The 72,089-nt window shown below is 44.4% G+C and overlaps 3 protein-coding genes across 4 annotated transcripts in view; 1 reads left to right on the forward strand and 2 right to left on the reverse strand.

Annotated features, from left to right (window-relative positions):
* Window positions 1-3,310: 3,310 nt before the first annotated feature.
* On the reverse strand, window positions 3,311-38,876 carry LOC109897681 (disintegrin and metalloproteinase domain-containing protein 10). Of its 2 annotated transcripts, XR_004211147.1 has the most exons (17): window positions 38,733-38,862; window positions 36,145-36,298; window positions 29,888-30,006; window positions 23,837-23,995; window positions 22,710-22,810; window positions 21,502-21,651; window positions 21,216-21,308; window positions 20,780-20,963; window positions 20,164-20,327; window positions 19,614-19,797; window positions 17,992-18,142; window positions 17,470-17,653; window positions 10,473-10,584; window positions 9,333-9,553; window positions 8,077-8,203; window positions 6,183-7,749; window positions 3,311-6,058 (listed from the first exon to the last, which is right to left on the reverse strand). XR_004211147.1 is itself a non-coding variant. In XM_031832983.1 (16 exons), exons 1-16 carry the CDS (start codon window positions 38,797-38,799, stop codon window positions 7,517-7,519), a joined length of 2,403 nt encoding a protein of 800 aa, XP_031688843.1. In that variant the 5' UTR covers window positions 38,800-38,876; the 3' UTR covers window positions 3,311-7,516. The 2 variants fall into 2 exon arrangements, 1 of the variants encoding a protein (XP_031688843.1); XM_031832983.1 differs by having other exon boundaries at window positions 3,311-7,749; window positions 38,733-38,876.
* Window positions 38,729-57,668, reverse strand: fan1 (FANCD2 and FANCI associated nuclease 1). Its single transcript, XM_031832982.1, has 14 exons — window positions 57,402-57,668; window positions 55,351-56,837; window positions 54,948-55,088; window positions 54,137-54,344; window positions 52,163-52,396; window positions 48,579-48,710; window positions 48,247-48,355; window positions 46,229-46,348; window positions 44,999-45,163; window positions 41,774-41,933; window positions 40,944-41,047; window positions 40,541-40,735; window positions 39,740-39,868; window positions 38,729-39,538 (listed from the first exon to the last, which is right to left on the reverse strand). The coding sequence occupies exons 2-14, from the start codon at window positions 56,726-56,728 to the stop codon at window positions 39,401-39,403; spliced, it is 3,213 nt and encodes a 1,070-aa protein (XP_031688842.1). The 5' UTR covers window positions 56,729-56,837; window positions 57,402-57,668; the 3' UTR covers window positions 38,729-39,400.
* A 4,200-nt stretch (window positions 57,669-61,868) lies between these two features.
* Window positions 61,869-72,089, forward strand: part of LOC109898220 (amyloid-beta A4 precursor protein-binding family A member 1) — a 22,200-nt gene continuing 11,979 nt past the window's right edge. The window contains exons 1-5 of the mRNA XM_031832984.1: window positions 61,869-63,570; window positions 64,246-64,381; window positions 66,145-66,290; window positions 66,938-67,024; window positions 69,475-69,660. Of these exons, the coding sequence (XP_031688844.1) occupies window positions 61,936-63,570; window positions 64,246-64,381; window positions 66,145-66,290; window positions 66,938-67,024; window positions 69,475-69,660 (2,190 nt within the window). The 5' untranslated portion in view covers window positions 61,869-61,935. The remainder of the gene's footprint in view (window positions 63,571-64,245; window positions 64,382-66,144; window positions 66,291-66,937; window positions 67,025-69,474; window positions 69,661-72,089) is intronic.

Consider the following 72,089-nt stretch of genomic DNA (forward strand, 5'->3'; position numbering starts at 1 on the left):
CCATGTGAGAGACGCAGACTCGGTCTCAACCTTTAAGTCTTTACTGAAGACTCATCTCTTCAGTGGGTCATATGATTGAGTGTAGTCTGGCCCAGGAGTGGGAAGGTGAACGGAAAGGCTCTGGAGCAACGAACCGCCCTTGCTGTCTCTGCCTGGCCGGTTCCCCTCTCTCCACTGGGATTCTCGGCCTCTAACCCTATTACGGGGGCTGAGTCACTGGCTTACTGATGCTCTTTCATGCCGTCCCTAGGAGGGGTGCATCACTTGAGTGGGTTGAGTCACTGACGTGACCTTCCTGTCTGGGTTGGCGCCCCCCCTTGGGTTGTGCCGTGGCGGAGATCTTTGTGGGCTATACTCGGCCTTGTCTCAGGATGGTAAGTTGGTGGTTGAAGATATCCCTCTAGTGGTGTGGGGGCTGTGCTTTGGCAAAGTGGGTGGGGTTATATCCTTCCTGTTTGGCCCTGTCCGGGGGTATCATCGGATGGGATCACAGTGTCTCCTGACCCCACCTGTCTCAGCCTACAGTATTTATGCTACAGTAGTTTGTGTCTCGGGGAGGATAGGGTCAGTTTGTTATATCTGGAGTACTTCTCCTGTCTTATTCGGTGTCCTGTGTGAATTTAAGTATGCTCTCCCTAATTCTCTTTCTATCTGAGGACCTGAGCCCTAGGACCATGCCTCAGGACTACCTGGCATGATGACTCCTTGCTGTTCCCAGTCCACCTGGCCGTGCTGCTGCTCCAGTTTCAACTGTTCTGCCTGCGGCTATGGAATCCTGACCTGTTCACCGGACGTGCTACCTGTCCCAGACCTGCTGTTTTCAACTCTCTAGAGACAGCAGGAGTGGTAGATACTCTTAATGATCGGCTATGAAAAGCCAACTGACATTTACTCCTGAGGTGCTGACTTGCTGCACCCTCGACAACTACTGTGATTATTATTATTTGACCATGCTGGTCATTTATGAACATCTTGGCCATGTTCTGTTATAATCTCCACCCGGCACAGCCAAAAGAGGACTGGCCACCCTTCATAGCCTGGTTCCTCTCTAGGTTTTGGCCTTTCTAGGGAGTTTTTCCTAGCCACCGTGCTTCTACACCTGCATTGCTTGCTGTTTGGGGTTTTAGGCTGGGTTTCTGCACAGCACTTTGAGATATCAGCTGACGTACGAAGGGCTATATAAATAAATTTGATTTGATTTTAATAAACTAAAGTTTAAAAAAGTAACGAGGCTATATACACAGGGGGTACCGGTACTGAGTCAATGTGCAGGGGTACAGATTAGTCAAGGTAATTAAGGTCATATGTACATGTAGATAGGGGCAAAGTGACTATGCAGAGAAAATAAACAGCGAGTAGCAGCAATGTAAAGAAAAATGGGGGTCAAGGCAAATAGTCTGTGTAGCCATTTGATTGCCTGTTCAGCAGGGGTAGAAGCTGTTAAGGAGCCTTTTGGACCTAGACTTAGCACTCCGGTACCGCTTGCCGTGTGGTAGCAGAGAGAACAGTCTATGACTAGGGTGGCTGGAGTCTTTGACCATTTTTAGGGCCTTCCTCTGACACTGCCTGGTATCGAGGTCCTGGACGGCAGAAGCTTGGCCGCAGTGATGTACTGGGCGGTACGCACTACCCTCTGTAGCGCCTTGCAGTTGCCATACCAGTCGGTGATGCAACCAATCAGGATGCTCTCGATGGTGCAGCTGTAGAACCTTTTGAGGATCTGAGGACCCATGCCAAATATTTTTCCTGGAGGGGGAATAGGTGTTGTTGTGCCCTCTCCACAACTGTCTTGGTGTGTTTGGACCATGATAGTTTGTTGGTGATGTGGACACCAAGGAACTCTCGACCCGCTCCACTGCAGCCCCGTCGATGTGAATGGAGGCATTCTCGGCCCTACTTTTCCTGTAGTCCACGATCAGCTAATTTGTCTTGATCACGTTGAGGGAGAGGTTGTTGTCCTTTTCCTATAGGCCGTCTCATCGTTGTCGGTGATCAGGCCAACCATCGGTGTGTTGTCGGCAAACTTAATGACTGTGTTGGAGTCGTGCTTGGCCATGCAGTCATGGGTGAACAGGGAGTACAGGAGGGGACTAAGCACGCACCCCTGAGGGGCCCCCGTCTTGAGGATCAGCGTGGCAGATGTGTTGTTACCTACCCTTACCACGTGGGGGCAGCCCGTCAGGATGTCCAGGATCCAGTTGCAGAGGGAGGTGTTATGTCCCAGGAACCCTTAGCTTATTGCTGAGCTTTGAGGGCACGATATGGTGTTGAACGCAGAGCTGTAGTCAATGAACAGCATTCTCACATAGGTGTTCCTTTTGTCCAGGTGGGAAATGGCAGTGTGGTGTGCAATAGAGACTGCATCATCTGTGGATCTGTTTGGGCGGTATACAAATTGGAGTGGGTGTAGGGTTTCTGGGATGATGGTGCTGATGTAAGCCATGACCAGCCTTTCAAAGCACTTCATGGCTACAGACGTGAGTGCTACGGGTCGGTAGTCATTTAGGCTGGTTACCTTGGTGTTCTTGGGCAAAGGGACGATGGTGGTCTGCTTGAAACATGTAGGTATTACAGACTCAGTCGGAGAGAGGTTGAAAATGTCAGTGAAGACACTTGCCAGTTGGTTTCTATTTATTTGATTATAGGCTAGAATAAACAAGAGCTAAATAGCCTCCTCTAGGATATGGATATCTAGGAGATCAATGTGGTTTTAGGGTTGAAAATATCTGGCCAGCTGCGCCCCAATGACCAAATGTAACAAGCCTATAACTAAATAAATGCATACAGCAAGCAGACGAGGCCAAAACTACAACTGTATTCACACTGAAATACCATAGTCCAAACCTGAATTACTGGAGAGAAATTACTATAAAACAACAATAGAACTAAATACAAATATTATTCAAGTAATAGTTTTACACACATTTTTATACAGTGAATCAAATCCAATTTATTTTTGAACGAGTCTTTTAATTAATGCATTTAAAGTACTCAAAAAAAAAAAATATTACACATTACATTTTTTGAATTTCTTTAGTAAAAATGTTCAAAGTGAACAACAATGTTTAATACTGTATAAAACACAGTGAACATTAAAATCAGACAGTAGTTTTTTAAAACTTTTTAATCATTGTGTGTTCTTTCGGGCCTAGATCTTCATTTCACCTAACAACATTTTCAGTGCACGTAATTACGTTTAGAACCTTCTTTATCATGAAGACCACGAAAAAAAATTATAATAATAATTTAAAAGAAACCATGCCACAGGATAACTGACTTAAACGAAATGAGAATGAAGGAAACATTTAAGTCCATCACACCGACTTTTTAATTTTTTTTATAACCATTTTCATGATGGTGGAGAATTAATGTAAATTATATTTAAAACTAATCCCATTTCAACTAGCATAGATAAGAGAACAACCCAGGGAGGTTGGTAACACTTTATTTAAAGGGTACCTACATGAGATGTTATAACACATTCATAATCAGTGGTGTAAGCATTTAATACATTACGTCTCCTATGAAATACTTATGTACTGCTTATGAATGTTTTATGTACGGTTTATGAATGTTATAAAATACTTACGAAGGTTCCCTTCAAAAATCAAGTGTTACTGAGAAGGTTTTTGAGGAGGGGGATGTTTTGTTTCTGAACAGTTTTTCCTCGATTTCAAAAATCTTTATTTTTTTATTTTCAAATTAAAACTCTTAAAATTCTCCAACTACTGTACAAGTTTACAGGAAGAAGAAAAAAAGTCTGGCTTAGTGTACTGTGAGTGTGCTAGCTGGTCAGACATTTTCTCATTAAAACAGCTCCCTTCATGAACCATTTAGCGACCAGTCTCCCAGTTATTCAGCTAAATACAGGACTCAATGGAAGACAGACAAACGTCTAAGTCCACAACAGAGTCCATTACCCTTCTCACAATACCGAGCTGAACCGAGCCAAACCAAGTTATACTGCCCTGGCCTGGTTACACATTAAACCATAGCTGCTGGAACCATGCTGGAAATGACCCAGAACAGTATGGTTGGGGTCAGCATGATAGTGTTGAAAAGAACAGATTTGACCCAGAACAGTATGGTTGGGGTTAGCTTTGAAGTTGTTTACGTGATCTAGGCTATGTTCCAAATGCTGTTCCACATCAACCCAGCCTACCGTCGTTGTAGTATTAAAAGAGCAGGAGCAAACACCTAGTACTACTGTCTCGTAGTCTCTATCTCCTCAAAAAACCTGACACTTCTATCCAGGACCCCCACATCTGTTTGTCTGGCCAACTCCTATGCAAAAAAATAATAATAATCATAGTCAAATCACTGTTTGGCATGACAATTACCATAGGAGTTGGCCAGACAGCAGTAGTAGGTCTGGGTCCAGGCTATGTGGCTTCCATTCATCCATTCAAACTAGTGCATGGCTTTTAGAGACCTTCCTACTGGCTTTTCCTACATAGAAGGTAATGATAAAAAAAAAGATGTGACTCATTCATAAAACGATATGACTCGTTCGCCCACAAGTACAAAGACATGTATGGCACACCAATGTTAAATGTAAAAAGCCCACAGTCTTCACCTCGGTAAAGGACACAGAGGAGCAACACAACAGGGTCGTCTTCATTAGGGCACACAGCAGAAAACGTCTTTCAAAACATTTTGTAACGGGAAAAAAAGAAAATTAACGCTTCTTTTTTTTTTAAGACAAATCCAGGTAGGCCCTTCCGTGTTGCAGTCCGTTTTCTTCCGTTTGATGCCTAATGAACCCAATCCAGGCCTCCACACACATTGTTTTCAGGATGGAAGACCATTCAATCCAGATTCTAGCTCTATACATAGTGTTAGTGTTAGTTTGAAAGTGCCACCATCTTGGAATAACTCCTCCCCCTGCTGTCTGAACTACAGACCCAAACTAGTCAACACCAGCCATCATTGGCAAGTTATCGGTTGTGATCAATTACGTAACAGACAACTTAGTACAGATCTTTTGTCAAATCAACTGTAGTCATATTAAAAAAAAAATTAAAAAATCATGACTCCATGCCCACATTGAAAATGAAGAGTTTGATATCAATTGTACTCAAATGTTTTTTTTTTCTTCCATCCATTCTGGAATTGTTTTTGTATTTATTTTCCACACTCACATAAACCTAGCAATTTGATACTATTAATGCACTCCGTACTAAAGTAAGTGTATGTCCGAAATGGCACCCTAAACCCTATATAGTGCACTACTTTTGACCAGGGTGCATAGGGCTAAATAGTGAATAGGGTGCCATTTTGAATGCTTGCCATAAAATGTCTCTTAAAAAAAAAAACGCATCACTGACCTAATATAACAGGCAGAATCATCAGCTTTCCATTAGTGGTTATTTGTTCTATTCTTCTGCATCAAAACATATCAAGAAAAAGAAGAAGTGTGCAAAAACTAAAAATGAAGTTCCCTTTCCTTTCTTTCCCCTGATTCTTCTATCCAGAATCATTACATCGTGACGTGATCAGAACAAGTCGTTACATCGTGATGTCATCGTGACGTGATCAGAACAAGTCGTTACATCGTGATGTCATCGTGACGTGATCAGAACAAGTCGTTACATCGTGATGTCATCAGAACAAGTCGTTACATCATGATGTCATCAGAACAAGTTGTTACAACGTGATGTCATCGTGACGTGATCAGAACAAGTCGTTACATCGTGATGTCATCGTGACGTGATCAGAACAAGTCGTTACATCGTGATGTCATCAGAACAAGTCGTTACATCGTGATGTCATCAGAACAAGCCGTTACATCATGATGTCATCAGAACAAGTTGTTACAACGTGATGTCATCATGACGTGATCGGAACAAGTCGTTAATCATGATGTCATCATGACGTGATCAGAACAAGTCGTTACCCGATGAAGAGATCTTGGAGACCTTCAAAGTCATAAAAGGTCAAAGGTGAGAAGTAGTGGGAAAATGGTGGTGACCTTTTTGTTCAATCCTTGGAACCTAGCATCTAGCAACCGGACCCTAAACACAACGCCATAGAGAATTCCATCCATGTGATTCCATCACTGCAGAAAAAGAAGAACGTGATTGGTGAAATGCTGTCCATTTACTATTCCAGATATCTTCATTTGTGTTACTGTCCTGAGAGTACAGTACTAACCCAAAAACACAGTAAAGAATCATACGTACATTTACAGTAGAAGAAATAGTTGAGTTTTTTCACTTATGTTACACTGAAATCTGTACAATCACATGCAGAAGACAGTCAGTCTACATGGAGAAACCAAGAGAAGAGCTTCGTCTCTTTTCCCAGTTTTGTTTGAAACGTTGTGTTTTAGTCACAAGTACAGCAAATCTCCTCCGAGTGTTTTTCACTTCATTTCCTGGCTACTATGGCTGACAAAACATTTCAACCAACCAGGAGCCACGGATCACATGGGTGTTCTCACTCGAAGAGGAGGTACTTTACAAATCGAAAGAAAAAACATGACCGAAGGTAGTAAAGCTACACGTGATGAAACCATTCCATTCGTCCACTCGTTGGCACTCCATTGAAAGAAAGATTTGGTGGGAAAAAGAGGCAGACCGAAGACCTACTGCATTGGAAATGGCCAATGGTCACTTCCACTCCAAAAAAAAAAAAAAAAAAATGGTGGATGGTGACTTCCACTCCACAAAACAAAATGGTGGATGGTGACTTCCACTCCACAAAACAAAATGGTGGATGGTGACTTCCACTCCACAAAACAAAATGGTGGATGGTGACTTCCACTCCACAAAAAAAACAAAATGGTGGCTGGTCACTTCCACTCCACAAAAAAAAACAAAATGGTGGATGGTCACTTCCACTCCACAAAACAAAAAACGGTGGATGGTCACTTCCACTCCACAAAACAAAATGGTGGATGGTCAAACAAAATGACTGATGGTGGATTCCACTGCACATAGAGAGCCACAGAAAACAAGACTGAAGAGGTCAGCCGTGCTGCAGGCTCTAGTCAGTGGTGGTCGTTGGAGGGGGTGGGGGGGTCCGTTTATTCTCACTTTCTCAACTCTGTTTTGTTTGTAGATGGAGGGTATGAGGATGGTAAACAACCAGTTTAGGCTGTTCTTTGGAAGGACTGAAGCAAGTGTTTTATCCTACTGTTAGGTGTAAACCGGTGGGATTCGAACCCAGGTCCTCCCACGTGGCAACCCAACACCGTAACCATTAGACCAAGAGGAAATCCCCCCCCCCAAAAAAACGTGTCAAAACTAAAGTGTGATTCCCTTTCCCTTGATTCCATCGATCCTAATCAAGAAAAAGCTAAGAAAATCCTGTTGATCTAAATGGTTAGGACATCAGATTCCCACCCTGTGGAGACCCGGATTAAAATCCCACAAATCGGTTCAAATCCCAGTCCCACCAGTTACATAGATAGGCACGTGGAGGAGCCAAGGCAAGGAGCAGTCGATGGAAGGAGCAGCGGACCTAGCGGTCCCACCCCGAGCGGTCCCACCCCGAGCCCCAGTGTCTCAACAGCTCAGCGTCTCATCTGACCCATCTGGTAGTTTTCTCTAGGCTGGCCCTGGCTGCGGTGATGCCTCTGAGGCTGGGGTTGTGGCTGGGCCTGGCGTGAGGGCTGCTGCCGCTGGCCTCCGGAGACTGGGTGGTGCTGGCCGTGATCTCCACCTCCGTGGTGGGACTGGGACTGGTGCACCTGGGCGTCTCGGGCGTCCCGTGCGTGCTGCTGGGCTCTCCTCCTCTTTAGCGTGCCTGGTGTCGAGGGGGGGAGACGGATTAGTTCACAACCTATCAACAGCTCATCTGCTCTACTTCCCAAATCGTCTGAAGGTTTGTAACGCACCCCAACAAAACAATCACAGAGAGGAAAACAAGACTAAGTAGACAGTAAGTCCATTGAGAAGATCGGGCTCGTATCTCCAGTAGTTTGGGTGGGAGAGCTGGGTGTGACGACAGACACTCACCCGGTAGTGGTTTGGGTGGGAGAGCTGGGTGTGACGACAGACACTCACCTGGTAGTGGTTTGGGTGGGAGAGCTGGGTTTGGGTGGGAGAGCAGGGTGTGACGACAGACACTCACCTGGTAGTGGTTTGGGTGGAGGCAGTTTGGGATTGCTGGAAGGGGTGTGGACACTACAGATCTTAATGAAGCCAGCCATCAACATGATCAGAGCGATGCCCATCAACAACACTGCCCACCAGTGAGCCTGGAATTAGAAAATGGAAAACACAGATTACATTTGATCCATGGTATATAGTGACATCTACTGCAGTGGTTCCCAACTTAAAAAAAAAAAAAAACGTGTTACACCTTGATGGGATAAACATTTCTGCGGCTCAAAAACTTTTCTAAATAATTTATTTTGGTTTTAAATTACCTCCAATCTCATCTTGATCCATATGGCAAAGTACTTATTTTCTGTGACAAACACTGTCACACAGATAGAACCGTGTGACATTTCATGTATTGTCTGAGCCGGTGCTCCAAAGTCAACATAGCATGCACATTCCACAGGTCACATTTATAATTGAGTGTACATAAAATAAAATGGAGCAGTGGTTAAGGGCGCTGTACTGCAGAGCCAGCTGTGCCACCAGAGACTCTGGGTTCGCGCCCAGGCTCTGTCTTAACCGGCCGCGACTGGGAGGTCCGTGGGACGACGCACAATTGGCCTAGCGTCGTCCGGGTTAGGGAGGGGTTGGCCGGTAGGAATATCCTTGTTTCATCGCGCACCAGCGACTCCTGTGGCAGGCCGGGCGCAGTGCACGCTAACCAAGGTTGCCAGGTGCACGGTGTTTCCTCAGACACATTGGTGCGGCTGGCTTCCGGGTTGGATGTGCGCTGTGTTAAGAAGCAGTGAGGCTTGGTTGGGTTGTGTATCGGAGGACGCATGACTTTCAACCTTCGTCTCTCCTGAGCCCGTACGGGAGTTGTAGCGATGAGACAAGATAGTAGCTACTAAAACAATTGGATACCACGAAATTGGGGAGAAAACGGGGTAAAAAAAATGTGCATTTAAAAAAAATATATATATATAAAAAAAACAAGATTAGGATAAGTTTCGTGGTTTACCTGAGAGTTCCCCAAGGCACGCCAGTGTGCCACTTTACATCGGTTGACCATAATACCCTTTTCACACCAACCTGACCAGTACTGTGCTTGTGCTGATATCTCCTTTACTATACAATATGGTGTATACAGAACCAGGCCAGTGCAGTGAAAATGGTATGATATTAATATACAATGTGAGTCAAGTCAGCAACGACACATAACACTATAATTTTAGATGTTCTCATAGAGCTCAGGGTTGAAGAGTCGGTCAGTAAGCTACATACCACTATCCACTCTGCAATGTTCTCATAGAGCTCAGGGTTGAAGATGGCCTTCTTCAGTCTGGCCAGAGGGCCGTCCGCGTCCACCAGCCGACACCTCATGAACACGTCACAGTAGCCCTTGAAGTCGTTGCAGGGAGACCCCGCGGGCAGCGTGGTGACTTTCTTATTGAAGAACCGGGCCAGCTTCTCTGAACCCGTACTGCTGCAGGTGTTGGGGTTCACTGCAACGTGAGAGAATCACAGGAGTCAATAATAATGTCATATTTTAGAACGCTATTCATTACAAAAAATAATCTCGAAGAGCTTTAAACATTGTCTTCATACAAGCTGGCAAGTAAGATTGAACAACTCAAGAAAATGTTCCTGTTTTTTTCCCCAGAAATCCTTGATTGGAGGATTCCCAAAATCACGAGGGAATCCTCCAACCGGGATTTCTGAAACACCCAGGAACGTTTGGAAATTATCTAGAATGTAGCTAAACCTGTAAAGGACATAATACAATTCCAATATAAGTCCTAAAACGACATGAACGTCAGGAGGGGACCGACCGCGGGACCGACCGCGAGGAAGTGGTAACAGGAGGGGACCGACCGCGAGGACGTGGTAACAGGAGGGGACCGACCGCGAGGACGTGGTAACAGGAGGGGACCGACCGCGAGGACGTGGTAACAGGAGGGGACCGACCGCGAGGACGTGGTAACAGGAGGGGACCGACCGTGAGGACGTGGTAACAGGAGGGGACCGACCGTGAGGACGTGGTAACAGGAGGGGACCGACCGTGAGGACGTGATGTCAGGACGGGACCGACCGTGAGGACGTGGTAACAGGAGGGGACCGACCGTGAGGACGTGATGTCAGGAGGGGACCGTGAGGACGTGGTAACAGGAGGGGACCGACCGCGAGGACGTGGTAACAGGAGGGGACCGACCGCGAGGATGTGGTGTCAGGAGGGGACCGACCGTGAGGACGTGGTGTCAGGAGGGGACTGACCGTGAGGACGTGGTAACAGGAGGGGACCGACCGTGAGGACGTGGTGTCAGGAGGGGACCGACCGCGAGGACGTGGTAACAGGAGGGGACCGACCGCGAGGACGTGGTAACAGGAGGGGACCGACCGCGAGGACGTGGTAACAGGACTCACTTTTCTCACTACAGCAAACGTGGCACAGCTCGTCAGTCTCGTCCTTGCCCTCCACGCTGGCACAGGTACAGACCTCCAGACCATACTTCTCACAGATGGAGCCAGAACAGCCCTGGAGGAGGAGCCAATAGAAGGGATGAGATATCATGTGACATTTTAGTCATTTATCCAGAGCGACTTACAGTTTAATGCATTTAACTTAGCTAGGTGGGACAACCACATGTCACATTTATAGTAAGTACATTTTTTCTCTCAATAAAGTAGCTAATGTCGTGGAAATATTGAATCAAATATTTCTCAGATACCGGCGCTTGTGAATTGAAATAGACTTTATTACAAACAGTAACAAAGCCGAGCAATTCCATGGAAGAACTGACTCTCCATTCTTAGTACTTGGCTTTTATACAGTTTCACCCTTACATAACATCGTCAATCCACTGTATGAATCTTGTCGTCTTGCTTGGTTTCCATTCCCTTATTGGCTCAGACATTGGGGCATAGATTCTATTGGTGGCGTGACATGCACACTCCTACTGCAGGTCTAATGGTGCCTATAACTGATTAGCTAATGTTCCCGTCCAAAGATCTTCACAAGTTCAGGCCGGTGTTATCTAGGTATGATTAAAACCATGTGCATGTCCAGTAGCCTTCACAAGATCAGATATGGCCCAGACCAGTCACGTCTGGTTGGTCTACCTTGCTTCATCCACACGGATTTTTTTTTACATGTCTAATATTTAAACTTATATAGATTCTTCTTTCTACTTCAAAGAGAACAGTATAGGTACTGAAAATCACCCGATGACAGAAAATTCTCTAACACTAATTAGCAAAGTCAGAGCTAGTAGGAAAATACATCCCTTTTATTTTCATGTGAGGAAAATTCATGTGGGGACTGATTGGACAAGACACAGATAAACATTGCAAACAACATTCCCAGTAAAAATGAGAGGCATTCCATTCTATTAGAAATAAAAACAGTGCAGGTCAGAGCAGATTCTGAGATGCTGAGTTGAGGATCCTGGTATTTCACTTTATTTTAAGAATGCGCAGGATAATAGTACAGTCGTGGCCAAAACTTGAGAACGACACAAATATTAATTCACACAAAGTCTGCTGCCTCAGTGTCTTTAGATATTTTAGTCAGATGTAATTATACTTCAGTATTCCATAGTAACAAGTATTTCATAAGTGTCAACGGCTTTTATTGACAAATACATGAAGTTGATACAAAGAGTCAATATTTGCAGTGTTGAACCTTGTTTTTCAAGACCTCTGCAATCCACCCTGGCATCATCATCATCATTAAATGTATTTATAAAGCCCTTTTTACATCAGCCGATGTCACAAAGTGCTGTACAGAAACAGTCTTATGGAAAGAGCAGGTGTCCTAATGTTTTGTACACTCAGTATATGTTATGTCTACCAGCTCATTCCCACAGGAAACTGCAGAGGGAAGCAGCACCAGCCAGTCAACCATCAGACTTCATAGTGAGACACCTCACAGAGGATATTCAACCCTAATTGCAAATCCAAGATCTCAATATCTTTACAGTAGAAGCTACCAAAACACGCAACATGCTGGCATGCTGTCAATTAACTTCTGGGCCACATCCTGAGTGATGGCAGCCCATTATTGCATAATCAATGCTTGGAGTTTGTCAGAGTTTCGTATTGCGTCAGACAACAACATTGACGAATACGCTGATTTGGTGTGCGAGTTCATTAGAACGTGCGTTGAAGATGTCGTTCCCATAGCAACGATTAAAACATTCCCTAACCAGAAACCGTGGATTGATGGCAGCATTCGTGTGAAACTGAAGGCGCGAACCACTGCTTTTAATCAGGGCAAGGTGTCTGGTAACATGACTGAATACAAACAGTGCAGCTATTCCCTCCGCAAGGCTATCAAACAAGCTAAGCGCCAGTACAGAGACAAAGTAGAATCTCAATTCAACGGCTCAGACACAAGAGGTATGTGGCAGGGTCTACAGTCAATCACGGACTACAGGAAGAAACCCAGCCCAGTCACGGACCAGGATGTCTTGCTCCCAGGCAGACTAAATAACTTTTTTGCCCGCTTTGAGGACAATACAGTGCCACTGACACGGCCTGCAACGAAAACATGCGGTCTCTCCTTCACTGCAGCCGAAGTGAGTAAGACATTTAAACGTGTTAACCCTCGCAAGGCTGCAGGCCCAGACGGCATCCCCAGCCGCGCCCTCAGAGCATGCGCAGACCAGCTGGCCGGTGTGTTTACGGACATATTCAATCAATCCCTATACCAGTCTGCTGTTCCCACATGCTTCAAGAGGGCCACCATTGTTCCTGTTCCCAAGAAAGCTAAGGTAACTGAGCTAAACGACTACCGCCCCGTAGCACTCACATCCGTCATCATGAAGTGCTTTGAGAGACTAGTCAAGGACCATATCACCTCCACCCTACCTGACACCCTAGACCCACTCCAATTTGCTTACCGCCCAAATAGGTCCACAGACGATGCAATCTCAACCACACTGCACACTGCCCTAAACCATCTGGACAAGAGGAATACCTATGTGAGAATGCTGTTCATCGACTACAGCTCGGCATTCAACACCATAGTACCCTCCAAGCTCGTCATCAAGCTCGAGACCCTGGGTCTCGACCCCGCCCTGTGCAACTGGGTACTGGACTTCCTGACGGGCCGCCCCCAGGTGGTGAGGGTAGGCAACAACATCTCCTCCCCGCTGATCCTCAACACTGGGGCCCCACAAGGGTGCGTTCTGAGCCCTCTCCTGTACTCCCTGTTCACCCACGACTGCGTGGCCACGCACGCCTCCAACTCAATCATCAAGTTTGCGGACGACACAACAGTGGTAGGCTTGATTACCAACAACGACGAGACGGCCTACAGGGAGGAGGTGAGGGCCCTCGGAGTGTGGTGTCAGGAAAATAACCTCACACTCAACGACAACAAAACTAAGGAGATGATTGTGGACTTCAGGAAACAGCAGAAGGAACACCCCCCCATCCACATTGATGGAACAGTAGTGGAGAGGGTAGCAAGTTTTAAGTTCCTCGGCATACACATCACAGACAAACTGAATTGGTCCACTCACACAGACAGCATCGTGAGGAAGGCGCAGCAGCGCCTCTTCAACCTCAGGAGGCTGAAGAAATTCGGCTTGTCACCAAAAGCACTCACAAACTTCTACAGATGCACAATCGAGAGCATCCTGGCGGGCTGTATCACCGCCTGGTATGGCAACTGCACCGCCCTCAACCGTAAGGCTCTCCAGAGGTTAGTGACGTCTGCACAACGCATCACCGGGGGCAAACTACCTGCCCTCCAGGACACCTACACCACCCGATGCTACAGGAAGGCCATAAAGATCATCAAGGACAACCACCACCCGAGCCACTGCCTGTTCACCCCGCTGTCATCCAGAAGGCGAGGTCAGTACAGGTGCATCAAAGCTGGGACCGAGAGACTGAAAAACAGCTTCTATCTCAAGGCCATCAGACTGTTAAACAGCCACCACTAACATTGAGTGGCTACTGCCAACACACTGTCAATGACACTGACTCTACTCCAGCCACTTTAATAATGGGAATTGATGGGAAATTATGTAAATATATCACTAGCCACTTTAAACAATGCTACCTTATATAATGTTACTTACCCTACAATATTCATCTCATATGCATACGTAGATACTGTACTCTATATCATCGACTGCATCCTTATGTAATACATGTATCACTAGCCACTTTAACTATGCCACTTGGTTTACATACTCATCTCATATGTATATACTGTACTCGATATCATCTACTGTATCTTGCCTATGCTGCTCTGTACCATCACTCATTCATATATCCTTATGTACATATTCTATCCCCTTACACTGTGTATAAGACAGTAGTTTTTGGAATTGTTAGTTAGATTACTTGTTCGTTATTACTGCATTGTCGGAACTAGAAGCACAAGCATTTCGCTACACTCGCATTAACATCTGCTAACCATGTGTATGTGACAAATAAAAATTTGATTTTGATTTGATTTGATTTGAATTTGTGGGTTTTTGTTTGTCCACCCGCCTATTGAGGATTGACCACAAGTTCTCAATGGGATTAAGGTCTGGGGAGTTTCCTGGCCAGGGACCCAAAATATTGATGTTTTGTTCCCCGAGCCACTTAGTTATCACCTTTGCCTTATGGCAAGGTGCTCCATCATGCTGGAAAAGGCATTGTTCGTCACCAAACTGTTCCTGGATAGTTGGGAGAAGTTGCTCTCGGAAGATGTGTTGGTACCATTATTTATTCATGGCTGTGTTCTTAGGCAAAATTGTGAGTGAGTCCACTCCCTTGGCTGAGAAGCAACCCCACACATGAATGGTCTCAGGATGCTTTACTGTTGGCATGACACAGGACTGATGGTAGCGCTCACCTTGTCTTCTCCAGACAAGCTTTTTTCCGGATGCCCCAAACAATGGGAAAGGGGATTCATCAGAATATCAGTCTGTCCCTGATGTTTTTACTGGAGAGAAGTGGCTTCTTTGCTGCCCTTCTTGGCACCAGGCCATCCTCCAAAAGTCTTCGCCTCACTGTGCGTGCAGATGCACTCACACCTGCCTGCTGCCATTCCTGAGCAAGCTCTGTACTGGTGGTGCCCAGATTCCGCAGCTGAATCAACTTTAGGAGACGGTCCTGGCGCTTGCTGGACTTTCTTAGGCGCCCTGAAGCCTTCTTCACAACAATTGAACCGCTCTCCTTGAAGTTTTTGATTATGCGATAAATGGTTGATTTAGGTGCAATCTTACTGGCAGCAATATCCTTGCCTGTGAAGCCCTTTTTGTGCAAAGCAATGATGACGGCACGTGTTTCCTTGCAGGTAACCATGGTTGACAGAGGAAGAACAATGATTTCAAGCACCACCCTCCTTTTGAAGCTTTCAGTCTATTATTTGAACTCAATCAGCATGACAGAGTGATCTCTAGCCTTGCCCTCGTCAACACTCACACCTGTGTTAACGAGAGAATCACTGGCATGATGTCAGCTGGTCCTTTTGTGGCAGGGCTGAAATGCAGTGGAAATGTGTTTTTGGTGGATTCAGTTAATTTGCATGGCAAAGAGGGACTTTGCAATTCATCTGATCACTCTTCATAACATTCTGCAGTATATGCAAATTGCCATCATACAAACTGAGGCAGCAGACTGAAAATTAATATTTGTGTCATTCTCAAAACTTTTGGCCACAACTGTAGATAGAATTATTTATTTCAGCTTTTATTACTTTCATCACATTCCCAGTGGGTCAGAAGTTTACATACACTCAATTAGTACTTGGTAGCATTACCTTTAAATTGTTTAATTTGGGTCAAACGTTTCAGGTAGCCTTCCACAAGCTTCCCACAATAAATTGGTTGAATTTTGGCCCATTCCGCCTTACAGAGCTGGTGTAACTGAGTCAGGTTTGTAGGCCTCCTTGCTCACACACACATTTTCAGTTCTGCCCACAGATATTCTATAGGATTGAGGTCAGGGCTTTGTGATGGCCACTCCAATACCTTGACATTGTTGTCCTTCAGTCATTTTGCCACAACTTTGGAAGTATGCTTGGGGTCATTGTCGATTTGGAAGACCCATTTGCGACCAAGCTTTAACTTCCTGACTGATATCTTGAGATGTTTTTTCAATATATCCACATAATTTTCCTGCCTCATGATGCCTATTTTGTGAAGTGCACCAGACCCTCCTGCAGCAAAGCACCCCCACAACATGATGCTGCCACCCCCGTGCTTCACTGTTGGGATGGTGTTCTTTGGCATGCAAGCCTCCCCCTTTTCCCTCCAAACATAACGATGGTCATTATGGCCAAACAGTTTTATTTTTGTTTCATCAGACCAGAGGACATTTCTCCAAAAAAGTATGATCTTTGTCCCCATGTGCAGTTGTAAACCGTAGTCTGGCTTTTGTTATGGAGGTTTTGGAGCAGTGGGTTCTTCCTTGCTGAGAGGCCTTTCAGGTTATGTTGATATAGGACTCGTTTCACTGTGGATATAGATACTTTTGTACCCGTTTCCTCCAGCATCTTCACAAGGTCCTTTGCTGTTGTTCTGGGATTGATTTGCACGTTTCGCACCAAAGTACGTTCATCTCTAGGAGACAGAACGCGTCTCCTTCCTGAGCGGTATGACGGCTGCCTGGTCCCATGGTGTTTATACTTGCGTACTATTGTTTGTACAGATGAACGTGGTACCTTCAGGCATTTGGAAATTACTCCCAAGGATGAACCAGACTTGTGGAGGTCCACAATTTTTTTCTGAGGTTTTGGCTGATTTCTTTGGATTTTCCCATGATGTCAAGAGGCATTTAGTTTGAAGGTAGTCCTTGAAATACATCCACAGGTACACCTCCAATTGAGTCAAATGATGTCAATTTGCCAATCAGAAGCTTCTTAAGCCATGACATTTTCTGGAATTTTACAAGCTGTTTAAAAGGCACAGTCAACTTAGTGTATGTAAACCTCTGACCCACTGGAATTGTGAAACGGTGAATTATAAGTGAAATTGTCTGTCTGTAAACAATTGTTGGAAAAATGACATGTGTCATGCACAAAGTAGATGTCCTAACTGACTTACCAAAACTCTATAGTTTGTTAACAAGAAGTTTGTGGAGTGGTTGAAAAACGAGTTTTAATGACTACAAACTAAGTGTATGTAAACTTCTGACTTCAACTGTATGTAACTACACGCTACAGGTAGCCAGGTATTTAACTACACGCTACAGGTAGCCAGGTATTTAACTACACGCTACAGGTAGCCAGGTATTTAACTACACGCTACAGGTAGCCAGGTATTTAACTACACGCGACAGGTAGCCAGGTATTTAACTACACGTGACAGGTAGCCAGATATTTAACTACACGTGACAGGTAACCAGGTATTTAACTACACGCTACAGGTAGCCAGGTATTTAACTACACGCTACAGCTAGCCAGGTATCCACTCACCCCGTTGAGGCACACTTGAGTTTCTCCGTGGCAGGCGGTGAAGTTGGCCTTGGGTTCAGAGGTGGGGCACTGGGCCGTACCCCCGTTACACATGCCCTGATGAGCACACTCAGACTCCTCACGACACTTCTCATTCCGGCCCTTATAGTAGCACTCAGGAGTACAGCACGGGCCCTGGCTGGGACTGGGGGAGGGAAAGACATAAGGCTTCAATTAGTATTATGGAAAATACACCATTTGGCAGAAAACAAAATTACAGAAATAAGCCTCCGCACACGTCAATTTTAGTAATTTAATTACAATGAAATTTGTAAGAAACGGAGCGTCTTATTTCCTCAGTTTGAGTCCATTATCTTCCTGGACGACAGCTACCCTGTCAGGTTAACTTCCTGGACGACAGCTACCCTGTCAGGTTAACTTCCTGGACGACAGCTACCCTGTCAGGTTAACTTCCTGGACCACAGCTACCCTGTCAGGTTAACTTCCTGGACCACAGCTACTCTGTCGGTAGTACTATCTTACCTGCAGACTTTGTTGGGTTTTAGTTTACACTTCCTGTTGTCAGGCTGGTCGGCGTCATAGCAACACTGGTCTCTGCACTGATCGCTGTATCCACAGTCACACTCCTCCCCTGGCTCCACTAACCCATTACCACAGATGGGCTGGCCTGACTCTGTAGGGGGGAGGGAGGCAGAAAGAACACATACACATTACGAAATGACATTCATAATAACACATATGATCTTTAATGAAGTGTAGAATTTCAAAAACTTTCCCAAAATTCCAAGGCTTTCCAAAAAATCCTGCTTGGAGAAATGTTACGGAATTCTACAAACAATCTTAAACTAACACAGCAGTGTAAACATACCGACAAATTAGCTTCAAACACCATAGACAGCAGTGTAAACATACCGACAAACTGGCTTCAAACACCATAGACAGCAGTGTAAACATACCGACAAACTAGCTTCAAACACCATAGACAGCAGTGTAAATATACCGACAAACTAGCTTCAAACACCATAGACAGCAGTGTAAACATACCGACAAACTAGCTTCAAACACCATAGACAGCAGTGTAAACATACCGACAAACTAGCTTCAAACACCATAGAGAGCAGTGTAAACATACCGACAAACTAGCTTCAAACACCATAGACAGCAGTGTAAACATACCGACAAACTAGCTTCAAACACCATAGACAGCAGTGTAAACATACCGACAAACTAGCTTCAAACACCATAGAGAGCAGTGTAAACATACCGACAAACTAGCTTCAAACACCATAGACAGCAGTGTAAACATACCGACAAACTAGCTTCAAACACCATAGACAGCAGTGTAAATATACCGACAAACTAGCTTCAAACACCATAGAGAGCAGTGTAAACATACCGACAAACTAGCTTCAAACACCATAGACAGCAGTGTAAACATACCGACAAACTAGCTTCAAACACCATAGACAGCAGTGTAAACATACCGACAAACTAGCTTCAAACACCATAGACAGCAGTGTAAACATACCGACAAACTAGCTTCAAACACCATAGACAGCAGTGTAAACATACCGACAAACTAGCTTCAAACACCATAGACAGCAGTGTAAATATACCGACAAACTAGCTTCAAACACCATAGAGAGCAGTGTAAACATACCGACAAACTAGCTTCAAACACCATAGACAGCAGTGTAAACATACCGACAAACTAGCTTCAAACACCATAGACAGCAGTGTAAACATACCGACAAACTAGCTTCAAACACCATAGACAGCAGTGTAAACATACCGACAAACTAGCTTCAAACACCATAGACAGCAGTGTAAATATACCGACAAACTAGCTTCAAACACCATAGACAGCAGTGTAAACATACCGACAAACTAGCTTCAAACACCATAGACAGCAGTGTAAATATACCGACAAACTAGCTTCAAACACCATAGAGAGCAGTGTAAACATACCGACAAACTAGCTTCAAACACCATAGACAGCAGTGTAAACATACCGACAAACTAGCTTCAAACACCATAGACAGCAGTGTAAACATACCGACAAACTAGCTTCAAACACCATAGACAGCAGTGTAAACATACCGACAAACTAGCTTCAAACACCATAGACAGCAGTGTAAACATACCGACAAAGCAGCTTCCCCTCTTCTTCTCCAGGACCTGGCTGATGTTCCTGACGCTACAGACGGAGAACTTGTTGTTGTTGAGCTTGTCTCCTGATGTGGCCCGGGCGTACATGATGTAGTTCCCCTTCTCCTTCTTATCCTGGGTCTTCGACTCCCCTGGGGTGCACTCTGACCCCGAGTCATGCTGCGGTTACAAACCAAACACACACACACAGACAGAGTGAGTGAGTGAGTGAGGGAGAGGGGGAGGGGAGAGAGTGTGAGTGAGTGAGTGAGAGAGACACAGAGACAGACAAAGAGAGAGTGAGAGAGACAGACAGACACAGAAAGAACGAGAGAACGAGAGAGAGAGACAGAGAGAGACAAAGAGAGAGTGAGAGAGACAGACACCGAGAGAACGAGAGAGACAGAGAGAGAGACAAAGAGAGAGTGAGAAAGACAGACACAGAGAGAACGAGAGAACGAGAGAGAGACAGACCATTGCAGGTCCGGATGAGGTTTTGCTGTATTCCATGCATTTACCATCAGCAGGCTAGATTATCTAACTCACCGGCGAGCCAAAGTTGTGTCCCACCTCGTGGGCAAAGGTGATGTGCGAGACCTTCGGAGGGACATGGGAGGCGTAGTTCTGAACAGTGATGATGCCGGTATTCAGGGACTTCTTCTTCCCGTCAGAGTACAGCTTACTCTTCTCACAGATCCCTCCAGAACTCCCTGTGGACAGACAGACAGGTATTAGTGAGGGTCAGTCCATCTCTCCAGAACTCCCTGTGGACAGACAGACAGGTATTAGTGAGGGTCAGTCCATCTCTCCAGAACTCCCTGTGGACAGGCAGACAGGTATTAGTGAGGGTCAGTCCATCTCTCCAGAACTCCCTGTGGACAGGCAGACAGGTATTAGTGAGGGTCAGTCCATCTCTCCAGAACTCCCTGTGGACAGGCAGACAGGTATTAGTGAGGGACGGTCCATCTCTCCAGAACTCCCTGTGGACACACAGACAGGTATTAGTGAGGGTCAGTCCATCTCTCCAGAACTCCCTGTGGACAGACAGGTATTAGTGAAGGACGGTCCATCCCTTCAAGACCCATAATGCATCACAAATAGTTTTGGAGCGCCATGGTCTTCGCAAATGAGCCAGACAGGACCAGTCATTGTGTGTCAGTACCTGCAGGAGCTCCAACCCAGGCCAGACCCAGCACACCATCATCAAAGTCCCTGTCAGTGAAGACGTAGGCCAGACAGTAGTCATCATGGTTCTGCTCAGAGTTCAGCTCCAGGAACTTCTCCACGCCGATGTTAGCGAAGCGGAAAGGGTTGGACCGGTCCCTCTCATCTGTAGTAGTGTTGATCTGGAGCAGGAAGTGGCCACATGTTAGACATATAACAGGAAGTGGAAACAGGAAGTGATGTCACACCAGACAATAGAAAGTACAACAGGAAGTGGTGACTGGAAGTGGCATCATGACAGACAAACAGGATGCGGTAACAGGAAGTGACATCACTACAGACAACCAGAAGTACAACAGGAAGTGGGAACCGGTGGTGACTGATTGATTGACTGACTGAACGTTGCCAGGTAAAACAACTGTCTAGGGTCTCACCCGTATCCTCTTGACCATAAAGCTGATGTTCCGGATACCCATGAAGTCTGTTCCCTGGTAGATGGCATCAATAGCCTTGATGTGACTAGAGATCTGGAACAACAACAACAACAACAACAAGATGCATCAGAATTTACGTCATTATTCTGGAATGGAATCTTGACACACAGTTCTAAAAACATTATTGGCATGTTTCCCCATCCCCAAAGAACCCGGTATCACACAAACAATACACTTGGTGCTATTGAGGAATACTGTGTGCGTGTGTGTGTGTATCATCCAGTACCTGTGCGATGACAGCCTCCCTGGTCTTGTAGTACTTGAAGAAGAGGTGGTCTGTCTGGATGAAGAGTTGACAGGTGTTCTTCTCTATCTGAGCCGTCCTCCTCTTCCTCAGCAACACCGGGTCACTGGACGCCTCCTCTGCATGGAGCTTCTGGGAGGAGGAGAGGAAGAGGGGTGGAGCGAGGGGAGGGGGCTGTATTATTGTAGACTGTATTGTACCATCAGCTCCCCATGAGGATAAGAAATCCCTAATCTTCTAGTTTCATAGTATTATACATTCACTGATGAGATGTCGAGTCCAATATCTGACGCAATATGTAGTATCCACTGAGCTAAAAGACACTTACATGGAGTATCATCACACAGTTACATACACAGAGTATACCAAACACCTTCCTAATATTGAGTTGCACCCCCCTCTTTTGTCCTCAGAACAGCCTCAATTCGTCGGGGCATGGACTCTACAAGGTGTTAAAAGCGTTCCGCAGGGATGCTGACCCATTTTGACTCCAATACTTCACACAGTTGTTTCAGGTAGGCTGGATGTCCTTCGGGTGGTGGACCATTCTTGATACACAAAGGTGAAACTGTTGAGTGTGAAAAACCCAGCAGCGTTGCAGTTCTTGACACACTCAAACCGGTGTGCCTGGTACTTACTACCATACTCTGTTCAAAGGCACATAACTGATTTGTCTTGCCCATTCACCCTCTGAACAGCACACATACACAATCCATGTATCGCTCAGCTGGCTCTACGTAGAGCGTCCCCTGGGCGGCAGGTGGCCTAGTGGTTAGATCATTGGACTAGTAACTGGAAGGTTGCAAGATCAAATCCCTGAGCTGACAAGGTAAAAATCTGTTTTTCTGCCCCTGAACAAGGCAGTTAACCCACTGTTCCTAGGCTATCATTGAAAATAAGAATTTGTTCTTAACTGACTTGAGTAGTTAAATAAAAGGTAAAATAAAATGTCTCAATTGTTTCAAGGCTTAAAAATCCTTCTTTAACCAGTCTCCTCCTGTTCATCTACACTGACTGAAGTGGATTTAAGCTTTCACATGGTCAGTCTGTCAGAGAAAGAGCAGGTGTTCCTAATGTTTGGTACACTCAATGTATATACAGTAGTGCCATAGAGCCCTGGTCCAAAGTAGTGCCCTATATAGGGAATTATGGGTGCCATTTCAGACACCCCCCCCAGTCTGTTAACTCACCTTGTTTGGCTCCTCCATGGCGGTGGCCTGGTATTTCTTCATCCTCTCAAACACAGAGTGGTCGGCACAGCCCCCCTCTGGACCATACTTGTGGGGGTAATCTAAAGGGAGAGAAACACACGTTTACATTACCTGAAGTAACATTTGTCACCTTCACGACTTGCCACTTCATCCTCTTCAGCTACTCTTGGATGCCACCAGAGAGCTACTATATAGTCACCAGAGAGCGACTCCACAGTCACCAGAGAGCGACTCCACAGTCACCAGAGAGCGACTCCACAGTCACCAGAGAGCGACTCCACAGTCACCAGAGAGCGACTCCACAGTCACCAGAGAGCGACTCCACAGTCACCAGAGAGCGACTCCAGTCACCAGAGAGCGACTCCACAGTCACCAGAGAGCGACTCCACAGTCACCAGAGAGCGACTCCACAGTCACCAGAGAGCGACTCCACAGTCACCAGAGAGCGACTCCACAGTCACCAGAGAGCGACTCCACAGTCACCAGAGAGCGACTCCACAGTCACCAGAGAGCGACTCCACAGTCACCAGAGAGCGACTCCACAGTCACCAGAGAGCGACTCCACAGTCACCAGAGAGCGACTCCACAGTCACCAGAGAGCGACTCCACAGCCACCAGAGAACGACTCCACAGCCACCAGAGAGCGACTCCACAGCCACCAGAGAGCGACTCCACAGCCACCAGAGAGCGACTCCACAGCCACCAGAGAGCGACTCCACAGCCACCAGAGAGCGACTCCACAGCCACCAGAGAGCTACTATCAGTTCACACCCTCTGCTCCAGTATGCTTCACAAGTGTCCTAGCAGTTGAATGATTAGTCTACACTACAGATGACTATATGAGGACTTGTACCTTAATATATCAGGTAACATAAGGCACATCATTCTCTCAGGCACCACAGCTTAATAAAACAAACAGATGCTGCTGTGGTGCCTAAGAGAATGAAAGCGGCCAGCCCTAAGCCTGTCTCTATCCTCCAAATGGAAAACGAACAAACACTCTCACACAATTAAAAGATGACAAGAGGGGACATCAAAGCGTGTTTGTGTTTTTAATAGTGAAAGGAGCTGTATACTCCAGTACACACGCATACTACAGTACTTACTGATGTCGTCCTCGTGGTAGATAACTGAATGGAAGGGAACGTCCCGGTCCTTCAGGTATCGCTCAGCTGGCTCTACGTAGAACGTCCCCTGGTACGTCTGGATGAAGCCCTCAAACTTCCCATCCACCACAGACCCATGGCTCAGGGTACCTTTCTCACCTATGGAGAGAGAGAGGGGGGATGAGAAAGCAGGAAACCGGAAAATAAACATTTGAGGAACAGAATCAGAACCAGGAATGAAAGTGATCTACACTGTTCTGGAACAGAACCATTATTTTAAAAGCATGGGAACTGGTTATTAATGTTATTTTACATTCCAGGTATTTTTTTCCCTCAGTCCAACAGAAAATGCAACAAAGCACCTATGCAAAGCCCTCACTCTGTCACTCAGAAACTTCTTCCAGTATCTGCCTGCAGCAGGAAATCTTTACCCGTATGTGTGTATGTGTAGGCTACCTGTCCCTCCCCCTCTCTCTGAAGCATAGTGTCGTGAAGCTGGCCTGATGGGGGAGGTTTATGACCCCCATAAATACCTTTCCCCTTTTTCCTCTCTCTACTCTACCGATGTGACTATTGAGATTCGCTTTGTTAACATGGAGAGTCTGGTAACATCAAAAGGTGGGAGACAGAACCATATTTCAGTAATCCAACCAGTTGAAAATATGCGTTGGTACTTAATGAATATGATGTCAGATCAGTTGGCGTCTGAGACATTATTACTGATAAGACAACATAAACTGTATCTTGGAAAGTCTACACATTCTAGTTATCATATTCACATGGAATTGTTGTGCAATTTAAATGTTTAAATATTAAAGATAGAACATTTAAAGATTAAATGTAATTGTAGCTCCTAAATGAGAGAATTGGTTTTCATGAGTGAACTATGCTCAACTCAGTGGCCCCGCCCATGTGAACAGACACTGGTTGTAAACTATGAAACATGGCCCTCTCTCCCAACCCTATATAAGCCCCTTTATGAAAATGTAACTTCCTGTTCCAAGGACGTGTGGACTTGAGGTCCCCACGTTGAAAGGAGAAAGACCACCTACAGAGCTAAGCCAACCTCAGCAAGAACCTAACGAAATTAGCATCGAATTTCAATGTGAAGGTGACGACCTACACGCCGGAAGGATGAATTTCGACTATACCAGAATACAGCATGAGCATATAGCATGGCAACTTGGTATGAGCTTTGAACTCATTCACTAAAGAAGTGATAACTCCCAGCCATCGCGTTAGAGCAGCAACTGTAGACGTGGGCTAGAAGAGGACGGACAGAGTATATGTCCTACCACACGACGACGGTAGTACCAAGTATCCATTCTAACACGGGACATTCTTCAAAGGACAATCCGGCCTCCCATCTACGACCAACCGATCCGAAGCGCAGCTCAGAGTAAATATTTAGTGTATTTTCCTTTTCCAAATGGGCGGTTATTTAGAATGTATAAGATTCTGTATTTACGATAGAGTAGCTGCCTACGGCCCAATAGAGACATAGCTTCTCCCTTTGTTCCTCAGTCTTCCCGCTCTTTCATTCAAAACCCAACCCCCTTTCTTTGTGTAACCAGTCGTCATATCTGTTCCGTTCGCTAAGGACGTTTTCCTTTTTATGACATAATTTGTAATCAATGTATGATCCATTCTGTGTAGATGTAATTCTGTGTGATTATTTAGGTTTTTGGTAAACAAATAATTAAACCAAATTTTGTATTGCTGATTCAACTTGTTAGCCAGGGTTCGTGAAGATAACCAAGAATTTACAACTTTCAGATGAGACTGAATAAGGCGACGATTAAATATTGACTGCTATTGATGTAAAATATTACCAGGTCTTTAAGAGCTTATTCAGGAGATAACAGCTCTATAAACATTATTTTGTGGTGCCCCAACTTTCTAGTTAATTATTTACCTGATTAGCTTAATCAGGTAATATTAATTACAGATGCTGGTTAAGGATACTATAGTTATCATGTTTTACATGGGATGTATAAAAAAAAAAAGTACAAAAAAGGTAAAAATGTGTTTTTATTTAAAATTCTGGTGCCGATCTTCACACACAAGCTCGATAGCTAGCTGGTCCAACGTTTAAGGTCAGAGCTCTTAGAATGTCTTTAAAGATCAAAAGACATTCCAAATTCTTTCCTAGAAGCCGCTCCTCTGTAGGTATAATTCCATGGGTCTAATTCAGATAATTCCATGTCATAACAACAAGATGCCCAGCGCTTCAAGCCAAGCCTCTTTCACCCGCTCTCTCTACACACCCGCAAAAATTTCAGTCGTATCAAGCGCCCTACACTTGTCTGTCCAATGCATGTAAATAGCTTGCCCATTCCATAGCAAGCTTCTCTATTCGTACTGATTGGTAAAGTAATTTAATTTGATTTCAGAGGTTTAAAAAGGAACCGAAAGAAACAATATAAAAACTGTTCGTTTTTTGGAGGTTTGAACCAGTTCAGAACTTACATTTCGCTGATTGAAACCGAAAATATTTAAAAATAACTTATTGGCCAAGTCCAGGTATTCTGTCTCTCTCTCTCCCTTTGCTGTTTTAAATATTTTCGGTTTCAACCCATGTTGGGGAACCAAATGTAAGAAACTGAACTGAAAACAGGGAAGGGAGAGAGAAACAGAATACCCGGACTTGGCCAAAAAGTTATTTTTCAAAACTACCACAACCTCACTCAGGCAATCTTTATTGGGGGGTTTTAGATAGATGCATGGAACTGTGTCATCCAAAGGGAATTTCTCTTGCACAAAATACAAGTTGATTGCAACACACAGCTAACACAACACATACAGATGAACTCATAGAATGGACACACAGGCCCCCCGCAGTGGTTAAGGGCGCTGCACTGCAGCACCAGCTGTGCCACCAGAGACCCTGGGTTCACGCCCAGGCTCTGTCGTAACCGGCCGCGACCGGGAAGTCCGTGGGGCGATGCACAATTGGCCTAGCGTCGTCCAGGTTAGGCCGGTAGGGATATCCTTGTCTCATCGCGCACCAGCGACTCCAGTGGCGGGCCAGGCGCAGTGCACGCTAAGCAAGGTTGCCAGGTGCACGGTGTTTCCTCCGGCTGGCTTCCGTGTTGGATGCGTGCTCTGTTAAGAAGCGGTGCGGCTTGGTTGGGTTGTGTATCGGAGGACGCATGACTTTCAACCTTTGTCTCTCCCGAGCCCGCACGGGAGTTGTAGCGATGAGACAAGATAGTAGCTACTAACAATTGGATACCACGAAATTGGGGAGAAAAAGGGGGTAAAATCAAATAAAAATGTTTTTTTTTTTTTTTATGGACACACAATTACAGAGTCATCAAAAAGTATTTCACACCACTTGACTTAAATATACCTTTTTTTTTTGCAGCCTGAATTCAAACTGTAAAAAACACATAAACCATTCTCACCCGTTTACACCCAATAGCCTATAATGACAAAGTGAAAACAAGGTATTAGACATTTTTGCACACTTTTAGAAAATCAATAACAGAAATATCTAATTTATAATAAGTATTCAGAAATAGATAATGTCCAGGTGCTTCTACACCTGCATTGCTTGCTGTTTGGGGTTTTAGGCTGGGTTTCTGTACAGCACTTTGAGATATCAGCTGATGTACGAAGGGCTATATAAATAAATTTGATTTGATTTGATTTGATATATGCTAGTCAATACATGTTAGAATCCCCTTTGGCAGTGATTACAGCTATGAGTCTTTCTGGGTAAGTAATCTAAGAGCTTTGCACACCTGGAATGTATAATATTTGCCCATTATTCTTTGCAAAATCAATTTGTTTGTTGATCATTGCTAGACAGCCATTTTCAAGTCTTTCCATAGATTCTTAAGCAGATTTAAGTCAAAACTCTAGCTCAGTCACTCAGGAACATTCACTGTCTTCTTGGTAAGCAACTCCAGTGTAGGTTATTGCCCCGTTGAAAGGTGAATTATTGTGGAAAGCAGACTGGACCAGGTTTTCCTTGTAGAATACATTTTCAAAAGTAAAAAAAAATTACAAGCATACCCATAACATGATGCAGCCACCACTATGCTTGTAATGTGTTGTATTGTATTGTATTTGCCCCAAATATAACACTTTGTATTCAGGACAAAAAGTTAATTACTTTGCCAATATTTTTTGCAGTATTACTTTAGTGCCTTATTGCAAAAAGGATGCATGTTTTGGAATATTTTTTATTCTGTATAGGCCTCCTTTTCACTCTGTCAATTAGGTTAGTATTGTGGAGTAAATACAATGTTGTTGATCCATCCTCAGTTCTATCACAGCCATTCAAATCTAATCTCACCATCAACCTTATGGTGAAATCCCTGAGCGGTTTCCTTCTTTTCCAGCAACTGAGTTAGGAAGGATGCCTGCATCTTTGTAGTAACTGGGTGTATTGATATACCATTCAAAGTGTAATTATTAACTTCACCATGCTCAAAGGGAAATTCAATGTCTGCTTTTAAAATGTTTACAGATCTACAAATTGGTGTCCTTTGCGAGGCATTGGGAAGACCTCCCTCATTTTTGTGGTTGAATCGGTGTTTGAAATTCACTGCTCGACTTAGCAAACTTACAGATATAATTGTATGTGAACCCCGTTCACCTAGCGGAACCCCTCGCCAAGAGCCAATGAAATTGCAGGGCGCCAAATACAAATCAACAGAAATCTCATAAATCAAATTTCTCAAACATACAAGTATTAGGCACCATTTTAAAGATAAAATTCTCGTTATTCCAGCCAGTGTCTGATTTCAAAAATGCTTTACAGCGAAAGCTCCACAAACGATTGTTAGGTCACCACCAACTCACAGAAAAACCCAGCCATTTTTCCAGCCAAAGAGAGGAGTCACAAAAAGCACAAATAGAGATAAAATTAATCACTAACCTTTGATGATCTTCATCAGATGACACTCATAGGACTTCATGTTACACAATACATGTATTTTTTGTTCGGTAAAGTTCATATTTATATCCAAAAATCTTATTTTACATTTGCGTGTTATGTTCAGTAGTTCCAAAACATGCAGTGATATTGCAGAGAGCCACATGAATTCACAGAAATACTCATTATAAATGTTGATGAAAATGTCGATTCACTCCCAGGAATCGCAGTTTCACAATAAATGCTTGTTTGTTCGATAATGTCCAAATAGCTTCTTTTGTTAGGGCGTTTGGTAAACAAATCCAAAAGCGTGTTCAGGTCCAGTCGCACGAAAAGTTCCAAAAGTTATATTACACTTGTCAAACTAAGTATAGAATCAATCTTTAGGATGTTTTTATCATAAATGTTTAATAATGCTCCAACCGGAGAATTCCAATGTCTGTAGAAAAACAATAGAACGAGAGATACCTCATGTATCTCATTTGGGAGCGGCAGGGTACCCTAGTGGTTAGAGCGTTGGACTAGTAACCGGAAGGTTGCAAGTTCAAATCCCCGAACTGACAAGGTACAAATCTGTCGTTCTGCCCCTGAACAGGCAGTTAACCCTGTTCCTAGGCCGTAATTGAAAATAAGAATTTGTTCTTAACTGCCTTGCCTAGTTAAATAAAAGGTAAAATAAGAAATGCGCGTGACTGAGAACGAGGCTGCTGGCCTAATCTAGACCCCTTAGTCATCCGGCCCCCTTTCACACGAGAAGCTTGAAACAACGTTCTAAAGACGGTTGACAATTATAGTGGAAGCCTTAGGAAGTGCAAAATAGCCCATAGTTCAAAAACGAAAAACCTCAGATTTTTTCTCTGGTTTTTGCCTGCCATATGAGTTCTGTTATACTCACAGACCTCATTCAAACAGTTTTAGAAACTTCAGAGTGTTTTCTATCCAATACTATAATAATATGCATATATTAGCATCTGGGACAGAGTAAGAGGCAGTTCACTCTGGGCATGCTATTCATCCAAAAGTGAAAATGCTGCCCCCTATCCCAAAGAAGTTAAGGCGTATTGTGTGTAGACCAGTGACACAGCTTAATATAACACAAGAAAATGTGGAAAAAGTCAAGGGGTGTGAATGCTCTCTGAATGCACTGTAGTAACATCAGTCCTCACCATATATTTCTCCAGTGTAGATATGAGAGGTGTCATAGTTCACCTCCTGTCCTCCCATGTCTACCTTCAGGTCCTCAGCAAACAGACTGGTATCTCTCTTCATCCTCAGGTTAAAATGTCTGACAGACAAGAAACAGAGGTTAAGTACCAAGCTATTCATGCCACATTTCTGTATGGTTTATCTGATTAGGGACAGATACAAACACATTGACTTGTTGATTAAACAACCACCTGATGTGTGTGTGTGTGTGTATAGATATATATACACAAATATGTTTAGTTACATGCTATAGCTGTTGAAGCAGCTACTCTTCCTGGGGTCCACAATATGTCCATAAACGGAGCCAAAGAAAAAGGCACAGGCCTAGTAGCACTAAGACATGAGCTGTTTCGTGCTTGTGGAGAGACGGATCTGAACAAACTAGCAAAGTTCGAAAGACACGTTCTGAAACATCTGTCTTTCATAAGGTCTTGTTTACCATTCTGAGTACACCACCGAGATGCAACGTTTCAGCTACGTTTCAATTACCCGTGATGATAACGGTCTCTTGTCTCAAACCCTTTACTCCTGTGACCCTGTATTAATGTATATTGAGAATAGAATGTCTGTTCTATAGAATATATTTCTATGGTCTGAACATTGCAATACTATGGCTCAAGTTGTTATTGTAAAAAATAATTTAAAAAATTAAGTGTTTGTGTTCTCAATAACATAGGCCAACCTGATTACATAAATTAAATAATAAATACAAATATAAGAAACTCTGGATGGAAGGAACTAGGCCTTTATTTTTCAGGACTCGGGAGAAAATAAAATGCAAATGAAAGCGAGACGCAGAGATAAAAGACAAGGACATTGGCTCAGCTGAAAATAAAAACATTTATTCGACTTTTTTTTTTTTTTGCGTTTCTTCTTTTTCTCTCCTGAAAGACGGTGAAAGAGCACTAAACATTATTTCCAACACCAACAGAGAAATGAGGTCATCTTAAAAACAGTGTGGCTTTACTGCATTTTTAAAATGATGTTTTGGGGGGGATACAAACACACACAAAAAAAAGTAACATTGTCAATAATTGAAGAACTTAATTCATTACTTTCCGTATGGCTCCTCAAACACTAGAACAGGGAAAGAAACTACATTTTGAGTTGGCCAATCAGGGGCTTCTCCCAAAATAAAACTACAAGGAGGTCTATATAGCCTGAATAGCAAAGAGTCCCATCTGGAGGAAACCTGGCACCAAACCCTGCGGTGAAGCATGGTGATGGCAGCATCATGCCGTGGGGATGTTTTTTCAACGTCAGGGAAAGAGACATCAACAACTCGTCCACGGGTGCCCAGTGTGGCGCCCCCTGTTCCAACCGGGTGCCCAGTGTGGCGCCCCCTGCTCCAACCCGGGTGCCCAGTGTGGCGCCCCCTGCTCCAACCCGGGTGCCCAGTGTGGCGCCCCCTGCTCCAACCCGGGTGCCCAGTGTGGCGCCCCCTGCTCCAACCGGGTGCCCAGTGTGGCGCCCCCTGCTCCAACCTCCAAGCATGTTGGTGTGTCTTTGAGATACGTCTTCTTGGTTGAATTGCTGCAAAGAAACCACTACTAAAAGGACACCAATAAGAAGAAGAGACTTGCTTGGACCAAGAAACACGAGCAATGGACATTAGACCGGTGGAAATCTGTCCTTTGATCTGATGAGTCCAAATTTGAGATTTTTGGTTCCAACCGCCAAGTTTTTGTCAGACGCAGAGTAGGTGAATGGATGATCTCCACATGTGTGGTTCCCACTGTGAAGCATGGAGGTGGTGGTGTGATGGTGCTTTGCTGATAACACGGTCAGTGATTTATTTAGAATTCAAGACACACTTCACCAGCATGGCTCCCACAGCATTCTGCAGTAATACGCCATCTCATCATTTGTTTTTCAACAGGACAATGACCCAACACACCTCCAGGATGTGTACGGGCTATTTGACCAAGGAGAGTGATGAATTGCTGTATTAGATGACCTGGCCTCTACAATCACCCAACCTCAACCCAATTGAGATGGTTTGGGATGAGTTGGACAGCAGAGTGAAGGGAAAGCAGCCAACAAGTGCTCAGCATATGTGGGAACTCCTTCAAGAAGGTTGGAAATCTAAAATCTATTTTGATTTGTTTAACACTTTTGGGTTATTACATGATTCCATGTGTGTTATTTCATAGTTGATGTCTTCACTATTATTCTACAGTACAAATAAAGAAATACCCTTGAATGAGTAGGTGTGTCTAAACTTTTGACTGGTACTGTACTATATATATACACACACATACATACATACATATATACATACAAAAACACACACACTTACAATGAGTGTACAAAACATTAAGAACACCTTCCTAATATTGACTTGCACACCCCCTTTTACCCTCAAAAAGGCCCCAATTCGTCTGGACATGGCCTCTACAAGGTGCTGAAAGCATTTCACAGGGATGCTGGCCCATGTTGACTCCAATGCTTCCCACAGTTGTGTCAAGTTGGCTGAATGTCCTTTAGATGGTGGACCATTCTTGATACACACGGGAAACTGTTGAGTGTGAAAAACCCAGCAGAGTTGCAGTTCATGACACACTCAAACCGGTGCGCCTGGCACCTACTATCATACCATGTTTAAAAAGGCACTTAAATATTTGATCTTGCCCATTCACCCTCTGAATGGCACACATACACAATCCATGTCTCAAGGCTTAAATATCCTACTTTAACCTCTTAAATGTAATGGCAAAATTTAGACGTAACCAAAAGTAACTGCTATTCATGTGTAATTACATGTTTCTGACATGCAGAAACTTGGATATCTGGAAAGAAGACATCTGCAAGATTATGAAGAAATGATCAGAATATAGATATGAGCGACATAGTTCAAAATACACAAGATCAAGCACACACAAAATAACCATCTTTCATTGACAAGCTATAAGTGAATTATTGATGACAAGAGCTGGAAACACAGATGGCTTCCACAACGTGAACAATATCAACAACAGAAAAAAATGGGATCGATAGAACTAACAACTAGAAATGGGCAGATGTTTTAGTAAGTGGTGTCAGGTGTGGTCACGGGGATGTTTTCATGTGTCCCTAAACGTCTCCAAAGTGCACTAAGTCTGTAAATTCGATCATTCCAGTGCTATTACATATTTGGAATCCCTAAATGCTATTTGCTCAGTCTAAAAACACACTTTCTACCATATCAACCTCACTCAAGCATAGTGGTGGTGTTATGGGATATCCAGGGTACATTCGAGTGTCCTTTCAACCTCTCCAAAGTGGCCGAATGTGTTAATTGCACTGTTTTTGCACACTAAAATGTGCCTTAAAGTTATTTTTCACTATAAAAACTACATTTCTACAACGCCAACCTCTCTCAAACATTGTGATGGTGTCGGGTGGACATACAGGGGATACGGATGCAAGCAGGCAAAATCATATTTTTGATGCGCAAAGATAGTCATTCGGTGGACTTTCGATGTTGCCCTTAAGTCAAACATCAGATAATAGGCTAGATTTGTTCCTACCAACCTAAGGATTCATTTAATACTCTCCCATGTAGCTATAGCTCAAACACAGACCAAACCAAAGCTTACCGTGTTTACATTTTGTCTCTCAGGGCTGGTGATCAATAACGGTAGATCACAGCCAGACAAATAAGACCTTCTCATGATCTGTGGAGTCCCGGCTTTTGGTGTGAATCAACGTATTTCCCGGGTTTATTTAGTTTATGCTTTCCAAAACGCTAACCGGATTGATGGTAGCAGCCATCTTTCAACCGCACAGTTAACTAGTCCAACGCGCTAACCATTGCACTCCACGAGTAGCCTGCCTGTTGCGCGAATACAGTAGAAGCCAAGGTAAATTGCTAGCTGGCATTAAACTTATCTTATAAAAAACAATCAATCATAATCACAAGTTATAACTACTAATCCAGTTTAACAGGCAATAATAACCAGGTGAAATTGTGTCATTTCTCTTGTGTTCATTGCACGCAGAGTCAGGGTATATGCAACAGTTTGGGCTGCCTGGCTCATTGTGAACTAATTTGCCAAAATTTTACATAATTATGACATACATTGAAGGTTGTGCAATGTAACAAGAATATATAGACTTAGGGATGCCACCCGTTAGATAAAATACAGAACGGTTCCGTATTTCACTGAAATAATAAACGTTTTGTTTTCGAAATGATAGTTTCCGGATTCGATTATATTAATGACCATAGGCTCGTATTTCTGTGTGTTATTATGTTATAATTAAGTCTGATTTGATAGAGCAGTCTGACTGAGCAGCAGCAGGCCTGTAATCATTCATTCAAACAGCACTTTCATGTGTTTTGCCAGCAGCTCTTCGCAAGCACAGCGCTGTTTATGACTTCAAGCTTATCAGCCTAATGGCTGGTGTAACCAATGTGAAATGGCTAGCTAGTTAGCTGGGTGTGCGCTAATACTGTTTCAAACTTCACTCGCTTTTAGATTTGGAGTAGTTATTCCCCTTGGGCTGCAAGGGTCACAGCTTTTGTGGAGCGATGGGTCACGATGCTTCGAGTGTGGCTATTGTCGATGTGTTCCTGGTTCGAGCCCAGGTAGGGGCGAGGAGGGGGACGGAAGCTATACTGTTACACTGGCAATACTATAGTGCCTATAAGAACATCCAATAGTCAAAGGTATATGAAATACAAATGGTATAGAGAGAAATAGTCCTACAAATACTATACTACAACCTAAAACCTCTTACCTTGGAATATTGAAGTCTCATGTTAAAAGGAACCACCAACTTTCATATGTTCTCATGTTCTGAGCAAGGAACTTAAACGTTAGCTTTTTTTACATGGCACATATTGCACTTTTACTTTCTTCTCCAACACTTTGTTTTTGCATTATTTAAACCAAATTGAACATGTTTCATCATTTATTTGAGGCTAAATTGATTTTATTGATGTTATATATTAAGTTAAAGTAAGTGTTAATTCAGTATTATTGTAATTGTCATTATTACAAACGTTTTTTTTATTATTTATTATTATTATTTTTAAATAGCCCGATTAAATCGGTATCGGCCTTTTTGGTCCTCCAATAATCGGTATCGGCGTTGAAAAATCATAATCGGTCGACCTCTAATTTGGGGATTTCATTTGAAGCCCCTTTCTATATATCACCTGTTTGTATCAAAGACATTGGCAACTTTGTATTTGTAGTCAACTCTGTTCTGAAGTTATCTGCGGTCACAGGGAGATGGCTAAACCATGTGATTCTGTGTATATAGTGACGTTGGAGGGCAACAAAAAAAAGAGCATCTAACGACACACTTAGCTGTTCTACGGGTGGTCCGAGGCAGGCGTTAGATTACCAGCGTTTTCAACCTTAATAACAATGGTTTTGGGACACCGCTCTGTGATTTAACATCGCTCCTACGAAGGTTCTAACGATGAACTAAGCCTTAAGATGGTTATGTGAAACTGGGCCCTGGTATCAGGCTAAATTAATTCCAAGCCAGGACTCAGAGCTTTAGAGACTTCCTGCTTTTCAGAACAGCTGCAGACATCCTCCTCTCCTTCTTTTGTATTTATTTGTTTCCACAGCTTTCATCTCTGTTAAGCAGTAGCATCTGAGGCTAGGAGCAATGGGAGCACCAGGCTTTGCCACTGGCAGAATGAGAGGCCTAGTCCTCCTCCCTGCCAAGCTAGCAACAGATCTGAGTTCAAATAGTATTTGAAGTTTTTTTTAAATACTTTGAGTGTTTGCTCTGGCCTCCTAGGAGTGCTAGATAAGCCGGGTTTGCCATTTGGGGCCAACTCTAATGAGCAATTAAGCCAGGCAAGCTCAAATCAAGCACAGATAAAGTATTTGAAATTATTTTAAATAGTATTTGAACCCAGGTCAGACTAACCGCCAGATGGTCTCGGCTGGGCACAGCGCTGGGAGAGAACAGAGCACTTCGCTCTCCCACAAAGCCAGGCAAGGCTTGTTTAGAAGGTACAGGATATTCATAATTTAGGCTATGTTCTATGAAAATAATTAAAGATGGAAAACAAGGCTAAACAACAATTTTTTTTAAACAACAATAATGCCTATGTTTTTGAGGAAGATCACAGTTCAGTTATTTAGGAACAAGACTCATCTTGAAGATGAGGTTCACTCCTGATACTTCATTTAGACTTAACAAAATAAACTACATCACAAAAACAGACACACAGACATACAAGCACAGTGAAAAAGTCTGGGACACTAACCTTCCGTGTGCGTGGAAGTCTAGATGGAGAAATGTGTCTTGGTGGTGGAGGGCCCTCTTGGCTCTCAGGTGCTTGTCCTGTAACTCATAGGTGTTATAGGACAGACCCTCGTAGTGACGCACATACTTGTTCAGGGGGTTCCCATAATGATAACCTGGAGAGATGATAACACAGAGGAACTAAGACCCACTAGAACAACACCACCACACAGGACACCTCTTCAAACCACAGGCTGTAAGCTGAATATTAAACTACAATTCTATAATACGTTATCTTCTTCGAGGCCTAGCTATAATCAACAAGCCATATAAAGATAGTAGCATCTAACTTGAAAAAGCCTGAAAACGTGACAGCACACTAGCCCTCATAACATCCATGATCCTACATTATTCTAGCCAAGGCTGGAAACACAATACTCTACTCATTCAGAACAAAAGGCACATTCTGTTTGGAATTACATAGGATTCCTGATTCCTGAGCGTACAGCCTAGTCTACATCCACGGTTCTCCCAATGATTTATTAACAAGGTGGTGCTGCTGAGTACACCTGTAACTGACAAAAACAATCTATTTTGGGTGTGGTGCCTGTCCTTAAATGATAACAAATAAAGTGAATCTATTACGGAATTAGAATCTATTACGGGAATAGAATCTGGGCCTATTTCTATGTCTTACGTCCGTAAAAGGCCAGGCGATTATTGCAATCTCAGTCTGAACCCTATAAATAAATCAACTGGATGTCATCATAAAAGGCTTTAGCATGGATTATAACTGAATTAGTATCACTCAGACCTGGGCTCAAACACTATTTAAAATTATTCCAAATACTTTATCTGTGCTCGATTGAGATTGCCTGGCTTAATGGACCAATAGAATAGTGCCAAAAGTGCAAACCCCACCCATCTAGCATCTCAGGCAGGCTAGAGCAAAGGCTGAAAAGTATTTGAATAGTGTTTGAACCCAGGTCTGCCATCACTAACAGGAGCAGGTGTTTATTTCTGTGCCCGCTCCCAGCTACTGTCGTAGGCTTTAAATTTTAGAGCTCATGATGTCATTAAGGTAGGTAGGCCAAAAACTACATAGGATAAGAGGTCGATGACACCTAAACTGGGGAGGACGGGCTCGTGGTAATGACTTGAGCGTAATGGTATCAAATACATCAAACAAATCGTTTCCATGTGTTTGATGCCATTCCAGTTACTCCGCTCCCGACGTTATTAATAGCTGTCCGAGCCTCCCGAGCCTCCACTGCTATATAGCTACAAGCCTGGGCATACTCTTCTATTTTCTGCTTCCTACATTTGCATGTTAAATATTAAACTCTGACCATTAAAATGTTTCATTGTAATAGCTTTAAAAGACTTAGGCTATTTCCTATTGAGTCGTTTCAGATTGTATTTGTCCAACTACCACCAATCTGGATGCTGTTTGTTAGATACCAGCCGTATTAGTTCTCATTAATTTGACATCTGATCTTCTGCTCATTTTTTTCCACAGCAGTTGGACCATATACTATTAAGTGAATCATGAAACACATTCAAAGCTGTAGAATCAATTCTGTGTGTGATTAGCATCATGTCAACAAGAACATCGCATTGAAAACATACAGTGCGTTGCCTCGATCGATTACGCGATCAGAATGCTGTTCATGGAAAGTAAGGAAATAGCTGTATTCACATGAATACTATTGTATCGTTCTACCAGTGTGGGCTGGTGGGAGGAGTTATAAAACGGGCTCATTGTAAAGGCCGGAATGGAACACTATAAAACACGACAGATATTGAAAGCATCTGACTCCGTTCCAAATAATCCATTCCAGCCATTACTACTGAATTCATCGAATAGCTACAACATAATATATTGGCGCTAGCTACTGCCATTGGAAAGCTAATAGCTAGCTAACAAAGATCGAATATGTTCTTACTAGGGAGCCATTGGCTTTGGGTCAAACATGTACAAAAAAATTAATAAGTTGTCAACAGGCATAGTTAGCTAATTACCTAGCAAGATCCCTAGTTAGCTAACTGTTGTTGCTAAAAAAAACGATGCTAAATTAGCTGGCTAACTAGCTACTATGCTAGCTAATGTTGATAGAAAGTGGGACAGCCCATCATTGCAAAATGTAGTATTGACGTGGTGCAACAAAAAAACAATACCGACCGACAGCACTGCAAATATTGCAAGCTAAATCAAATTGCCCAAATCGCTTTGCTCGTTCGTGCCAAGACAACAGATTCCACCTGATTTCTCATAACAATGGCACCCCCGCAAGCTAGTTCGCTAGTAGTCTTATCGTAACCATCCATATAAATAGTAATGTCTCGTTTCAAAGAAAACTAGCTTCCGCCAAGCTTAACATAAAATCTTGTTGTTGTTTTTTTTTACAACTATATAGCTTTGTGGTTTGGAGTTTGTGTCAAAAGGGACACAAGAGGCATCTTCACAACGACCAGGCCTATGTTAGCTTTCTTAGCCTAGCCTGCTAGCCATTCGCTCGGACGCTGTCTCTGCTTGGCTACTCTTCCCTTCGTGAATGTAGCCCGCTAAATGCTTCGCGATACAAAACAAATACAAATGCTCTCACTCACCCTGGGTGTAATTTATTAAGTAGACGAAACAGAAGAATTTGACGACATGCATATCTGCTAAATCCATTGTTAGAGCATTGATACCGTGATCACTTTGTCCTTGTTTAGGCTCAGACGCCCTGCCTATGTTGATCGCAGCTTCCTCTCCTCGCCTGCCCTCTCTTTCACGCCCCGACGTCAGACGTAGGGATGGAGGATTCTCCCTTCCCCCATCATTATGGAGTGACAGATTGGGAAAACGGGATACCTAGTCAGGTGTACAACTGAATGCAATTCCAACTATTGTAACAGATATTTCAGGTAATGTTTCAAAAAGTATAACGCAAGTCCATCATGTAATGTTCAGGTCATTCTTCTACTCATTGCTGACTAAATAGGACAAAAAAATACTTTTCCCAGGCATCACCAGACACTAAGAAAGCTAACATTTTCACATTCAACATTCAATTATTACATGTATTAGAGATAATTTTATTTACATATTAGACAGTTATAGTATCAAATACAGTCATTAAAGCGCATTGTGTTTTTTTTCCCCCCTCAACCTTGTCTGTCCTGCAACAAACTGTACAGAGTGCTATTTTTATAAAATAAAAAAAAATCATTCAATTCTGTACTTCAGTGAGACGGTCAAAGGTCAAGGCAGGTGTTTGCCAAGCTCATCAGTCCTATTCCAGCCAAGCTCCTCTGGCCCCGGTGGCAGTGACGTGACAAACCTCTACATCAGCCCCCAGTCTCTGTAGCTCATCCAACCAGATCTGTTGCTTCTGGGACAGTTTGTCGCTAGGGCCCTTCACCTCCACCAGCTGGAACAATAGAATATGATAGAATTCATAGAATAGAATAGTAGATGTGATGCTTCTGAGAGTTTGACAGTAAGCCCCATTTACCTCTCATCAAGATGTCATCATGGGACAAATAGATAGACCTTCTAGTCATCTCAAATACATTTGCATAAAGTTTAATTCCACAGCCTCAGGCAGGCCTAGACAGTCCTGTGAGCTCACCTTGTAGGTGTTGTTGGATGTGTTCCACACCACTAGGTCAGGCAGTCCTGCTCGACAGTGTCTGTAGTCCTTGGCCATCCTAGTGATCATCCCTCCCAGAAACGATCCACCCAGACAAGACACTAGACTCTGCAAAGAGAGGAGACCACAAAGGGTTAGACCAGCTCAGTAGCATTACAGTAGCCAGGTAAACAACACTTTGATCAATGTGAGAGCAGGTTAGTTTAACCAGGCTACAATTACATGAGATTTACCATAACACAATAACCATGTTACTAACACATTGTTACACATGGAGGTGAAATCATAGCATAGGCTTTATAATGACTAATCTGAAAGTCAATATTTATTCAACTTAGCAGACGCTTTTCAACTTTAAAGTAAAGGGAGTTATTTGTCACAGATGTTATTGCAGGTGTAGCGAAATGCTTGTGTTTCTCGCTCCAGCAGTGTAGTAATATCTAACAATTCACAACAATACACACAATCTATAAGTAAAATAATGGAATTAAGGGATATATAAATATAGGATGAGCAATTTCAGACGGGCATAGACTAAAATACAGTAGAATAGAATACAGTATATACACATGAGATGAGTGAAGCAAAAAATATGTAAACATTATTAGAGTGACTAGTGTTCCATTACTAAAGAGGCCAGTGAAGCCACAACCTTGGCGTTGCTAGCACCGAAGCTACTTTTACCAACTGAACCACACTGGTAAGTCAATGACAAACAAGATTGTCTGTACCGACAATGCGTCATCCAATCGGTTTGAAGTGAGCCTTAACTGTGGTTACCTGTGCCCGCTGCAGGGATGAGAAGCGCTCCCAGTTGACCAGTGAACACATCTTCCCCTCCTGATTGGTCCAGGCCTCGGCCATCAGGTTGTGCAGCGTCTCAATGGACGCCTCACAGATCACCTGCACACGCGTCTCTATCGCCTCCCTCCGGTTCCCATAGAAACAGTCTGTGAAGAGGTCCAGTGGGCAGGGCTAGGAGAGGAACAAGAGGGATGAGGAAATATTAATATATGCCTCGTATCAGAAACTTTTATCCAGAGAGTCTGACAAGACAGTGAGGGCATGTAGGTACAGGTATACGTGAGCCTTGTGGGAATTGAACTGACAACCGTGGCGTCGTTACTGCCACACTTCAACCAACTGAACCACACAAAAAAAAGGACAGGTTGAGCATGTTTACCTGGTAGGGATTCCGGAAGACGTCTGGAATACCCTCCATGAAAATGATGTCCCATAACAGAAGACCAAACAGAGTGGAAAACGTGGAGCCCTCTCCATGGATCCCTATAGATAACCAAGAGAAGTTTCAGTCAAACTTCACTTCCATCCATCCATGTGGTAAGGAAGCATTTCACGGTAAAGTTGTATCAAATTGTATTTGTCACATGCGCCGAATACAACAGGTACAGTGAAATGCCTTACAGTGAAACCTTACAGTGAAATGCCTTACAGTGAAACCTTACAGTGAAATGCCTTACAGTGAAACCTTACAGTGAAATGCCTTACAGTGAACTGCCTTACAGTGAAACCTTACAGTGAACTGCCTTACAGTGAAACCTTACAGTGAAATGCCTTATAGTGAAATGCCTTACAGTGAAATGCCTTACTTAAGAGCCCTTAACCAACAATGCAGTACCAGCACAGAGTCAATGTGCGGGGACACCGGTTAGTCGAGGTAATATGTCCATCTAGGTAGAGGTATTAAAGTGACTCTGCATAGACAATAACAAAGAGTAGCAGCAGTGTAAAAAAAGGGGGGGGGGGGGGCAATGAAAATAGTCTGTGACAAATACAATTAGATTGGATTACATTTCCAAGTACAGGTTCATGTGACAACAGGAGAACTTTACTGAACTTGCTGTTTTCAATTGTTTTTTTGCTTTTTTACTGTGAAAGCTCTGGTTTATATGTCAAATACACTTAAGACATGAAAACCTGACGCTCTAAAAGAAGCGAAAAAAACAACAACAAAAAACAACAGGAAACTAGAAAAGAAGTAAAGCAGAAGACCTTGGTCAAAGCCTTGCCGACGGTAGTGTGCCAGTGACAGCTCTTCCACAGAACACATGACAGTGGAGTATCCTCCCTCTGCCCCCTCCTCAGCAGGCATGAGGAACACATTCTTCCCTGTCCCCCCCTCGTGGGGGAAGAGCTGCCCTCGGATAGTGACCTAGAAGACACAAACACAATAGCACACACAAAACAAGTCTGTTTTTATATTTATTTTTGATTTACCCTTTATTTAAATAGGCAAGTCAGTTAATTACAAATTCTTATTCAGAATGGACGGCCTACACCGGCCAAACCCTAACCCGGACGCAACTGGGACCAATTGCGCACCGCCCTATAGGACTTCCAATCACGGCCGGTTGTGATACAGCCTGGAATCAAACCAGGGTGTCTGTAGTGACGCCTCCAGCAGTGCCTTAGACCGCTGCGCCACTCGGGAGCCCCTTAAAACTGCTTGATGTTTAGAAAGTCAAAAGACATCATCAGTGATGTAATGAAGCATAAACTCAAGTAAACCCAGTTTTTTATTTATTTTTTATTTAACCTTTATTTAACCAGGTAGGCTAGTTGAGAACAAGTTCTCATTTGCAACTGCGACCTGGCCAAGATAAAGCATAGCAGTGTGAGCAGACAACAAAGAGTTACACATGGAGTAAACAATTAACAAGTCAATAACACAGTAGAAAACAAAGGGGGAGTCTATATACAATGTGTGCAGAAGGCATGAGGAGGTAGGCAAATAATTACAATTTTGCAGATTAACACTGGAGTGATGAATGATCAGATGGTCATGTACAGGTAGAGATATTGGTGTGCAAAAGAGCAGAAAAGTAAATAAATAAAAACAGTATGGGGATGAGGTAGGTGAAAAAGGGTGGGCTATTTACCAATAGACTATGTACAGCTGCAGCGATCGGTTAGCTGCTCAGATAGCTGATGTTTGAAGTTGGTGAGGGAGATAAAAGTCTCCAACTTCAGCGATTTTTGCAATTCGTTCCAGTCACAGGCAGCAGAGTACTGGAACGAAAGGCGGCCAAATGAGGTGTTGGCTTTAGGGATGATCAGTGAGATACACCTGCTGGAGCGCGTGCTACGGATGGGTGTTGCCATCGTGACCAGTGAGCTGAGATAAGGCGGAGCTTTACCTAGCATGGACTTGTAGATGACCTGGAGCCAGTATGTAACGAGGGCCAGCCGACTAGAGCATACAAGTCGCAGTGGGGGGTGGTATAAGGTGCTTTAGTGACAAAACGGATGGCATTGTGATAAACTGCATCCAGTTTGCTGAGTAGAGTGTTGGAAGCCATTTTGTAGATGACATCGCCGAAGTCGAGGATCGGTAGGATAGTCAGTTTTACTAGGGTAAGCTTGGCGGCGTGAGTGAAGGAGGCTTTGTTGCGGAATAGAAAGCCGACTCTTGATTTGATTTTCGATTGGAGATGTTTGATATGAGTCTGGAAGGAGAGTTTGCAGTCTAGCCAGACACCTAGGTACTTATAGACGTCCACATATTCTAGGTCGGAACCATCCAGGGTGGTGATGCTAGTCGGGCATGCGGGTGCAGGCAGCGACCGGTTGAAAAGCATGCATTTGGTTTTACTAGCGTTTAAGAGCAGTTGGAGGCCACGGAAGGAGTGTTGTATGGCATTGAAGCTTGTTTGGAGGTTATATAGCACAGTGTCCAAAGACGGGCCGAAAGTATATAGAATGGTGTCGTCTGCGTAGAGGTGGATCAGGGAATTGCCCGCAGCAAGAGCAACATCATTGATATACACAGAGAAAAGAGTCGGCCCGAGAATTGAACCCTGTGGCACCCCCATAGAGACTGCCAGAGGACCAGACAGCATGCCCTCCGATTTGACGCACTGAACTCTGTCTGCAAAGTCATTGGTGAACCAGGCAAGGCAGTCATCCGAAAAACCGAGGCTCCTGAGTCTGCCGATAAGAATATGGTGATTGACAGAGTCGAAAGCCTTGGCAAGGTCGATAAAGACGGCTGCACAGTACTGTCTTTTATCGATGGCGGTTATGATATCGTTGAGTACCTTGAGTGTGGCTGAGGTGCACCCATGACCGGCTCGGAAACCAGATTGCACAGCGGAGAAGGTACGGTGGGATTCGAGATGGTCAGTGACCTGTTTGTTGACTTGGCTTTCGAAGACCTTAGATAGGCAGGGCAGGATGGATATAGGTCTGTAACAGTTTGGGTCCAGGGTGTCTCCCCCTTTGAAGAGGGGGATGACTGCGGCAGCTTTCCAATCCTTGGGGATCTCAGACGATATGAAAGAGAGGTTGAACAGGCTGGTAATAGGGGTTGCGACAATGGTGGCAGATAGTTTCAGAAATAGAGGGTCCAGATTGTCAAGCCCAGCTGATTTGTACGGGTCCAGGTTTTGCAGCTCTTTCAGAACATCTGCTATCTGGATTTGGTTCAAGGAGAACCTGGAGAGGCTTGGGCGAGGAGCTGCGGGGGGGGCGGAGCTGTTGGCCGAGGTTGAAGTAGCCAGGCGGAAGGCATGGCCAGCCGTTGAGAAATGCTTATTGAAGTTTTCGATAATCATGGATTTATCAGTGGTGACCGTGTTACCTAGCCTCAGTGCAGTGGGTAGCTGGGAGGAGGTGCTCTTGTTCTCCATGGACTTCACGGTGTCCCAGAACTTTTTGGAGTTGGAGCTACAGGATGCAAACTTCTGCCTGAAGAAGCTGGCCTTAGCTTACCCCTCCTTTTTATTTTTGGGAATATAATTGACCCACCTCTTAACTAATGTTTTAGGTTTGGGAATATAATTGACCCACCTCTTAACTAACTAATGTTTTATTTTTGGGAATATAATTGACCCACCTCTTAACTAATGTTTTAGGTTTGGGAATATAATTGACCCACCTCTTAACTAACTAATGTTTTATTTTTGGGAATATAATTGACCCACCTCTTAACTAATGTTTTAGGTTCTATTTTTTTGCATTAGCGTTTACTTATTAACTTGCTAATAAAGTTTGTCATCTCGATCATCGCTTAGAATTGACCCATGTATATTTCATATAATGTATATTTCAACTGGGGCGGCAGGGTGGCCTAGCGGTTAGAGCTGACCCTCCGTCGTTGAGGTTAACCCACCTCTTAACTGTTCCCAGGCTGTCATTGAAAATAAGAATTTGTTCTTAACTGACTTGCCTAGTTAAATAAAGGTACAAATAAAAAATAAAGCGACAGAAGTGACTCACATGAGTGACATCGTTGACGTGGATGGTGGGCAGGTCACTGAGTACAGGGTGGTAATTCTTGTAGCTAGGGGATTCCTTCATCCTATTGGCTCTCTGGTGGAGTGAAAGCTGGTGGCCTGTCCTCACCAAGGGGTCAGAGAGACCGTCTCTGATGGAGCTGATAGCCTGGGATTGATACATGGGGAATTTCAATTTAATTAATGCTAATTACTGACACAGACAAAAAGACACACATTTAATAAATACCACGTATAACAACAGTGCAAAGTGAAATCCAGACAAACATTAACAAAGTGCAATAGTCCATAAGTTCAGGAAGAACCATGGGACAAAGTACTTAAGAGACGGTGTGGCTGACTGACCTGTTCAGGTAGTTTGAGGTTGACTGACCTGTTCGGGTAGTTTGAGGTTGGACTAGAGGTTGACTGACCTGTTCAGGTAGTTTGAGGTTGACTGACCTGTTCAGGTAGTTTGAGGTTGGACTGGAGGTTGACTGACCTGTTCAGGTAGTTTGAGGTTGACTGACCTGTTCGGGTAGTTTGAGGTTGACTGACCTGTTCAGGTAGTTTGAGGTTGGACTGGAGGTTGACTGACCTGTTCAGGTAGTTTGAGGTTGGACTGGAGGTTGACTGACCTGTTCAGGTAGTTTGAGGTGCTGCTGGAGGTTAGGTGGCTGACTGACCTGTTTAGGTAGTTTGAGGTTGGGTGGCTGACTGACCTGTTCAGGTAGTTTGAGGTTGGGCTGGAGGGTGGCTGACTGACCTGTTCAGGTAGTTTGAGGTTGGGCTGGAGGTTGAGTGACCTGTTCAGGTAGTTTGAGGTTGACTGACCTGTTCAGGTAGTTTGAGGTTGACTGACCTGTTCAGGTAGTTTGAGGTTGGACTGGAGGTTGACTGACCTGTTCAGGTAGTTTGAGGTTGGACTGGAGGTTGACTGACCTGTTCAGGTAGTTTGAGGTGCTGCTGGAGGTTAGGTGGCTGACTGACCTGTTTAGGTAGTTTGAGGTTGGGTGGCTGACTGACCTGTTCAGGTAGTTTGAGGTTGGGCTGGAGGGTGGCTGACTGACCTGTTCAGGTAGTTTGAGGTTGGGCTGGAGGTTGAGTGACCTGTTCAGGTAGTTTGAGGTTGACTGACCTGTTCAGGTAGTTTGAGGTTGACTGACCTGTTCAGGTAATTTGAGGTTGGACTGGAGGTTGACTGACCTGTTCAGGTAGTTTGAGGTTGACTGACCTGTTCAGGTAGTTTGAGGTGTTGCTGGAGATTGAGTGCCAGTCTGTCCCACCATCGCCCCCGGCTGTCTGGACAGTAGACTGACTGGGACAATAGTGAGCGCAGCTCCTTCACCGCTTCCTGGAACACAACCAATCTGAATCAATATATTACACTACACTCTGCTGTGTGTGTGTGTATATGAATGTGTGTGTGTGTATATCTTGGTATATGAATGTGTGTGTGTATATCTTGGTATATGTGTGTATATAAATGTGTGTGTGTATACTGTAACAGTACCTGTTTGGCACATAATACGCACGCAGGTCTTTCTCCTTACCTTCTTGATCTCCAGTATTTTCCACAACTAGTCAAATTTATTCCACACATCTGACTTCCCCTTTACCTCCTGAGCAACCAGTAAAACATTCCCCCGTTTCCAATCACGTCCTCTGCATCTGTTTTGCTGTCACATGTGTTCCGGTGTTCAGAGTTTGTTATAACCAATTTATTAATGTGATTATGACATGCTTTAACGGTCAGGCCCTATTGGTCGCGTGCATTCGATGCACACGTGTCACATAAAGAGAGCAAGGGGTTGAGGGGATATTTTCCTAAATAAATTAGCGATTTCGTTAAACAAAACTTTTCAATCAGAAAAGGCTGTAATTATGTTGCAGTTCGAGTTGATGTTCTGTGGTGGTCGCTGCAGCAGAGAGGAGTGATACACACTGTTGATGTTCTGTGGTGGTCGCTGCAGCAGAGAGGAGTGATACACACTGTTGATGTTCTGTGGTGGTCGCTGCAGCAGAGAGGAGTGATACACACTGTTGATGTTCTGTGGTGGTCGCTGCAGCAGAGAGGCGTGATACACACTGTTGATGTTCTGTGGTGGTCGCTGCAGCAGAGAGGAGTGATACACACTGTTGATGTTCTGTGGTGGTCGCTGCAGCAGAGAGGAGTGATACACACTGTTGATGTTCTGTGGTGGTCGCTGCAGCAGAGAGGAGTGATACACACTGTTGATGTTCTGTGGTGGTCGCTGCAGCAGAGACAGTGTGATACACACTGCTGATGTTCTCTGGTGGTCGCTGCAGCAGAGACAGTGTGATAAATACTGTTGATGTTCTGTGGTGGTCGCTGCAGCAGAGAGGAGTGATACACACTGTTGACGTTCTGTGGTGGTCGCTGCAGCAGAGAGGAGTGATACACACTGTTGATGTTCTGTGGTGGTCGCTGCAGCAGAGAGGAGTGATACACACTGTTGATGTTCTGTGGTGGTCGCTGCAGCAGAGAGGAGTGATACACACTGTTGATGTTCTGTGGTGGTCGCTGCAGCAGAGACAGTGTGATAAATACTGTTGATGTTCTGTGGTGGTCGCTGCAGCAGAGACAGTGTGATACACACTGTTGACGTTCTGTGGTGGTCACTGCAGCAGAGACAGTGTGATACACACTGTTGATGTTCTGTGGTGGTCGCTGCAGCAGAGAGGTGTGATACACACTGTTGACGTTCTGTGGTGGTCGCTGCAGCAGAGACAGTGTGATACACACTGTTGATGTTCTGTGGTGGTCGCTGCAGCAGAGAGGAGTGATACACACTGTTGATGTTCTGTGGTGATCGCTGGAACAGAGACAGCGTGATACACACTGTTGACGTTCTGTGGTGGTCGCTGCAGCAGGGAGGACAGAGAGACAACGGATCACACAGTCCCTCGCTGTCTTTTTTTACACGGCGCAGCCAGTCTGAGCTCGGCCCGGCTCGGCTCAATCAAATCAATTGCGGACGGATTCCCTCTAGTTATCTGTGTCTTAATTATTTCATCAAACAGTGCACTTTAAAGCATCAGACAAGCTCAGTGCATACAGTTGATTTGATTAAAACACATAGGATGTGTCTATATATGGAAAAATACACGTTGGTCGATTGGTCGAAAGAACAACTATATATCTTTTTTGTCTGGGACAGTTCTAGTGTGTATCGAGGTATATGATATATGTGTGTGTGTGTGTGTATGTGTGTGTGTGTCTGCACCCACCTTGTAGCAACGTAATCTCTGCAGTACTTCTACTCCCCTGGACAGGATGCGTGTGTAGGCCCACCCTGTGGTGAAACAGCGCAGGAACACTGGCAGCTCTTCCTGGTGGCTACACACACACACACACACACACACACACTTTAGGTTTGGCTGGCTTATGGCTGTCGACCAATGTCAATGATAATGTTGCTTATCAAGCGATTATTGTGTGTGTGTGTGTGTGTGTGTGGGGGGGGGTTGTTGCATGTGGCTGTGCAGACCAATGTGAAATCCGCATGGCCACATATCAAAGATTGACAAAGAGGGATGAATATGTCGCTAGTGGACCCCACCTGAGGTCGTACGTCTTGCTCGTCTCCTGCCAGGTCGTCTTGGCTGCAGTGTAAAGTCCCAGAGCGTCCTCCCAGTGGCCGGTCTGCATGGCTGTGATCACCTCTTGCAGCGCTCGCATCGCCGCCTCGTACCTGACACAACAGGACAGAGAGGCGCTGAGTCCAACGACACAATCAGATTAACGTTTATCGGTCACGTACGCTGTTGTTTTTGTTGCAGACGTTATCACCCGGTGGGGGGAAAGGCTGTTGTTTCCAGCTCCCAAAAAAGCAATATCTAGCAACACAATAACAATAACACGCAATCTAAAAGTTTAAATAAACAAAGACAGAAATATTAGAAGTCTGGGACCCAGAGTCGTGAGAGTATGAATACATCTACACCAAGTTGGACAAAAAAAAGAAGAGGAACACCTGACCAGGTGAGTTATTATCCCTCATTGAAGCCACCTGTTAAATCCACTTCAATCAGTGTAGATGAAGTGGAGGAGACAGGTTAAAGAAGGATTTTTAAGCCTCGAGACAATTGAGACATGGATTGTGTATGTGTGCCATTCAGAGTAGTGAATTGGCAAGACAAAATATTTAAGTGCCTTTGAACAGAGTATGGTAGTAGGTGCTAGGAGCACCAGTTTGTGTCAAGAACTGCAAAGCTGCTGTTTTTTTTCACGCTCAACAGTTTCCCGTGTGTATTAAAAATGGTCCCCCACCCAAAGGACATCCAGCCAACCTGACACTGTGGGAAACATTGGAGTCAACATGGGTCAGCATCCCTGTGGAACGCTTTCAACACCTTGTAGAGTCCCATGCCCTGACGAATTGAGGCCTTTCTGAGGGCAAAAGAGGGTGCAACTCAATAGTAGGAAAGTAATGTTTTGACACTCAGTGTAAATGTTAATGGTGTATATAGACAGAAGGGACAGTATATATGAATTGAAGAGTTATGTACAGCAGTAATTATATAGGATGAGCCTGGACTATTTACCTATTATTTACCTATTACCGACGTGGTAACAAACCCCCCACCTCACGACCCCAAATTGTTCACACTCCTCTTGTTGGCGGAGAGAACAATTTTGCAGTTTTAAAGTTAATGTCCTGCAATTCTACACACTTTTTGTTGTTGTTGTTGCTGTTTTAAAAGCTCATTTCTTGCAATTCTGATATGACACCAGGGATCGAAGCGAGTAAAAAAAATATCTATTATTGTCATCGGGACCCGCGGTCCGTATTGACCCTGCTCTGGGTACGAAACAGGACCGCGTTCCGCCAGTTGAGCATGGACGAGCCATAACCAGAATACAGTATATACAGTGTACCAATATACCATCAAAAAGTAATCACATCCCTTGCCACATTTTGTTGTATTTCAAAGTGGGACTAAAATAGATTTAATTGTCATCGTCAACGATCTACAAAAAAAATACTGTAATGTCAAAGCGTAAGAAAAAATTATAATATTTTTTAAAAATTATTATATTAATTTAATCTAACACAAATATGTTGATTAGAAAAGTAGTCCACCCACTGAGACAATACATGTTAGGGCTCCCGAGTGGCGCTGCGGTCTAAAGGCACTGCATCTCAGTGCTTGAAACGTCACTAGGTGTCGACTGGCTGTGATTGGGAGTCCCGTAGGACGGCTCACAATTGGCCCAGCGTCGTCTGGATTTGGCCGGTGTAGACCGCCATTGTAAATAAGAACTTGTTCTTAAAGGTTAAATGTAAAAAACAAAAATGTTAGAAGCACCTTTGATTACACCTGTGAGTCTTTCTGGGTAAGTCTCTAATAGCACACCTGGATTGTGCAAAATGTGCCTCAAGCTCTGTAAAATTGGTTATTAACAACCATTTTCAGGTCTTGCCATAGATGTTCAAGCAGATTTAAATAAAAAACTGTGTCGCTATCTATCCACGGTTTGGTTTGAATAAGTTTGACGGCCCGCAACCTTTCCCAGTCCACGTGATCAAAACAGTCAGACCAATGTTGAACAGTCCTTACCATGGGTGCTTCCTGCTTAAGTTTCTGCCTATTGGTGGGGAGGAGCAGGATGGAGGTGTGGTCTGATTTGCCAAAGAGATTGCAGGGGAGGACCTTGCAGTCGTCCCTGAAGGGAGAGTAACAACAGTCAAGCGTGTTCTCTCCGCATGTAGCACAGGAGATATGTTGATAGAATTTCGGGAGCGTTTTCCTCAGATTTCCTTTATAAAAGTCCCCAGGTACAATAGTCCCCGGCCTCAGGATATATGGTTTCCAGTTTGCAGCCTAAGCTCCTCAGTTCCTTGAGAGCCATCACAGTGTCAGCTTGGGGGGGGGGGATATTTACACGGCAGTAACAATAACCAAAGAAAATTATCTCGGGAGGTAATGCAGTCAGCATTTGATGGTGAGGTATTCCAGATCAGGAGAACAAAATGACTTACGTTACCACAATCACACCATGAGTTGTTAATCATAATCATATTCCTCCACCTCTGTTTTTCCCAGAAAGTGATTTCTTGCTGTCCGGGCATTGAACTGAGAATCCCGTTGGCCGTATGGATGGGGACAATTTATCCAGAGAGAGCCATGGTTCCGTAAAACAGAGTATGTTACCGTCCCTTGTGTCTCTCTGAAAGAAGATCCTCGCCCTGAGCTCATCTACTTTGTTGTTCAGGGACTGAATGTTAGCGAGTAATATACTCGGAAGCAGAGGATGGTTTGCTCGCCACTTGAGCCTGACCAAGGACCACACTTCTCGGGTGTCGACGTTTTGCCTCAGAGAATCCAAAACAAAGGATCCAGGTCAGGGAAATCACATTTCTGGTGTGTGACCGCCAATCTAATGTCCAAAAAGTTATTTTGGGCTGTAGGTAATAATACTAGAAACGTTCTGAGCAAATAATGTAAGAAGGACAACAACAATAATACTACAAAGCTGGCTAGGAGCTGGAAACAGGGTGATTGTCATTCGGAGTCATCTTGTTAATATTGGCAGAATGTGTGCCAGAGTCTGGTCTAATGGTAGCGCTGCTGATTACGGACTACATATCCGCCTGGTGTCTAGGCCCTTCATGTCTGTGTGTGCCCCTTCTACATGCATCTCCCTCTCTCCTTTCTGATCTTTACGCAATAAGGCATGAAAAGCCCATGGATTATTGTAAGAATAACACAGGCCTAAGGGCTGTTCTTAGGCACGACGGGAGGCGGGGGAATGGTGGAGATGGCAACAACAAAAAATGGCACCATTGTTGCACAGATCAGAGAGGCAGGCAGCAAGGTTTATACAAACGCTTACAGTTGCAGACAAAAAAATCTTGTCTAGATACTTTTTTTCCAGGGGACATGAAGTTCATGAATTGCCTGCATGGGGCTGTGGATGTGCATTGAACTGTTAACAGGCATTACCCGGAAATTGTTGTGAATAAGTCCCTGCTATCAACCAATCAGCATCTAGGACCCAAACATCCCCATTTTATAATAACACTTAGATAGCTTATGAAACGCACACCTAAATAAACAAACATTTGAGGTTGATCAATCAGTGTCCACAGCACTGACCAATGAGATCTGACCCAAATTCACTGTACGTCTATGCTCTAACCTGATAAGATCTTCTCTATCCAGGAACAGTTTGGCTCTGCGCTGTACGGTGTAGTCAGGGAAGGCCAGTCGGCCAGAGTTGACCAGTAGGATGGTGTAGAGCTGACCCTGACCCCCTCCGGCTGTCTCCTCCTCCTCCAGACCATCTGTCAGGGAGAAGAGGAGGAGGACGCGAGAGAACACAGCCCTGGGGCCGCGATGCAGACGTACACAGGAACCAGCTAGCTGCTTCGCCCTGGAGAGGAGAGATTATTAGTGTAGGAGTGTGCCTGAGGACGGTTGTGTGTTCAAGGCAGCTGACCTCGTCACATATGCAATCCCCTGCCTGCATAGGAACGAATGCCTGTCCCAATGTAACTCCCGTCTGTACACTTTATCCCATTTCATCAGTCTCCCATTCCGTCAGTCTCCCATTCCATCAGTCCTCCATTCCATCAGTCCCCCATTCCATCAGTCTCCCATTCCATCAGTCCCCCATTCCCTCAGTCTCCCATTCAATTAGTCTCCCATTCCATCAGGCTCCCATTCATCAGTCTCCCATTCCATCAGTCTCCCATTCCATCAGTCTCCCATTCCATCAGGCTCCCATTCATCAGTCTCCCATTCCATCAGTCTCCCATTCCATCAGTCTCCCATTCCATCAGTATCCCATTACATCAGTCTCCCAATCCATCAGTGACCCATTCCATCAGTATCCCATTCCATCAGTCCCCCATTCCATCAGTCCCCCATTCCATCAGTCTCCCATTCCATCAGTCTCCCATTCCATCAGTCACCCATTCCGTCAGTCCCCCATTCCATCAGTCTCCCATTCCATCAGTCCCCCATTCCATCAGTCTCCCATTCAATTAGTCTCCCATTCCATCAGGCTCCCATTCATCAGTCTCCCATTCCATCAGTCTCCCATTCCATCAGTCTCCCATTCCATCAGGCTCCCATTCATCAGTCTCCCATTCCATCAGTCTCCCATTCCATCAGTCTCCCATTCCATCAGTATCCCATTACATCAGTCTCCCAATCCATCAGTGACCCATTCCATCAGTATCCCATTCCATCAGTCCCCCATTCCATCAGTCCCCCATTCCATCAGTCCCCCATTCCATCAGTCTCCCATTCCATCAGTCACCCATTCCGTCAGTCCCCCATTCCATCAGTCACCCATTCCATCTGTCACCCATTCCATCTGTCACCAATTCCATCAGTCTCCCATTCCATCAGTCTCCCATTCCATCAGTCTCCCATTCCATCAGTATCCCATTCCATCAGTATCCCATTCCATCAGTGACCCATTCCATCAGTATCCCATTCCATCAGTCCCCCATTCCATCAGTCCCCCATTCCATCAGTCTCCCATTCCATCAGTCTCCCATTCCATCAGTCACCCATTCCGTCAGTCCCCCATTCCATCAGTCACCCATTCCATCTGTCACCCATTCCATCTGTCACCCATTCCATCAGTCTCCCATTCCATCTGTGTCCCATTCCATCAGTCACCCATTCCATCTGTCACCCATTCCATCTGTCTCCCATTCCATCTGTGTCCCATTCCATCTGTGTCCCATTCCATCTGTGTCCCATTCCATCTGTCACCCATTCCATCTGTCACCCATTCCATCTGTCCCCCATTCCATCTGTCCCCCATTCCATCTGTCCCCCATTCCATCTGTCCCCCATTCCATCTGTGTCCCATTCCATCTGTGTCCCATTCCATCTGTCTCCCATTCCATCTGTCACCCATTCCATCTGTCACCCATTCCATCTGTGTCCCATTCCATCTGTCTCCCATTCCACCTGTGTCCCATTCCATCTGTCTCCCATCCCATCTGTGTCCCATTCCATCTGTCTCCCATTCCATCTGTGTCCCATGCACTAATGTCTATCCCTTTCAATTAAAATAAAATAAAAAGGCCAGCAGAAAAAGGGTGGGACATAATTGCTGTGAATGACTCTAGAATATGTCACTAGAGCCTCTCACCTCTTTAGTATGACAGTCCCAATGTTGTTCTGTCCAGGGGCCAGGGCGAACAGAGACCTCTGTCTGCTCAGCTTCAGGAGTCCCTCCATCAGCTGATGTTTCTGGGTACCAGACCCAGGACCCCCCAAGTGGAACGTCTTAGCCAGGCTACGGAGCTCCGGGGCGGGCAGCAGGTCCAGCACCTCCCCAAGCTCCTGGAGGTCACTGTCTGGAAAACAGTTGAGGATGTTGGGCATTGGATGGTAGGGGTTGGTTGGGATGAACATTTGAGTGACTTCCCGCTGTTAGCGTGACAGAGTGGAAATTCAACCCTCCGCACCATTAACACAACACACTCGAGAAGCACAGTCAATACTGACTCAGTAAAGACATGTCTGCATCCAGGGCTTCAGCACCTCTAGATCCCAGGAAGGCAGTAGAAATGCACTTAGCCATTCATTACATTAGCATTTAGCATAATACCATTCAAGACCTTTCAACAATTATCATTTAGCATAATACCATTCAAGACCTTTCAACAATTAGCATTTAGCATAATACCATTCAAGGCCTTTCAACAATTAGCATTTAGCATAATACCATTCAAGACCTTTCAACAATTAGCATTTAGCATAATACCATTCAAGACCTTTCAACAATTAGCATTTAGCATAATCCCATTGAAGTCCATTCATTTAACTGTTGGTAGGAAGCTTCCTTTCACCAGGTCCTGAGCTCCAAGTCCTAGATCAGCCTAGTGTTAGCATAACACCATTCAAGTCCATTCAACAGTTAGCATGTAGCATAAAACAATTCCAGTCCAATCATTCACCTGTCTGTAGGAAACCTCCTTCCACCAGCTCCTGAGCTACAGGTCCCAGGTCAGTGCTAATCTCATTATAGTTTAGCTTGTTGACCTGGAGCCACTTCAGTTTCCTCTGGAACAGTCTCACATACAGCTTCTGTCCTGTCACTGAGAGGAAGGAGAGGCAAATTAGCAAGACTGGTTGATGATAAAAATAGTAGTCAAAAAATGCTAAACGTGTACTACTACATGAAATTCTATTGTACAATGTGATTTTATATTATCTTGTGTTATAAATCATGTATGTTCAAAAACAGATTTGCAGAACACTTTCCTGTAGCCTTTATATATGCATTCATAAAGCCCTTATAACAGCTATATAAAACATAACATTTGTCATAGACAGTCATGTTTGTTCTATTCTACACACCTGACAGACGCTCAAAGCCGTGTATGGCTGAAAGGTCTTCTTGATTGAACAGCATCCTATCGTCTTCATTCTCCAGCACTGCCTCTAGCACGGTCCGGAAGTTACCCAGGTAGTATGGTAACCGCGGTGACTCGGAATCTTGCTTATCAGTTCCTCTGTCTGTGTCAGGCTCTGTCAGCTGATCACTGCTACCGGTCACTGTGGATTCTTCTTGTTCTCCTTCTTCCTCTAGTTTTACTTTTCTTCTCTGATGCTCCTCCTCGGGCACCTCTGTGCTGCTCTTCAAAAGAGTGTCACAGTTACCAGTTGAAGATTCTTCTGTTCCGTGTTGCTTATCATCATCAGCTGTTGTTGTTGTTGACGTAAGGAGTTTGTTTCTAGTGAGGTCATCATCTGGTTCTTCACCATCTCTCTTCTCACATCTGGCTTTCTTGCTGCGAGTAGACATCCTCTGTGTTTTAACAGAGACCTCCGCTTTCCCTCCTTTCTTCCTCTTGTTCAGTCTGGATGGAGCATAGGACAGAGGTTGCGGGGCCATAGAAACTACCGGAGACAATGATTCTAATTTAGATTCAGATTTGGATTCTAAACATTCTAAAGTTTCTTCTCTGCTTTCTACCTGAGGTCTGCCCAGTGAAATAGTACTGTGACTTTCCACTGTGACATTTGTTGTCTCTGTGTCCATTAAGCATGTTGTCTGGTCACCAAATCCCTGAGGGAGGTGGTTCTCCTTCTGAGAGCTGCTCAGCTCCTCAGACCTTCTGTCTCTCTCTGGGGACTCCTGGATGGTGATGATGTCATCAACCTGCGACTGTATGTCCTCAGGAGACTTCAGCCTTTGCTTCAAGCCCCTCCTGGAGAGCTTAGAGGACAGCCTGCTACATATGTCAATGGGCCTGACTACAGTCTTACTGCTCATCTCTCTGGTGTTTACCTGCTGAGAAGAAGAAGAAGCACCAGACTTTTTAAAGTATGGGCTGGTGTTGGCCTCTCGCTGAGGCTTTTCCTCCTTTGGACAGGAAGGCCCTGTGTCTGGATCATGGTCCTTACTGGCTCTCCTGGAAGGAGAGTGAGACGATGCCAGCTTTGTTGTAGTAACAATGTTACAGGCTGAAGCAGTATCAATGGATGCGCCATCTTCCCTCTGAAAGTTCTGACACTGTGAGTCAATGTGTTGGTTTATCCTGAACCGTGGCACTAGCTGACCACACAGAGGACATGGCAGTCTAGGTGGCGGGGCGTTGTTGAAGAATGATGAGATGGAGGCTGTACCAGGACATGCATTGGCACTCTTCTTACCATCTTTACTACCGACGTATCCTTTCCTCTTCGTTATTGAGAGGCTTCTCTGTTTGGGTTTGTTTCCTTTCTCTGCCATGATGTTTCAACTGTTGTTGTTTTCACGTTTTGTCTACAAAAAACAGGGGCTGATATTCTATTATGTCGCTATCTTGACAGTAACTTGCAAATGTAGGTCTACCACCAATCTGTAAAGTGAGAGAGGCAAAGATTACAGTTCACAAAGCCGAGGAACGCTTCACTCCGTTCTCTTATATCGAGGCAGAGTTGAGTTTTTGGTAACCGGTCGCGGGATTTGATAGCAATAACACTGATTTACCCACCATCAGTCGATTACTGTAAAAAAATTAATAAAATCACATCTGAAACCGGTTACCTGTACCTAAATTTGTCCTGTTCAAGTGCCGTTCTTCTGCAGGGTGCTGAAATTCATGTTTTTTTAAATAAAAAACCTATCGAATACCACCACTGAATTTTCCCCTCATTTGTGTTGCTGGTACTAATCTGTCCTTAAACTGAGATTCAATCGGCACATTCGCGTTGAATTAAACGAGACACAAATGAAAAGTCAATATTAGGAAGGTGTTCCTCATGCTTGGTATACTCCCGAGTATTTCTGTAATGTGACAGTGAGAGAAACCTACTCTGCTGAACATTATTGTCATAGAGACTACACTAACACCGTATATTATTTTGTACAATGTCAACATCATAAACGTATAATTCCTTCACATTGTAGCTCATCCACTCACCAGTGTCACCGGTGCCGTTCACCACCGATCATGAATCTAGAATGTGCAATGCGTGGCTGAGCTAACGTTAGCTAGCTGGCTAGTTCTCTTGCTCTCTTCACGTTACCTTTGCAGGCGTCAGGCAATGATATAGAAACGCTCATACTGGTTATGCATTGTGTTATAATATAATTATTTTGCGTTTTAGATGAGAAATGAAGCTCTTTGAGTATCCCGTGTTTTTGTCGTTACAGAACAGCCGGGTTCGCGCGCAACGCTAGAGCAATCGAGAAAGGATGTTGAGTAGACTGAGGTAGTAGATGACAAATTAATCGATTTGATGGATTTTCATATATTGGTGAAAAGGGAGACAATTGTGTGCTTTCACAAAATAAAAAAAATTATAACACAGCATAAAACACGTTAAAATATGAATTGTTAAGGCTCTAATTAATTGAGATAATAGGCCTATGAGGTTTAAATAGCCTACCACTTCTATAGAAATAAATGCAGCATCAACTGCACATAAAAAAAATGAATGAATAGACAATGCATTGACTATCTGGAAAAATTGTTTATGTTTTTGACCCCAACAAAACAAATATATGTGCTTTTTTTTGCTAAAGGCCACTCACTTTGACTCTGTCAAGGATGTTTGTTTAATCTCATGTGGCATGAAGGATCATTTTATTGCGATCAGATGGACCAGACCATTTCATCGGGGTGCTGCCCGCACGTACTGAGGAGAGAATAGAGCCTGCACCGGGTATTCCTTACACATGTTCCAGGGCTACTTGCCCCTGGCTTCCATATTCACCATATTCTGGGGTTTCTAAGGTAAATCTCTGATCGGGACATAGGCAATCATTTCAAAGGAGCTAAGAGCCTATCATCAGTCGATGCTGGTAAGTCGGACATCAGCCTATATTGTTTTGATTGGGAAGCTTAAACAGAAAGAGATCAGTAGCATATTCCGTTTGCAACTCTATATCTGAGATCCCTGTTATAAAGATGTGGTCCTAATGGCACAGAGGAATCATGGCACACACCACCAGCCGATTTAGCCTATAACACTACACCAGCGTGATGCCGTCTCAATGAGAAATCATTCAAATCAAGGTCGATGTTAATTGTGCTTATAAGAACTTAACGGTTTGCCTGTCTGCGATTTACATGGCTATAGATCAATGTGACGAATCGGGATTTTCAGAGAATGGATGAGAAAACCATCCCTGCGTTTTACGAAAGACAAGGATAATATGCTGAGTGCAGTGAAAACCCGGATCCGATTGAAGAAATAGGTTGGAGATAGAACGAATGCGTGCGTTTCCCTGTCCTGTGCTCGAGGAACAGTTTTCTAACAACATTACCCCTGCAGTTGCGGCAAAAGTTTGGCGTGATCGTTTATCATCTGATTATCTGCAGTGTGCAAATTGAATAATCTCGCGTGAGATTGTATAACATCCACACTAGCAACAGCATTTGCAACGTCATAATGATCAACAAAAAGTCCTACTACAAATAGCATCAGTCATCCGTACAGTTCAACACCGCGGACAGGGACATTTCGACATTTAGATGTGTATGTTTGGCGGGTATTATTAAACACAGATGTGTAATGACGCAGTTTTAGAAGAATAAACCATTTGATTTCGCTCACTTGGGGATTGCATGCGTTTCCGTACACCCTTATTTGGTCTAGCTGTGTAAATAGAACCAGTAAACTATATCCTAGGCATAGGTTTGGCTTGTAAACCCGATATGCAATTCCAATTATAATTTGACCACGGGTTCATTGCTGTGTTATTCTAGGACTGAGGATAGTGTTGGGATAGGCCAGCCTGAGCCATGGCTCATGGGAAGAAACCAGGGAAGATCACCAGAATCCTGGGACCCAGCCCTTCATCGTGCCCAGGAGGATCCATAGAGAAGAAGCCAGGAACTATTAGGAGAATATTGGCCCCCAGCCCTCCGCCCAGCCCGGGTCCCACAGGATCCACAGAGGAGTCTAATGAAGGACCTCAGAAAGAAAGACCACAGAGTTTGAGGAGTAAGGACACGCCACCCTGCCCTGACCCCCTATCCACCATGGCCTTTTTTGCCTTTACCTCCCTTCCCACCTCATTTGCTCACATTGTATATAGACTTGTTTATACTGTATTATTGACTGTATGTCTGTTTTACTCCATGTGTAACTCTGTGTCGTTGTATCTGTCGAACTGCTTTGCTTTATCTTGGCCAGGTCGCAATTGTAAATGAGAACTTGTTCTCAACTTGCCTACCTGGTTAAATAAAGGTAAAATAAATAAAAAATAAAAATAAATCCACAGGGGAGCCTACTGATGAAGAACCCTGGGGTCCGAGCAGCAAAGGCACAACTGAAAGACTACATGATGGAATTCGGAGTCTGAAGAGTGAAGGACCTCCTCAACACTCTCAGATCACCAGCAATGAGGAGCTGGACAATAACAATGATGAGAGGACCCCTGGGCCTGCATCACCTGTCCCTGCTAGCCCAACCCAGGCCCGCCCAACCCAGGCCTACAGCAAAATGACCCAGGCCCAGAACTACCCTCGGCAGTCAGACGCCCAGGCCAAGAACTACCCTCGGCAGTCAGACGCCCAGGCCCAGAACTACCCTCGGCAGTCAGACGCCCAGGCCCAGAACTACCCTCTGCAGTCAGACGCCCAGGCCCAGAACTACCCTCGGCAGTCAGACGCCCAGGCCCAGCCCCGACAGACCCAACAGCATCTCAGAGAGAGTCCAACGAGCCCCAGCACCAGGCCCACCTCTGACTCCCCATCCAGTCAGGAGAGACAGTCCAGGGCTGTTAAACCATCACCTGTCCTTACCAGTGCCAGTCCTTACCAGCCGTGTCTGATTAGTCCCTCCAGTTCACCTCTTCCTGTCCCTGCTAGAGCTAGTGTCTCCTCCAAGATCTCTCTGAACCTGCCCGGTGACTCCACCACCCCTGACAGCTTGGAGGAGGAGGAGGACAGCTGCTCAGAGTACGACAATGTGGGTTCAGATGTGGAAGGTGTGGAGCAAGACATTGATCAGGTGCTGCAGGTGGAAGACCAGGGTATGGAGGTGAGGTACTACCCTGAGCCGCAGGATGGTATCTATGTGGAACACCAAGACGGAACCTACATTAAACACCAAGACGGAACCTACATGAAACACCAAGACGGAACCTACATTAAACACCAAGACGGAACCTACATGAAACACCAAGACGGAACCTACATGAAACACCAAGACGGAACCTACATGAAACACCAAGACGGAACCTACATGAAACTCCAAGACGGAACCTATGTAGAAGAATGTGAGGATGGACCCTATTGCCCCAAGGATGCCACCTATGTAGAAGGTGAGGATGGTACCTATGTGGAGGGTAGTGTGGAGGGGGACAGCCTGGAGGGGGACAGCCTGGAGGGGGACAACAGCACCACTGTACAATACAAACCCACAAGGCCACTGTACGGCCCTGAGTCTGAGGAGATGCAGGATAAAGATAGAAAACCCTGTAGCTCTTCTGAGAATTACCATCAGTTCAATGACAATCCACATCAGACACCCAAGGCTGGAGACAAGGAAGAAAAAGAGGAGGTGGAGGGGCAGGAGGAGGAGGTGGAGGGGCAGGAGGAGGAGGTGCAGGGGCAGGAGGAGGAGGAGGTGGAGGGGCAGGAGGAGGAGGTGCAGGGGCAGGAGGAGATGGAGAGGCAGGAGGTGGAGGGGCAGGAGGAGGAGGTGCAGGGGCAGGAGGAGCTGGAGAGGCAGGAGGTGGAGGGGCAGGAGGAAGAGGTGGAGGGGGAGGAAGAGGAGGGGCAGGAGGAGGAGAATTTCCCAGATGAAACTGGTGAAACAGAGGAAGAGCGGGATGTGACCACGTACACAGAGGAGGAGTCTGAAGAGACAGAGGACAGAGAGCAGGAAAATAAAATCACTACCAGCCACCAGGAGAATGATGGGGAGAGGATGAGAGAGGGAGAGAGGAAGGGGGAGAGGATGATAGAGAGGGAGAGGGTGGGGGCGAGGATGAGAGAGAGGGTGGGGGAGAGGATGAGAGAGGGAGAGAGGGAGGGGGAGAGGATGAGAGAGAGGGCTGGGGAGAGGATGAGGGAGGGAGAGAGGGTGGGCGAGAGGATGAGAGAGGGAGAGAGGGAGGGGGAGAGGATGAGAGAGAGGATGAGAGATGGAGAGTGGGAGAGGATGAGAGAGAGGGAAGGGGAGAGGATGAGAGAGGGAGAGAGGGAGGGGGAGAGGATGAGAGAGGGAGAGAGGGATGGGGTGAGCGTGGGAGAGAGGGAGGGGGAGAGGATGAGAAAGAGGGAGAGGGTGAAAGAGGGAGAGAGGGAGGGGGAGAGGATGAGAGAGGGAGAGGGGGAGAGGATGAGAGAGAGGGAGAGGGTGAGAGAGGGAGAGAGGGAGGAGGAGAGGATGAGAGCAGGAGAGAGGGAGGGGGGGAGGATGATGAGAGCAGGAGAAAGGGAGGGGGAGAGGTTAAGGGTGAGAGAGGGAGAGAGGGAGGGGGTGAGAGAGGGAGAGAGAATGAGAAAGGGAGAGAGGGGTGACAGGGAAGATGGTAAGGTCTACTCTTTGAGAAACTGTGACACCCCTGAGGACAGAACGATCTCAGTGTGTGTCTCAGAGTCCCCACAAAGGGCCCCCTATAGGGGAAGCGGAGGGGGAAGGGATTGGATTTGTGATGCCCCTCAAAGGGCCCATAAGGAGGTGAAGAGGCAGGGGAGGGGAGGAGGACGAGGTGGGAGGAGCGAGAGGGGAGGAGGAAGGAGTGGGAGGGAAGGAGGAAGGGGAGGGAGGGAGACTGACAGGGAGGAAGACACTGGACAGATAGTATCTGAGATTAAGGTATGTATGAGCAGTAGCAGCAGCTCAGAGACACAGGACTGCAGAGAGGCTGCTATCAGGCCCAGACCACCAAGGCCAAGGCCCAGGCCTAGATCCGGGCCCAGTTCCAGCACCCCACAACCTCACCAGACACAATCCCACACCCAGACCCGCCCAAAACAGGCCTACCAGACCCACACCTACCTGACAGAGTGCCATACTGGACCGACAAAAGCCCACCCAGCACAGAACCACCACCTAGAGGCTCAGAGCGACGCCCGACAGAGCCAGCAGACTAAGACACAGGACTGCAGAGACGGTGCCATCAGTTCTATACCTAGATCTGACTTCATCACACCACACCCTCACCCTCCTCAAACCCCGGCCCAAACGCAGCACAGCCAGGCCCAGCAGACACACACCCAGCCTCCCCAGATCTGCCCAAAACAGGCCCATCCGGCAAAGACTCACACCCACCCGACACAGGCCCAGACCCAGGCCCGACAGGTCCTGCCGACACAGGCCCAAAACCACAAGAGACAAGCACCCACCCATCCGACACAGGCCCAGACACTGCAGCACCACAGAGAAGGTTCCGTCAGGCCCACCTTTGACTGCTCTCCCACTCACCAGACCCAGATCCAGCAGACTCAGCATCGCAGAGAGAGTCTCACCACTGAGCCTACACACAGCCAGGAGAGCCAGGCCCAGACCCAGCAGTCAGAGGCCCAGACCCAAGCCTGGCAAATTCAGGATCGGAGAGGGAGTCCCATCACTTCTGACCCCCCTCCAACCCACCAGACCCAGGCCCAGAACCATCCTCAGCAGCAAGAGGCCTGGCAGACCATGCAACACCGTAGAGAGAGCCTTACCAGCCCCAGGCCCGACTCTGACTCCCCACCCAGTAAAGCCCAAAATGACCGGTTTCAGTCCCAGCAGCACTACAGAGAGAGTCTCCCCAGGTCCCGGCCCACTTCTGCCTCCCCTCCCAGCCACAAGACCCAAATACAGGACCACACTCCCCACACCCGACAGACACCGCAGCATCACAGAGAGAGCACCACCAGTCCCAGGCCCCCCTCTGACTCCCCTCCCCTCCAAGAGAGCCACCAGGCCCACATCCAGGCCCACTCTTTTCAGACCGAGAGCCAGGGCAGACAGACCCAGCAGCATTGCAGAGAGAACACCACCAGCCCCAGCCCAAGGCCTACTTCTAACTCCACTCCTAGCCTGGAGAGCCATCCACGGGCTGTCAATGTATCACCAGCTTCACATCAGAACACAGAGCCACAGAGGGAGTCCCCAGAGGAGAGACAGACAAGGACACAGACACAGGTAACCGCCTGATGCTGCCAACTCAACAGGGTTTGTTTTATGTTATTAGTTTACTTGACAGGGACCATGTACAACAAACATTGCACCAGATTTGACCTACATGGTTAAGTCTCATCTGCAGTCTGGTCATGTTTATGTTTGTTCCAGTTATTAGTAAGATCTCTCCTCTGTCTATTCCAGTTGTTAATACGATCTCCTCTCTGTCTATTCCAGTTGTTAGTAAGATCTCCCCTCTGTCTATTCCAGTTGTTAGTAAGATCTCCCCTCTGTCTATTCCAGTTGTTAGTAAGATCCCCCCTCTGTCTATTCCAGTTGTTAATAAGATATCCTCTCTGTCTATTCCAGATGTTAGTAAGATCTCCCCTCTGTCTATTCCAGTTGTTAATAAGATCTCCCCTCTGTCTATTCCAGATGTTAGTAAGATCTCCCCTCTGTTTATTCCAGTTGTTAGTAAGATCTCCCCTCTGTCTATTCCAGATGTTAGTAAGATCTCCCCTCTGTTTATTCCAGTTGTTAGTAAGATCTCCCCTCTGTCTATTCCAGATGTTAGTAAGATCTCCCCTCTGTCTATTCCAGTTGTTAATAAGATCTCCCCTCTGTCTATTCCAGTTGTTAATAAGATCTCCCCTCTGTCTATTCCAGTTGTTAGTAAGATCTCCCCTCTGTCTGTTCCAGATGCCTCACGATGTCTCAGAGCAGCAGCCTGGCAGGCCTCAGTGCCCAGAGCCCCAGGCCCTACAGAAGGACAGCAACAACACACCTCAGCCTGAACCAACACAGAACAACGCCTCGTTCCCCAGCTTCGTGGATGGTAAATGTAATTTCTCTGTATAGTTCATTGATTCCATACCTGAGTAACGGACATGTGATTGGTTTCTGGTGTGTACCTTGACGTTGCTGTACTGCTGCAACCATATTGTCCAGCAATGGGACAATAGCGACCTTCCGAATGTGAATCTGAATGTGAATCTGAAACTGACTCTGAATGTTAATTTGAATCTGACTCTGAATGTTAATCTGAATCTGAATCTGACTCTGAATGTGAGTCTGACTCTAAATGTGAATCTGACTCTGAATGTTAATTTGAATCTGACTCTGAATGTTAATCTGAATCTGAATCTGACTGTGAATGTGAATCTGACTCTGAATCTGACTCTGAATGTGAATCTGACTCTGAATGTGAATCTGACTCTGAATGTTAATCTGAATCTGACTCTGAATGTGAATCTGACTTTGAATGTGAGTCTGACTCTGAATGTGAATCTGACTCTGAATGTGAATCTGACTCTGAATATGAATTTGAATGTGAATCTGAAACTGACTCTGAATGTTAATCTGAATCTGACTCTGAATGTGAGTCTGACTCTAAATGTGAATCTGACTCTAAATGTGAATCTGACTCTGAATGTTAATTTGAATCTGACTCTGAATGTTAATCTGAATCTGACTGTGAATGTGAATCTGACTCTGAATCTGGCAATGAATGTGAATCTGACTCTCAATGTCAATGTGACTGACAATGTGAATATGAATCTGACTGAATGTGAATCTGACTCTGAATGTTAATTTGAATCTGACTCTGAATGTTATTCTGAATCTGAATCTGACTGTGAATGTGAATCTGACTCTGAATCTGACTGTGAATGTGAATCTGACTCTGAATGTGAATCTGAATCTGACTCTGAATGTGAATCTGACTTTGAATGTGAGTCTGACTCTGAATGTGAATCTGACTCTGAATATGAATTTGAATCTAAATGTGAATCTGAAACTGACTCTGAATGTTAATCTGAATCTGACTCTGAATGTGAGTCTGACTCTAAATGTGAATCTGACTCTGAATGTTAATTTGAATCTGACTCTGAATGTTAATCTGAATCTGAATCTGACTGTGAATGTGAATCTGACTCTGAATCTGGCAATGAATGTGAATCTGACTCTCAATGTCAATGTGACTGACAATGTGAATATGAATCTGACTGAATGTAAATGTGAATCTGACTGACTCTGAATGTGAGTCTGACTCTGAATGTGACTCTGACTCTGAATGTTAATCTGAATCTGATTCTGAATCTGAATGTTAGTGTGACTCTGACTCTGAATCTGACTTTGAATGTGAATCTGACTCTGAGTGTGAATCTGGATCTGAATGTGGATCTGACTCTGAATGTAAATCTGACTCTGAATGTGAATCTGACTCTGAATGTTTATCTGAATGTGAATCTGACTTTGAATGTGAGTCTGACTCTGAATGTGAATCTGACTCTGAATGTGAATCTGACTCTGAATATGAATTTGACTCTGAATGTTAATCTGAATCTGAATCTGACTTTGAATGTGAATCTGACTCTGAATGTGAATCTGACTCTGAATGTTAATCTGAATCTGACTCTGAATGTGAATGTGAGTCTGACTCTGAATGTGAGTCTGACTCTGAATGTGAATCTGAATGTGAGTCTGACTGAATGTGAATCTGACTCTGAATGTGAATCTGACTTTGAATGTGAATGTGACTCTGATTCTAAATGTGAATCTGACTCTGAACCTGACTCTGACTTTGAATCTCATGCCCAGTCCCAGGTCCGTGTGAGCCGGAGGACCTGATCGATGGGATCATCTTTGCTGCTAACTACCTTGGTTCCACACAGCTGCTGTCTGACAAGAACCCATCTAAAGGAACACGCATGGCCCAGGCGCAGGAGGCTGTCAGCCAGGTCAAGGTATTACATTTTTTTGCCTGCCTAATATTCTGATCGAACAATGAATGTCAGCTGAACTGAATATGCATTCTTCCTAACCACAATAAGGATTTTGCCTTTGAAAAAACTCACAGTTGGAGTACACTTTTTCAGCCACATGGTGGAGCTCTCTCATTCCTTTTCACCATGTTTTGTGTGTCTACCATTTATGACAGGATTTCCCAACTGGTGGTGATTAAATGTGCCCCCCCCCCCAGAGTTTTCTTAAATTATTATTATGATAAAAAATATATATTCATTGTTGGACATAAAAATATTTTTATTTTTTTTAAAGGCAGGAAATTAGATCCACGTGATTTTGATTGAATCTGTTCCCAAGTATTCCCACGTATAATAGAGAGACACGTGATTTTGATTTAATCTGTTCCCAAGTATTCCTACGTATAATAGAGAGACACGTGATCGTATACAATAATAGTAAGCAAGGTTTTAAATTATTATGTTTTAGTCAAAATATTATATCTGTTTGGGATTCTTGCGGTCGATTTGCAGTCTACAAATGATTTGCAATTGTGTTCCGGCCCCCCGAACATCCGCTCAAGAGAAAAATCATCCCGCGGCTGAATCTAGTTGACGATCCCTTATCTATGATGATCTGCTGCCCACAGAGCCAAGATGAAGACTCTCAGATGGTGACAGAAGTTGACCTCTTCATCTCCACCAAAGCAGTCAAAGTGCTGAATGCTGACACGCAGGTGTGTAACTACAGTATTGAGCTATGTGTCTAGGGAAAACACTCACCTCTGTGTTAGCTTTGCATCTGCCGTCAGGTTGTGGTTTCAATTCAGGAAGTTGACTGAAATTTCAGTTTAAATTCTTATTCTCCTTATTGAAAAAATCTGATCTACTATCGTAAGAGTCCTATGTCTTGCTCTTCTAGCTTTAGGGGCATCCTGTGGACATGTTGTTCAGGACCGTTTACTCCACACAGTACCAAGTTATTACCACAGCAGATATATATATATATATATCATTTATCAACTGGGTGGTTCGAGCCCAGAATGCTAATTGGCTGACAGCCATGGTATATGGGTAGCCTAGTGGATAGAGCGTTGGACTAGTAACCAGAAGTTACAAATCTTTCGTTCTGCCCCTGAACAGGCAGTTAACCCACTGTTCCCCGGTAGGATGTCATTGAAAATAAGAATTAGTTCTTAACTGACTTGCCTAGTTAAATAAAGGTAAAACAAAAAATCAGACTGTATACCACAGGTATGACAAAACATTTATTTTGACTGATCTAATTAAGTTGGTAACCAGTTTATAATAGCAATTAGGTACCTCGGGGGGTTTGTGGTATATGGCCAATATACCAATATCAGGGATGTATCCAAGAACAGCCGTGGTATATTGGCCATATACCACACCTCCTCGGGCCTTATTGTACTAAGTTATTACCACAGCAGCTATATATATTATTCACCCCCCCAGGAGACGCTGATGGACAGATATTACCACAGCAGCCATATATATTATTTACCCCCCCCCCCCCCAGGAGATGCTGATGGACAGATATTACCACAGCAGCTATATATATTATTTACCCCCCCCCAGGAGACGCTGATGGACAGATATTACCACAGCAGCCATATATATTATTTACCCCCCCCCCCCCCCCAGGAGATGCTGATGGACAGATATTACCACAGCAGCTATATATATTATTTACCCCCCCAGGAGACGCTGATGGACAGATATTACCACAGCAGCCATATATATTATTTACCCCCCCCCAGGAGACGCTGATGACAGATATTACCATAGCAGCCATATATATTATTTACCCCCCCCCAGGAGACGCTGATGGACAGATATTACCACAGCAGCCATATATATTATTTACCCCCCCCCCCCCCCAGGAGATGCTGATGGACAGATATTACCACAGCAGCTATATATATTATTTACCCCCCCAGGAGACGCTGATGGACAGATATTACCACAGCAGCCATATATATTATTTACCCCCCCCCAGGAGACGCTGATGGACAGATATTACCACAGCAGCCATATATATTATTTACCCCCCCCCAGGAGACGCTGATGGACAGATATTACCACAGCAGCCATATATATTATTTACCCCCCCCCAGGAGACGCTGATGGACAGATATTACCACAGCAGCCATATATATTATTTACCCCCCCCCAGGAGACGCTGATGGACAGATATTACCACAGCAGCTATATATATTATTTTCCCCCCCCAGGAGACGCTGATGGACAGATATTACCACAGCAGCCATATATATTATTTACCCCCCCCCCCCCAGGAGATGCTGATGGACAGATATTACCACAGCAGCTATATATATTATTTACCCCCCCAGGAGACGCTGATGGACAGATATTACCACAGCAGCTATATATATTATTTACCCCCCCAGGAGACGCTGATGGACAGATATTACCACAGCAGCTATATATATTATTTACCCCCCCAGGAGACACCGATGGACAGATATTACCACAGCAGCCATATATATTATTTACCCCCCCCCAGGAGACGCTGATGGACAGATATTACCACAGCAGCTATATATATTATTCACCCCCCCAGGAGACACCGATGGACAGATATTACCACAGCAGCCATATATATTATTTACCCCCCCAGGAGATGCTGATGGACAGATATTACCACAGCAGCTATATATTATTCACCCCCCCAGGAGACACCGATGGACAGTTATTACCACAGCAGCTATATATATTATTTACCCCCCCCCCCCCCCAGGAGATGCTGATGGACAGATATTACCACAGCAGCTATATATATTATTTACCCCCCCCAGGAGACGCTGATGGACAGTTATTACCACAGCAGCTATATATATTATTTTCCCCCCCCAGGAGACGCTGATGGACAGATATTACCACAGCAGCTATATATATTATTTACCCCCCCCAGGAGACGCTGATGGACAGATATTACCACAGCAGCTATATATATTATTCACCCCCCTAGGAGACACCGATGGACAGATATTACCACAGCAGCCATATATATTATTTACCCCCCCCCCCCCAGGAGATGCTGATGGACAGATATTACCACAGCAGCTATATATATTATTCACCCCCCCAGGAGACGCTGATGGACAGTTATTACCACATCAGCTATATATATTATTTACCCCCCCAGGAGACGCTGATGGACAGTGCGTTGCGTTCCATATCCTACATCGCAGACATCGGGAGCATCGTGGTTCTGATGGCTCGTACCCGTATGGCAGGAACATCCTCACAGGACTGTACTGAAGCTGATCTCTCCTCCTCAGAGGGACAGAGACACTACAGAATGATCTGCTATGTCTTTGAGTCAGAAGACGTGAGTACTGGGCTGGCAGCCTTAAAATAAGATTCTGTTCTATTTTGTTTTATTCTGTTCTGTTTCGTTCTGTTCTATTCTGTTCTATTCTATTATGTTCTATTCTTATTATGTTCTGTTCTATTCTGTTCTATTCTTATTATGTTCTGTTCTATTCTGTTCTATTCTGTTCTATTCTATTATGTTCTATTCTTATTATGTTCTGTTCTATTCTGTTCTATTCTTATTATGTTCTGTTCTATTCTGTTCTATTCTGTTCTATTCTATTATGTTCTATTCTTATTATGTTCTGTTCTATTCTGTTCTATTCTGTTCTATTCTGTTCTATTCTATTATGTTCTATTCTTATTATGTTCTGTTTTATTCTGTCCTATTCTGTTCTATTCTGTTCTATTCTATTATATTCTTATTATGTTCTGTTTTATTCTATTCTATGCTGTTCTGTTTCATTCTGTTCTATTATATTATATTCTGTTCTATTCTATTATATTCTGTTCTATTCTATTCTATTCTGTTCTATTCTATTATATTCTGTTCTATTCTATTCTGTTCTATTCTATTATATTCTGTTCTATTCTATTATATTCTGTTCTATTCTGTTCTATTCTATTATATTCTATTATATTCTTATTATGTTCTGTTTTATTCTATTCTATGCTGTTCTGTTTCATTCTGTTCTATTCTGTTCTATTCTATTATATTCTGTTCTATTCTATTCTGTTCTATTCTATTATATTCTGTTCTATTCTATTATATTCTGTTCTATTCTGTTCTATTCTATTATATTCTATTATATTCTTATTATGTTCTGTTTTATTCTATTCTATGCTGTTCTGTTTCATTCTGTTCTATTCTGTTCTATTCTATTATATTCTGTTCTATTCTGTTCTATTCTGTTCTATTCTGTTCTATTCTATTATATTCTTATTATGTTCTGTTTTATTCTATTCTATGCTGTTCTGTTTCATTCTGTTCTATTCTATTATATTCTGTTCTATTCTATTCTGTTCTATTCTATTCTGTTCTGTTTTATTCTATTCTGTTTTATTCTGTTCTATTCTCCCACTCTTGAACTTTGAGTACTGTTGAATGTTATTGATCTATTGGGGCAATGATTTTGTTATTTGAGATTCTCTGGCACAGTATTTGCGAAGGTCAAATCAAATGTTATTGGTCACATACACATGGTTAGCAGATGTTAATGGTCACATACACATGGTTAGCAGATGCTAATGGTCACATACACATGGTTAGCAGATGTTAATGGTCACAAACACATGGTTAGCAGATGTTAATGGTCACATACACATGGTTAGCAGATGTTAATGGTCACATACACATGGTTAGCAGATGCTAATGGTCACATACACATGGTTAGCAGATGTTAATGGTCACATACACATGGTTAGCAGATGCTAATGGTCACATACACATGGTTAGCAGATGTTATTGGTCACATACACAGGGTTAGCAGATGTTATTGGTCACATACACAGGGTTAGCAGATGTTATTGGTCACATACACATGGTTAGCAGATGTTAATGGTCACATACACATGGTTATCAGATGTTAATGGTCACATACACATGGTTAGCAGATGTTAATGGTCACAAACACATGGTTAGCAGATGTTAATGGTCACATACACATGGTTAGCAGATGTTAATGGTCACATACACATGGTTATCAGATGTTATTGGTCACATACACATGGTTAACAGATGCTAATGGTCACATACACATGGTTATCAGATGTTATTGGTCACATACACATGGTTATCAGATGTTAATGGTCACATACACATGGTTATCAGATGTTAATGGTCACATACACATGGTTATCAGATGTTAATGGTCACATACACATGGTTAGCAGATGTTAATGGTCACATACACATGGTTAGCAGATGTTAATGGTCACATACACATGGTTATCGGATGTTATTGGTCACATACACATGGTTAGCAGATGCTAATGGTCACATACACATGGTTATCAGATGTTATTGGTCACATACACATGGTTAGCAGATGTTAATGGTCACATACACATGGTTAGCAGATGTTAATGCGAGTGTAGCAAATGCTTGTGCTTCTAGTTCTAACTATGCAGTTAAAATCTAACAAGTAATCTAACAAATTCACAACAACTACCTAATACACACAAATGTAAAGGGGTGAATAAGAATATGTACATTTTTAAATATATGGAGGAGTGATTGCCGTGCGGCATAGGCAAGGTGCAGTAGATGGTGTAGAATACAGTATTTACATATGAGATGAGTAATGTAGGATATGTAAACATTATTTAAAGTGACTAATGATCCCTTTATTAAGTCCATTTATTAAAGTGACCAGAGATTTGAGTGTGTATGGTGACAGCAGCCTCTCTACGTTAGTGATGGCTGTTTAACAGTCTGATGACCAG

The sequence above is a fragment of the Oncorhynchus kisutch genome, linkage group LG10 (assembly GCF_002021735.2).
Source record: "Oncorhynchus kisutch isolate 150728-3 linkage group LG10, Okis_V2, whole genome shotgun sequence".
NCBI classification, from domain to species: Eukaryota; Metazoa; Chordata; class Actinopteri; order Salmoniformes; family Salmonidae; genus Oncorhynchus; species Oncorhynchus kisutch.

Excerpts from the sequence above, each read along its gene's own strand:
- LOC109897681 (XM_031832983.1), bottom strand. The coding sequence starts at position 38,799 with ATGGATTTAGCAGATATGCATGTCGTCAAATTCTTCTGTTTCGTCTAC. Across the intron at positions 20,964-21,215 it reads TTATGGTCAAGAGGATACGG|ATCAACACTACTACAGATGA; the intron begins GTGAGACCCTAG and ends TTCCTGCTCCAG. Across the intron at positions 18,143-19,613 it reads GAGGGGAAGCTGCTTTGTCG|AGTCAGGCCAGCCCATCTGT; the intron begins GTATGTTTACAC and ends TCCCCCCTACAG.
- fan1 (XM_031832982.1), bottom strand. The coding sequence starts at position 56,728 with ATGGCAGAGAAAGGAAACAAACCCAAACAGAGAAGCCTCTCAATAACG. Across the intron at positions 46,349-48,246 it reads AGAGATTACGTTGCTACAAG|GAAGCGGTGAAGGAGCTGCG; the intron begins GTGGGTGCAGAC and ends GTTGTGTTCCAG. Across the intron at positions 45,164-46,228 it reads ACCTCAAACTACCTGAACAG|GCTATCAGCTCCATCAGAGA; the intron begins GTCAGTCAACCT and ends TATCAATCCCAG.